At 38.0% G+C, this 72,089-nt stretch overlaps 1 long non-coding RNA gene across 1 annotated transcript; it reads left to right on the forward strand.

Annotated features, from left to right (window-relative positions):
* Positions 1–1,686: 1,686 nt before the first annotated feature.
* On the forward strand, positions 1,687–26,868 carry LOC101904381 (uncharacterized). The gene is made up of 3 exons (XR_001495339.3): positions 1,687–1,887; positions 10,430–10,612; positions 23,402–26,868. It is a non-coding gene; the product is annotated as an uncharacterized lncRNA (long non-coding RNA).
* Positions 26,869–72,089: the final 45,221 nt, after the last annotated feature.

A 72,089-nucleotide genomic window follows, 5' to 3' on the forward strand; every position in this document is an offset into this window, starting at 1 on the left:
AGTTCAAGGTAACAATATTACCTTGAACATGATGGTCACTGTTGTTTCACTATCTTAGCTTCCATTTAATTGAATCTCCTCATTTTATACCTTTCTAAAATGTACATTAGATTAGGTCACACCTGGATCAAGTGCTGCAATTGTTCCTTACCATGGTGAGAAGTTTCTTTTTAAAGTTTCTCACAATGCAGTACTAGCCACCCTTACAGCTTCTCTGTTCATTCTTCTCCACTCAAGCCCTATATCCCATTTGCAGGTTCTTGAAGGAACCCTAGCTTTTCTTGCCACAAAGACTTTGGACCTGCTTTTCCTGCGAAACCCTGGATATCTACTTGGTGATCTCTTACTTGTTCTTGAAAGGCCTTTTCAAGGATCAACTATTCAAGAAGTCTTTCCTAATGCCCACTCATTTCCTTCTCAGAGATTGTGCTTTCTCTGTGTTCTTTATCAAGCCTTTACAAACTGTATTAAAATTGCTCGTATATTTGTCAGTTTAGCCTGCAAGATTGTGAACCTCTCGAATGCAGAATTTTCAAGTTTTATCCTTTAATTTCCAGGTTTAGTAGAAAACCTGCTTAATAAGCCCCCTTTAAATGTTTATTAAAATCAAAGAATAACTAGAAATAACAGAAGGTCTTTCAATCATTACCCTTGGATGCTGTTGTTTACTTGCTCTGTGACCTGGGTTAAACCACTCACACAACTGAGATCCTGTATTTCTTCACCTGTAAAGCTGGGATAATAGTTTTCTCCTTGCCTAGTATGATAATTCTATGAAATAATAGGCAGAAAAATGTCCTATACCCAAAGGTGTCCATGCCTTGATCCCTGGAGTCTGCAAATACGTTATGTTTTTCTCAAATATTTCTTTCTTTATTTGGCTACACCAGTCATAGTTGCAGCATGTAAACTCAGTTGCAGCATGTGGGATCTAGTTCCCTGACCAGGGATTGAACCTGGGCCCCCTGCACTGGGAGGACAGAATCTTAGTCACTGGACCATCGGGGAAGCCCCGTGAATATGTTCTGTTCAGTTCAGTTGCTCAGTCGTGTCCAACTCTTTGTGACCCCATGAACTACAGCACACCAGGCCTCCCTGTCCATCACCAATTCCTGGAGTCTACCCAAACCTACGTCCATCGAGTCGGTGATGCCATCCAACCATCTCATCCTCTGTCGTCCCTTTCTCCTGCCTTCAATCTTTCCCAGCATCAGGGTCTTTTCAAATGAGTCAGCTCTTCACATGAGGTGGCCAAAGTACTGGAGTTTCAGCTTCAACATCAGTCCTTCCAATGAACACCAAGGACCGATCTCTGTTAGGATGGACTGGTTGGATCTCCTTGCAGTCCAAGGGACTCTCAAGAGTCTTCTCCAACACCACAATTCAAAAGCATCAATTCTTCAGCACTCAGCTTTCTTCACAGTCCAACTCTCACATCCATACATGACCACTGGAAAAACCATAGGCTTGACTAGACGGACCTTTGTTGGCAATGTAATGTCTCTGCTTTTTAATATGCTGTCTAGGTTGGTCATAACATGTACAAAAAGATTTTTGAGATATAATTTTGATTACAGACCTTGATATGGTGAAATTCTGATTATCCAGCCATGCCCAGTCTAATCACATGAGCCCTTAAAAGAGGAGAGTTTTCTCAGGTGGGAGGCAGATGAGTGATGAGGCAGAAGGGGAAATCAGAAACATTTAAAGCTTGAAAAGGGGGGGGAGGAGCCAAGATGGCGGAGGAGTAGGACGGGGAGAACACTTTCTCCCCCACAAATTCATCAAAAGAGCATTTAAACGTTGAGTAAATTCCACAAAACAGCTTCTGAATGCCGGCAGAGGACATCAGGCACCCAGAAAAGCAACCCAACTCTTCGAAAGGAGGTAGGAAAAAATATTAAAAACAACAAAAAAAAGAGACAAAAGAGGGAGGGACGGAGTTCCGTCCCGGGAAGGGAATCTTAAAAAGAGAGAAGTTTCCAAACATCAGGAAACCTTCTCACTGCCGAATCTGTGCCGAGCTTTGGAAGCACAGAAGGCAACATAACAGGGAGAAAAAATAAATAAACAATTTAAAACTCGCAGATTGCGAGCCCTACGATAACTCCCCCAGCAGAGAAGCAGCGCAGACGCCTGCATCCGCCATTAGCAAACCGGGGCTGGGCAGGGAGGCGCGGCGCGGGCTGCATCGCTGAGAGTAAGAATCTGGCCTGAATACCCTGAGCGCTATCTGAGCGAAATAATTTGGGCTAGCAAACCAGACTGTGGGATACCTACCACGCGAAAAGCCAGCCCTAACCTAAGACCGCCAGGCCCGCGCACGGAACAAAGGACTGAACAGAGATAGCCGGCTGCAGACCTTCCCCCTCTGGTGACAGGCAGCCAGAGCCGGAAGGGGGCAATCGCAGCCCCAGAGAGACATTATCTATAAAATTGTAAGCAGGCTTCTTTGCTAACTAAAACTTCTTGGGGGTCTGGACGGTCAACATCTGCCTGAGAAGGTGCGCCGGTTTTACATCCAGATAACCGAGCGGCGGGGAGGCGATAAGTCGCAGCATTGGCGCTCGCCTGGGAAGAGCAAATTGGCGCTCGGACCTGGGAAGAGCACAAAACGCAGGCCCAACTGAGTCTGCGCCTCTGAGGACTACCCGAGTGCCTGAACCTGAGCGGCTTGGACCTGGGAGGTGCATGCAGCCCAGGGCCAGCCTCGGATTGTTCCCGGCGGAACAACCTAGAGTCCGAGCAGTGTGGACAGGGAGGCTACACGCGCCGTGAGCGGGAGCAGACCCAGGGTGGCTGAGGCACTGCGAGCCCACGCCAGTGTTATTTGTTTGCAGCATCCCTCCCTCTCTCCTCACAGCGCGACTGAACAAGTAAGCCTAAAAAAAAAAAAAAAAAAAAGTGTCCTCCACCGTGCCCTTTGAGTCAGGGCGGAAACCAGATACTGAAGAGACTAGCAAACAGAAGAAGATATAACAGAGGGAAACGCCTTGGAAGCTACAGGCAATAGATCAAAACCCTGTGGTTACTACAGACTACATAGGAAGGGGCCTATAGATCTTGAGAAATATAAATCTGACCAAGGAACTAGCCAAAAATGAACTGAAACCACAACACCCACAAAAAAAAAAAAAAAAAGTCCTAGATATATTTTTATTATTTTTACGATCATTCTTTCTTTTTTTTTTAATTAAAAAAAAATAAATTTTAAGTCCTCTATTGTTCCTTTAATTTTCACCTTTATATCCTAGTACTTTGCAAAAAAAAAAAAAAAGACCCTATTTTTTTCTTCTTCAGCAAACTTCATATATATATATTTTATAATTTTTTGACCTTGTTTTTTTTGTTTGTTTTTGTTTTTTTCTTCTTTTCTTTAACATTGTATTTTTGAAATTCTAAACTCTACTCTAGATTTTTAATTTTCGCTTTTTGGTATATGTTATCAATTTTGTACCTATAGTTTTTTTTTATATAATTTCTGTGACTTTTTTTTTTTTTTTCTTCTTCTCTGTTTCTTTCTCTTCTTCTTTTATATAACATTGTATATCTGAAATTCCAAACTTTACTCTAGATTTTTAATTTATGCTTTTTGGTATTTGATATCAATTTTGTACCTGTATTTTCCTTATAATTTTTGTGACATTGTTCGTATTTGTTTGTTTGTTTTCTCTCTTTATTTTTCTTCTTCTTTTTTTTTTTTTTTTTAACATTGTATTTTTGAAATTCCAAACTCTACTCTAGATTTTTAATTTTTGCTTTCTGGTATTAGTTATCAATTTTGTACTCGTACTTTCTTTATAATTTTCGCGACCTTGTTTGTTTTTGTTTGTTCGTTTTTTCTCTCTTTCTTTTCCTTCTTCTTTTCTTTAACATCGTACTTTTGAAATTCCAAACTCTACTCTAGATTTTTAATTTTCGCTTTCTGGTATTAGTTATCAATTTTGTACCTGTACTTTCTCTATAATTTTCGCGACCTTGTTTGTTTTTGTTTGTTCGTTCTTTCTCTCTTTCTTTTCCTTCTTCTTTTCTTTAACATCGTATTTTTGAAATTCCAAACTCTACTCTAGATTTTTAATTTTTGCTTTTATGTATTTGTTACCAATTTTGTACCTATAAGGACCCAATCTTCAGGACCCATTTTTCACTAGGGAGTGAGATTACTGGCTTGACTGCTCTCTCTCCCTTTGGACCCTCCTTTTTCTCCACCAGGTCGCCTGTGTCTCCTCCCTAACCCCTCTCTACTCTACCCAACTCTGTGAATTTCTGTGTGTTCCAGACGGTGGAGAACACTTAGGGAACTGATTACTGGCTGGAACTGTCTCCCTCCTTTTCATTCCCCCCTTTTATCCTTCTGGCCACCTCTGTTACCTTCCTCCTTCTTCTCTTCTCTGTATAACCCCGTGAACATCTCTGAGTGGTCCAGTTGTGGAGTGCACATAAGGAAGTGACTACTGGCTAGCCCACTCTCTCCACTATTGATTTACCTCATCTCATTTGGGTCACCTCTAACTCCCTCCTCCCTCTTCTCTTCTCCATGTAACCCTGTGAACCTCTCTGAGTGACCCTCACTGTAGAGAAACTTATCATCTTTAATGTAGATGTTTTATCAATGGTGCTGTATAGAAGGAGAAAGTTTTGAAACTACTGTAAAAATAAGACCGATAATCGGAAGCAGGAGACTTAAGTCCAAACCCTGACTCCAGGGAACTCCTGACTCCAAGGAACATTCATTGACAGGAGCTCATCAAATGCCTCCATACCGACACTGAATCCAAGCACCATACAAGGGCCAATAAGTTCCAGGGCAAGACATACCAAGCAAATTCTCCAGCAACAAAGGAACACAGCCCTGAGCTTCAAGATACAGGCTGCCCAAAGTCACCCCAAAACTATAGACATCTCATAACTCATTACTGGACATTTCATTGCACTCCAGAGAGAAGAAATACAGCTCCACCCACCAGAACACCGACACAAGCTTCCCTAACCAGGAAACCTTGACAAGCCACCTGTACAAACCCACACACAGTGAGGAAACGCCACAATAAAGAGAACTCCACAAACTGCCAGAATACAGAAAGGACACCCCAAACTCAGCAATTTAAACAAGATGAAGAGACAGAGGAATACTCAGCAGATAAAGGAACAGGATAAATGCCCACCAAACCAAACAAAAGAGGAAGAGGTAGGGAATCTACCTGATAAAGAATTCCGAATAATGATAGTGAAATTGATCCAAAATCTTGAAACTAAAATGGAATCACAGATAAATAGCCTGGAGACAAGGATTGAGAAGATGCAAGAAAGGTTTAACAAGGACCTAGAAGAAATAAAAAAGAGTCAATATATAATGAATAATGCAATAAGTGAAATTAAAAACACTCTGGAGGCAACAAATAGTAGAATAACAGAGGCAGAAGACAGGATTAGTGAATTAGAAGATAGAATGGTAGAAATAAATGAATCCGAGAGGATAAAAGAAAAACGAATTAAAAGAAATGAGGACAATCTCAGAGACCTCCAGGACAATATTAAACGCTACAACATTCGAATCATAGGGGTTCCAGAAGAAGAAGACAAAAAGAAAGACCATGAGAAAATACTTGAGGAGATAATAGTGGAAAACTTCCCTAAAATGGGGAAGGAAATAATCACCCAAGTCCAAGAAACCCAGAGAGTACCAAACAGGATAAACCCAAGGAGAAACACCCCAAGACACATATTAATCAAATTAACAAAGATCAAACACAAAGAACAAATATTAAAAGCAGCAAGGGAAAAACAACAAATAACACACAAGGGAATTCCCATAAGGATAACAGCTGATCTTTCAATAGAAACTCTTCAAGCCAGGAGGGAATGGCAAGACATACTTAAAATGATGAAAGAAAATAACCTACAGCCCAGATTATTGTACCCAGCAAGGATCTCATTCAAGTATGAAGGAGAAATCAAAAGCTTTTCAGACAAGCAAAAGCTGAGAGAATTCTGCACCACCAAACCAGCTCTCCAACAAATACTAAAGGATATTCTCTAGACAGGAAACACAAAAACGGTGTATAAACTCGAACCCAAAACAATAAAGTAAATGGCAACGGGAACATACTTATCAGTAATTACCTTAAATGTAAATGGGTTGAATGCCCCAACCAAAAGACAAAGACTGGCTGAATGGATACAAAAACAAGACCCCTACATATGTTGTCTACAAGAGACCCACCTCAAAACAGGGGACACATACAGACTGAAAGTGAAGGGCTGGAAAAAGATTTTCCATGCAAATAGGGACCAAAAGAAAGCAGGAGTAGCAATACTCATATCAGATAAAATAGACTTTAAAACAAAGGCTGTGAAAAGAGACAAAGAAGGTCACTACATAATGATCAAAGGATCAATCCAAGAAGAAGAGATAACAATTATAAATATATATGCACCCAACACGGGAGCACCACAGTACGTAAGACAAATGCTAACAAGTATGAAAGGAGAAATTAACAATAACACAATAATAGTGGGAGACTTTAATACCCCACTTACACCTATGGATAGATCAACTAAACAGAAAATTAACAAGGAAACACAAACTTTAAACGATACAATAGACCAGTTAGACCTAATTGATATCTATAGGTCATTTCATCCCAAAACAATGAATTTCACCTTTTTCTCAAGCGCACATGGAACCTTCTCCAGGATAGATCACATCCTGGGCCATAAAGCTAGCCTTGGTAAATTCAAAAAAATAGAAATCATTCCAAGCATTTTTTCTGACCACAATGCAGTAAGATTAGATCTCAATTACAGGAGAAAAACTATTAAAAATTCCAACATATGGAGGCTGAACAACACGCTGCTGAATAACCAACAAATCACAGAAGAAATCAAAAAAGAAATCAAAATTTGCATAGAAACGAATGAAAATGAAAACACAACAACCCAAAACCTGTGGGACACGGTAAAAGCAGTCCTAAGGGGAAAGTTCATAGCAATACAGGCACACCTCAAGAAACAAGAAAAAAGTCAAATAAATAACCTAACTCTACACCTAAAGCAACTAGAAAAGGAAGAAATGAAGAACCCCAGGGTTAGTAGAAGGAAAGAAATCTTAAAAATTAGAGCAGAAATAAATGCAAAAGAAACAAAAGAGACCATAGCAAAAATCAACAAAACCAAAAGCTGGTTCTTTGAAAGGATAAATAAAATTGACAAACCATTAGCCAGACTCATCAAGAAACAAAGGGAGAAAAATCAAATCAACAAAATTAGAAACGAAAATGGAGAGATCACAACAGACAACACAGAAATACAAAGGATCATAAGAGACTACTATCAACAATTATATGCCAATAAAATGGACAACGTGGAAGAAATGGACAAATTCTTAGAAAAGTACAACTTTCCAAAACTGGACCAGGAAGAAATAGAAAATCTTAACAGACCCATCACAACCATGGAAATTGAAACTGTAATCAAAAATCTTTCAGCAAACAAAAGCCCCGGTCCAGACGGCTTCACAGCTGAATTCTACCAAAAATTTAGAGAAGAGCTAACACCTATCCTGCTCAAACTCTTCCAGAAAATTGCAGAGGAAGGTAAACTTCCAAACTCATTCTATGAGGCCACCATCACCCTAATACCAAAACCTGACAAAGATCCCACAAAAAAAGAAAACTACAGGCCAATATCACTGATGAACATAGATGCAAAAATCCTTAACAAAATTCTAGCAATCAGAATCCAACAACACATTAAAAAGATCATACACCATGATCAAGTGGGCTTTATCCCAGGGATGCAAGGATTCTTCAATATCCGCAAATCAATCAATGTAATACACCACATTAACAAATTGAAAAATAAAAACCATATGATTATCTCAATAGATGCAGAGAAAGCCTTTGACAAAATTCAACATCCATTTATGATAAAAACTCTCCAGAAAGCAGGAATAGAAGGAACATACCTCAACATAATAAAAGCTATATATGACAAACCCACAGCGAACATTATCCTCAATGGTGAAAAATTGAAAGCATTTCCTCTAAAGTCAGGAACAAGACAAGGGTGCCCACTTTCACCATTACTATTCAACATAGTATTGGAAGTTTTGGCCACAGCAATCAGAGCAGAAAAAGAAATAAAAGGAATCCAAATTGGAAAAGAAGAAGTAAAACTCTCACTATTTGCAGATGACATGATCCTCTACATAGAAAACCCTAAAGAGTCCACCAGAAAATTACTAGAAATAATCAATGACTACAGTAAAGTTGCAGGATATAAAATCAACACACAGAAATCCCTTGCATTCCTATACACTAATAATGAGAAAACAGAAAGAGAAATTAAGGAAACAATTCCATTCACCATTGCAACGGAAAGAATAAAATACTTAGGAATATATCTACCTAAAGAAACTAAAGACCTATATCTAGAAAACTATAAAACACTGGTGAAAGAAATCAAAGAGGACACTAATAGATGGAGAAATATACCATGTTCATGGATAGGAAGAATCAATATAGTGAAAATGAGTATACTACCCAAAGCAATTTATAGATTCAACGCAATCCCTATCAAGCTACCAACAGTATTCTTCACAGAGCTAGAACAAATAATTTCACAATTTATATGGAAATACAAAAAACCTCGAATAGCCAAAGCGATCTTGAGAAAGAAGAATGGAGCTGGAGGAATCAACCTACCTGACTTCAGGCTCTACTACAAAGCCACAGTTATCAAGACAGTATGGTACTGGCACAAAGACAGAAATATGGATCAATGGAATAAAATAGAAAGCCCAGAGATAAATCCACGCACATATGGACACCTTATCTTCGACAAAGGAGGCAAGAATATACAATGGATTAAAGACAATCTCTTCAACAAGTGGTGCTGGGAAATCTGGTCAACCACTTGTAAAAGAATGAAACTGGACCACTTTCTAACACCATACACAAAAATAAACTCAAAATGGATTAAAGATCTAAACGTAAGACCAGATACTATAAAACTCCTAGAGGAGAACATAGGCAAAACACTCTCCGACATATATCACAGCAGGATCCTCTATGACCCACCTCCCAGAATAATGGAAATAAAAGCAAAAATAAACAAATGGGACCTAATTAACCTTAAAAGCTTCTGCACATCAAAGGAAACTATTAGCAAGGTGAAAAGACAGCCTTCAGAATGGGAGAAAATAATAGCAAATGAAGCAACCGACAAACAACTAATCTCAAAAATATACAAGCAACTCCTACAGCTCAACTCCAGAAAAATAAACGACCCAATCAAAAAATGGGCCAAAGAACTAAATAGACATTTCTCCAAAAAAGACATACAGATGGCTAACAAACACATGAAAAGATGCTCAACATCACTCATTATCAGAGAAATGCAAATCAAAACCACTATGAGGTACCATTTCACACCAGTCAGAATGGCTGCGATCCAAAAGTCTACAAATAATAAATGCTGGAGAGGGTGTGGAGAAAAGGGAACCCTCTTACACTGTTGGTGGGAATGCAAACTAGTACAGCCACTATGGAGAACAGTGTGGAGATTCCTTAAAAAACTGGAAATAGAACTGCCTTATGATCCAGCAATCCCACTGCTGGGCATACACACTGAGAAAACCAGAAGGGAAAGAGACACGTGTACCCCAATGTTCATCGCAGCACTGTTTATAATAGCCAAGACATGGAAGCAACCTAGATGTCCATCAGCAGATGAATGGATAAGAAAGCTGTGGTACATATACACAATGGAGTATTACTCAGCCATTAAAAAGAATACATTTGAATCAGTTCTAATGAGGTGGATGAAACTGGAGCCTATTATACAGAGTGAAGTAAGCCAGAAGGAAAAACATAAATACAGTATACTAACGCATATATATGGAATTTAGAAAGATGGTAACAATAACCCGGTGTACGAGACAGCAAAAGAGACACTGATGTATAGAACAGTCTTATGGACTCTGTGGGAGAGGGAGAGGGTGGGAAGATTTGGGAGAATGGCAATGAAACATGTAAAATATCATGTAGGAAACGAGTTGCCAGTCCAGATTCGATGCATGATGCTGGATGCTTGGGGCTGGTGCACTGGGACGGCCCAGAGGGATGGTATGGGGAGGGAGGAGGGAGGAGGGTTCGGGATGGGGAACACATGTATACCTGTGGCGGATTCATTTTGATATTTGGCAAAACTAATACAATTATGTAAAGTTTAAAAATAAAATAAAATTAGAGGAAAAAAAAAAAAAAAAAAAATAAAAGCAATGGTACCCGACTCAAAAAAAAAAAAAAACTAGGATGAAACATCGAGTTAGCAATAGTAATCATAAAAATAAACCCTTTTTTGAGTACTTAAAAAAAAAAAAAAATAAAGCTTGAAAAGACTTTATCTACCATTTCTGGCTTTGCAGATGGAGAAAGGAAGCCATCAGTGAAGGAATGTGGGTATCAGTGAAACTAGAGAACCATCCCCAATCAACAGCTTCAGGGAAGCAGGTACCACAGTCCTACAACCACATGGAACTGAATTCTGCCAGTAACATGAATAAGCTTGGAAGTGAATACATCGCCAGAGTCTCAAGAGAGGACCACAGGTATCTTAATTTCAGTCTTGTGAAACTTGATGCAGAGAACCAGCTAATCCAACCTTTGCCTATATATATTTAACATTTATTGATTTGGCTGCATCATCTTAGTCATAGCACATGGGATCTTTGATCTTCATTGTGGCGTGCAAGATCATTTTGTTACAGCATGCCAACTCTTTGATGCAGCTTTGGGATCTCTGACCAGGGATTGAACCCAGGATCCCTGCATTAGGAGTACAGAGTCTTAGCTCCCTGGAAACATCAGGCAAGTCTCCAACCTGTGCCTATATTTTTGACCTAGAGAACTGTGAAATAATAAGTAGTTGTTTTAAGCTGCTAAATTTATGGTCATTTGTAAGATTCTAATAGGTATGTAACATAGAATTTTATAAACGAAAATGTCAAACAAGTATGTGCTCTTATAAACTGATACTGCAATCTCTTAGAAATTTTGGATTAAAGAATATGCTGACCTAATGCTGTATCTTACAAGGAAGATAAGGGTGAGAGAAGAAAGGAAGTGATGTTAAAGTCATGAATTTAGTTTGCTCTTCAAATGTTTAACTTTGAGGTTGCCTTTTTCCAAATCCCTGGAGATTTGGCCTTTCTGCATACAGAGAGGTTTTATTAAAGCTCAAGTCCCTTGTAAAAGCTTTTAATAGCTTTCTTAAAAAAAAATCATTCTTAACTCTCTCTTCTGTGCTATTCCTAAGAAAGCACAAAGATCTAAAGAAACACAGGAACAAAATTAAATCAGGGGCCCTCCTAGGTCCTCCATTATTCAAAGCACTTAGTGAACTATAAATGATTTAAGAGTGATACAATAAGACATCCCAGAGTAAATAATTTTCATTTTCCTGATTGGTATACAGGAGAAAAAAAGATTCCATATTCCCATTAGCAAAGATTTTGAGTCATCTTTTGCCACAAATAAGAGAATATCTTTCTTGCTGTCTAATCTACTTTTTAAAAAAATATATGTGAAGGCAAATCAAGAGAAAAGGGAAGAAGATTACAACTTTATTACTGTTTTTATTGGATAGCTATGATATGCCAGCAGGCTGCTGGGCACTGCACAGAATATAGAAATGAGCCCCTGAGTACTTGATCTGTGATGTAAATGAAGCCAGTCAGAATGCAATATTACTACAAGGTTCAAACTAAAGCTTTGGTGTTTGTTACAACTGCACTTGGTACTTAGAGCAGTTGAGACAACATGCTTTACACATATTAATTAATGACACTGGGCTTAAATTTAATTCCTCCAGTGGATAGAATGTACATCCAAAACATGTAGAAATCAGCTACAAGCTGGCATTCAAATTCTGGATTGTAGGATCAGCCAATAATAGTCACTATAATAGCTGATACTTGTCACCTTCAAAACACCATTTGAGCATTTATTAATCAACGATCACACTACCATGCAGGAAAGATAAATACTATTCTCCTTATTAATAGCCTAAGAGATTGTGGCTTCTAGTGGTATGGTTTTGCCCAGGACTCCCATAAAAGAACTAAACTGGAGCATCAGGAGTTATATTCCCTGCATTGACTGGAAGCGGACCATAAAGGTAATCAGGACCACTTTACAAGGGGAGCTTCAAAGGGGTGAAACTTACAGAGGGCTTTTGTTACTAGAGAAGTGTCCTCAGGTACATCTAGAAAAGAGGGAAAAGGGCAATGGATGAGAAAGTTTTGGGATGCTCCCAGGGAGAGTCTCCTGCTCAGAGAGCTTTCTTAGACTGCAGTGCACATTTTCTCAGTTTCTCCAGCACACTCAGTCCTGGAATGTCTACTCCAGGCTGAAAAGGGGGTTAAAAATACTTCCAGCCCAAAGGCCTCATAAAGCCCACAGATGTATCTGTCTGGCCTACATAGTGGTTGATACTTTTTTTTTTTAATTAAAAAAATTTTTTTTCGATGTGGTGGTGGTGGTTTAGTCACTAAGTCATGTCTGACTCTTGCAATCCCATGGAATGTAGCCTGCCAGGCTCCTCTGTTCATGGGATTCTCCAGGCAAGAATACTAGGTTGGGTCGCCATTTCCTTCTCCCGAGAATCTTCCCAACCATTCTAAAGATTTTACGACTGTTAAAATATCGCTTCTGTTTTATGGTTTTGGTTTTATGGCTGTGAAGCACGTGGGATTAGCTCCACAACCAGGGATGGAAACTGCACAGCGTGCATTGAAAGGTGAAGTCGTTTTTTTTTTTTAGCATGGACATCCAGTGGTCTTTTTATTTATTTATGGTTGCACTGAGTCTTCATGCTTTTGCTTGGGCTTTCTCTAGTTACAGAGAGTGGGGGCTACTATTCGTTGCAGTATGTGAGCTTCTCATCGCAACTGCTTCTCTTGTTGCTGAGCACAGGCTCTAGGCACATGGGCTTCAGTAGTGGCAGCCCGTGGGATCAGGAGTTGTGGCGCACGGGGTCAGTGGGATCAGTAGTCATGGCGCACGGGGTCAGTTGCTCCGTGCCATGTGGAGTCTTTCCAGATCAAGGATCAAACCCAGGTCCCCTGCATTGGTGAGTGGAGTCTTATCCACTGTGGGGAAGGAGAAGTTCTTAACCACTGGATTGCCAGGGAAATCCCAATAGTGTTTTATTTTTAATTGAACATAGTTAGGGTGCAGGCGTACTCGCACTCTTTCCATTGGGTAGGAGACGATGCATTTGACACCACTGGTAACCAACACATGTAGAGCACACCGGAAAGAAGATGCCTTCTTACACCCAGAACCACCACCAGCTCAGGGGAGGTGACGGCTCCATCCTGGGAAAGGATACTGAGTGAGGATGCTAGAGCATCTCCAATTTGCTGCCTTCCTTGCAACTCTTTCTGCTCTATGTCCCACTGCTCATTTGTTTCCTTTTCAGCCCGGAGCTTTCTTTCCTTCCCTGTGTCTGGCCTTCTTACTCCCAGTTCTGAGCTTTCACACTGATTTTTCCTTCTTCAAGGAATGGTCTTCTCACTTTATCTATTCAAATGTCATTCCCACATACTCCCCTGATTCGTTACCCTGCTTTCTATTTCTTCATAGCAATTATAATTCCTGAAATTACATTATATATTTGGTTTTCATTTTTAATTTTCTGAATCTCTCACTGTTTTATATACTGCTGAAAGAGATCAGAGCCTGACATATAACAAGCATGCAACAATATTTGGTAAACCAATGAATTAAGAAGTGGTGAACATATTTCCATGTGTGTATATATATATATATGTATACACACATGGAAAAACATATTTCCATGTATATATACACACACACACACACACACACATATGTGTGTGTATATATATCTTCACTATTATTTTCATAGTGGCATAATATTCCCCTATCTAAATTTATTAAACAATCATTGATTTTTGGAAATTGAGATTATTTTCTGCTTTTTTTTTTTTTCTTTTAAACTGATATAACATGAAGATCATGTTGGGGAAGGGTGAGTGTAACAAAGAGGAAGGGATCAGGGTGAAAAAGCAAAGCCACCCTGTTTCTTGGCAGTCAGAGCCTGTCCTGCTCCCTATGACCCAGCTGATTTCTAGTGACTCTATCTCTTTTAACCCTGAGTTCCTGTAGGAGCCCTCCGAAATCCAAGGCCTGCCTTCTGCTACTTGGTTCCCGCATCTGGCTATCTGGGTCCCAGTTGCTTCTTAAGGATGATGAGGAACTCAGGCATGAGGCATGTTCCTTTCCCACCCACATTGATCAAAGGGAGGGCACTAAGTCCGTGATTCCTTTTCCCTCTGGTCTCATCCTGTGTTTTATCCCTTTCGGGAGCTAATCATGGATAGAATAATCTAATTACACTAATTTCGGATGATGCATTAATGCAAGAGGTTTTGAACAGCCAAATAATTATCTGCTGAATTTGGAGCCTTCTGGAGAGATTACCAAGCATTGTGATTTTCAAAAAACAGTTCCGGGAGGGATAGGAGTAGTTAAGGGGCTGAGTGAGGGGGTTTGTGATTACTACCAAATGAGTCACCTTATCTGGAAAATGGGAGTGCTGAATTCACAGAACAATCCGGTGCAGTGCTTCCCCAGCTCCTCACAGTATGTAGACTCAGCCATAAGAATATTTCAGGCCTGTCCTCAGTTCTGCCTGCTTCTTGACTGCGGTTCAGCAGGGGAGTAACTGACAGGAGGTTAGTGCTATGTCTATGCCTCACCGAGAATGGATTTTAATCTTACATTGCTAAGAGACCCTGCCATTCCACAGTGCATACTGAAGTACAGTCTCTGCTCCTTTTATAAAATGCAAGATTGCTGGGTCTGTTTCCTAGAGGCAGACAGTATTAATCTGCATACCTGAAATGCTGTTTCAATATTCATCTTTGTAAAAGCATCTGTAGGTTTTGTCATAAACACATAGCGTTTAAGGAAACTAAATTAATTACATGTACTTTAATATTAAAGTACAAAATAACAAACCTTACCTAGTATGCATATTTTATCTGTCTTGCCAAGAGGAAAGACAGATGAAAGGAAAATGTGTACTTAAATATTCATTTAATAGTGTATGTAGATGGTGAGGGGCAAACATGTGTGGATGAAAAATGAATTCTATAATCAGATATTTTTGAAATAAATGAAATAGAAATCTTTGTGGCTAAAATACAAGTATAATTTCAGGAACCGCTGAAACAAATATCATTACTAATAAGATCTTTCTTGAGGCTCACAAAAAATATAATCAATTTTTCAGTTCATAAAATTTCAAAAAATTGAATTTACATTTTGCTAAACCAATTAACAAATTCTAATTTACACAGTGTTGGTGCTTCTAATTGGCAGCCGTGCATTTTTATGAGTCTTCTTGTTAATCTCTTATGGTAATCAAACTCACAGATTTAAAATTCATTGGTGTTCTTGATACATGCAACTAGTTAAAATTCTTAATTAAATTAGGGTGACTAAAAGAAAAGTCGTTTTAAAAGTAAAATCATAAAGTGTTATGACTAATGCTGTACAAATTAGCATAAAGTAGGTTTGGGGAGGATCATTCTGAAGACTTTGCAATTAGGAACACCTGCTATTAGTGCACTTGTTAAACTTTTATCAATTAATCATTACTCTCTCAAATAGCAAGAAAAATTGAATGTTGTGAATATGAAGAGAGTGATTAATTGCAAGTGGCACATTGCTGACTGGCTCCATTATTACCTGTGCTTCAAGGATTTTTAGAAATAGATGTCTATTATCAGTTATATGAATACATAAATTATACTAATGTGTTCAGTACTGGTTGGTTTTCTGTCTTCCTTATTCACTAATAATTGTTTTCTTAAAGTTTTAAAGATGACACGTAGAACATGGATTCTGTAATTAGATAATATTATGGCCTCATCAAAAACATTTAATGGTTGCATTACTTAATCTTATTCTCTAAAGATATACCATCCATATTTTTTATTAAAGCATGGGAAGAAACCATGCATTTTTTGCTCCAGTGTAGAAATCAATCCCTATTTGAAGTACAATTTAGGATTAAGCAATATAGCACTGTGGCTTCAAAATGTTAATTAATTCTCAATTTGGCCTGCTGTTCTCAACCTAAGCATTTAGATTGCGAAGGGCGCTTTTGTTAAGACTCATTTTATTACAAGTTAAAATTGCAGGGGAAAAAATTGATCTAGAAATGTGCTTCTAAATCAATGCAGCAATAGCAGAATACCTAGAATATTTGCTAGAATGTACTTTTCATTACTCCAAGATTCACACAGGGATCTCTAATGGTCCCTGAAAATCCAGAGATTATCAGGAAATGTGACTGTAAGTACCATGAAATTGCCATAGCTACTTAGCTACTCATAGATAAAGCCATATAACTGTTAGATGCAAGGGTCTCAAATATAGGCAAGACTTCAGCTGTATATTTTTTTAATTTTTAAAACTGAGGTATAATTTATTTACACTACTGTGTTAGTTGCAAGTGAACATAATCTCCAGGTATATTTTGTATTTAGAAAGATGGTAACAATAACCCTGTGTACGAGACAGCAAAAGAGACACTGATGTATAGAACAGTCTTATGGACTCTATGGGAGAGGGAGAGGGTGGGAAGATTTGGGAGAATGGCATTGAAACATGTAAAATATCATGTATGAAACGAGTTGCCAGGCCAGGTTCGATGCACGATACTGGATGCTTGGGGCTAGTGCACTGGGACGACCCAGAGGGATGGTATGGGGAGGGAGGAGGGAGGAGGGCTCAGGATGGGGAACACATGTATACCTGTGGCGGATTCATTTTGATATTTAGCAAAATGTAAAGTTTAAAAATAAAATAAAATTTAAAAAAATTAAAAAAAAAACAATAGGACATTGTTCTAAATTAACAAAAGGTGTGGAGAGTAGTTGGGAGATGAACTATAAACCAAACCTTTACAAATTCCAATTTCTCCAAAAAATAATATGTAACAAAGGAGAATGCTGTTCTTACCTTCTGGGAAAAAATATCCCTCACTGTATTGCCTTTCATAGAAGCTCTGGGATCCTATACCCCTTCTGCTTTTACCTGAGCTCTTGTACTGGCCTTTCAGGTTATGATTGGCCAGGACCACCTGAGCCATTAGAACAGAGCCCCTAATTCACCACAGAACCGCTCTGGTATGGAAAGACAGGTCTAGATCAGGGTTTCTGTATTGACATTTTGGACCAGATCATTCTTTGTTGTGAGAGTGACTTCTATTTGAGGGATATTCAGCAGCATCTGTGGTTTCTGTAGTACCTGTGAAGTTGTGATATCCACAGATGTTTCCAGATACTGTCAGATATTCCCTGTGTGGCAAAATCACCCTCCATTGAGAACCACTAGTTCAAACATATTTAAAATTCTAGACATGTTTTGTGTGGTAGTGTTAGCTGGACTTCCCTGGTGTCTCAGACAGTAAAGAATCTGCCTGCAATGCAGGAGACCTGGGTTTGATCCCTGGGTCAGGAAGATCTGGAGAAGGGAAAAGCTACTTACTCATTGAGAACCACTGCTCTGCTGCTGCTGCTAAGTCACTTCAGTCGTGTCCGACTGTGTGACCCCATGGACGGCAGCCCACCAGGCCCCCCATCCCTAGGATTCTCCAGGCAAGAGTACTGGAGTGGGGTGCCATTTCCTTCTCCAATGCATGAAAGTGAAAAGTGAAAGTGAAGTCACTCAGTCATGTCCAACCCTCAGCGACCCCATGACTGCAGCCTTCCAGGCTCCTCCGTCCATGGGATTTTCCAGGCAAGAGTACTGGAGTGGGGTGCCATTGCCTTCTCCAAATAGTTATTATCACATGTTGGTTGTTATTCTTTATATTATTATTTTGGGTTGTTATTGTTACAGTATCATTCTAAAATTATTGGATCCTGTGTATCTAGATGGAGAAGGCAATGGCACCCCACTCCAGTACTCTTGCCTGGAAAATCCCATGGATGGAGGAGCCTGGAAGGCTACAGTCCATGGGATCACTGAGGGTCGGACATGACTGTGCGACTTCACTTTCACTTTTCACTTTCATGCACTGGAGAAGGAAATGGCAACCCACTCCAGTGTTCTTGCCTGGAGAATCCCGGGGATGGGGGAGCCTGGTGGGCTGCCGTCTATGGGGTCGCACAGAGTCGGACATGACTGAAGTGACTTAGCAGCAGTGTATCTAGATATCTTCTTGAGGGATCCTGTGTATCTATTCTTGAGATGTACTAGAGAAAGTATCAGCGTACATAAAAGATGGTAAGAACTTACATTTCTTTAGCATTTTAGAGGGTTTAAATCCTGAGTTTTTTTTTCCATCAAATAATATTTTTAGGATCAATATGCCCCATAATCCATTGAACATAGTGAAGATGATCAAAGAAAATAAAAGTCTTTGGAGGTATCCAAATAACTTAAAACTTGGTGAGGAAAAAATCTTCTATACATAAAAGCATTAAAGAAAAACAGATGCTGCTGTTCCATACATATTTACTGGATTGCAAGCTTGTTGAAAATGGTAGTAGTGTCCTAGACATCTCTTTAATTCCCCTACTGGTACTTTAGATATAGAAGCAGCTCCATAAATATTGGTAAGATGAAGGCAAGGAAGGAACATCAGAATAAAAAATGTATTTTCTTCCAAATTGTTCCTGACTTATTATGTGGCCTTGTTGAAGTCAGTTCTATGAGTTGGCCCCTCAATAAATGGAGAAGATAATACTGCCTAACACTTGACATTTATATAGTCCCAAATAGTTTGCAAAGCATTTTCATTTACATTATTATATCTCATGATAGTATATCTTCAGCCCCATTCTCCTTGAGAGCTCAGCAATTTACTTACTGCAGCTATATCATGGGTCTTGGCCCTGGAATGTTTCTCAGCCTAGGATATACTTCAGTCCTTAAATGACCTTGATTCTAGCAAGACTATGCTTAATAACACCCAACCAATTTTATTATATTTAAGATTCAGTTATAAATATAAACCCCTTAGAATCTTTATCTGATGCCACAGAATCATGGAACTAGGTAGAGCCCCAAGAATCAGCTTCATCTTTTCCTTTGAGAGATGAGGAGATGCAGGTTCAATGGGTTCAGAGAATTTCACAAGTCCTCTTGGTGAGTCACTAGCCAAGTCAGAATTAGAAGCTGATTACTCTCTCATTGTCTTATGGTATTAATCATTACAAAAGACAGGATTTAAATCTAACTCAAATTAGTCAGGCTTCCTTTGGCTCCGTGAAAATATTTCACTTGTAAGAGCGTGCACATTTTTTAGCCTCTCATTTATTAACCCAATAAACTAATGAGCACATAATTTAGCTAGCCAATATGGAAAGTAGTGATGTCATGCAGCTGACACTGCTTTACCAGTCATTCACTTATGAAGTCCAAATGGAATGTCTCTTCAGTTTCTGCTTTTACATCTAATACATATCTTTGTTGTAGAGAAATGTAACTATCATTAAGTGAAAATGAACCAACTCTTTTCAAGCATTATATATATATATATATATATACATTGAGAACCTCTGTTTTTATTTTGCTCTCACTTGATATTTTTGGAGACCACGCCAATCATGCAACAAACTTTCCACGCTGCTTGTGTTATGTAGCTCATCATAGATTTAAACAATGAGTCAGTTATTTTTTTTGGACACAGGAATGTCAGAGGTGGCTAATAAATGTTGGAAATGTGGGTGGCTGCCTGCTCAGACTTAAGGAACCACCAACGGTGATTATGCACTTGGTGAGGTGAGCCATCTTCTTACAATTTGAATGTAAGGTTCTTTATATAGAAAGGCTTTAATAGTAAATATGTAAATGAGAGATAAGTCTATCAGCAGTAATTATATTCAAGTCTAGAATGAAGGAGCTTAGTGAGTTATGTAATCATTGGTGAACTGTGAAGCAGAAGTTGAAGTTTGTTCTAGCACTTTCTGAAACTGGAAGTACTCTTCACAGTCAAGTTTGGATGAAAATAGGAAGATAATGACTAGCCATAATTTCTGAAGGATGAAGACCATCTTGTATCCATTTCTATATATATTAGCAGGCAGAGGCATTTAATACATTTTTGTGAACTGAACCAGTGCTATCTCTAGAATAGTAAGTCAGCTGGTAGTCCTTCACCGAAATCTAAGGGTGACACAACTTCCAAGTAATCTTGTGCTTACACCTACATGTGCAACTAGGCTTAACCATTTGGGTTACTTATGTGTATGCTGGTTTCCAAATGACCTGCAGTTTCTAGAAGCTAGGCTGGCTAATCTTGTGCCTTCTCACACCTTCCCATTGTTTTTTAAGCCAAGAAAAGTGACCTTTGTAAATAGAAAATCCCAAATCTTAAGCCCCGAATTGAAACTTCATAGTCTCAAAAATATCTTGACACCAGGGCCATTAGTTACAGGTACCTCAGCTGTACCAGTGGAGAAGGCGATGGCACCCCACTCCAGTACTCTTGCCTGGAAAATCACATGGATGGAGGAGCCTGGTAGGCTGCAGTCCATGGAGTCGCTAAGAGTCGGAGACTACTGAGCGACTTCACTTTCACTTTTCACTTTCATGCATTGGAAAAGGAAATGGCAACCCACTCCAGTGTTCTTGCCTGGAGAATCCCAGGGACGGGGGAGCCTGGTGGGCTGCCGTCTATGGAGTCACACAGAGTCGGAAATGACTGAAGTGACTTAGCAGCAGCAGCAGCAGCAGGTACCAGTAGTTATTAAGGAGAATTTGAAAAGATTGAAATCTTAGTAGAATTTTGTAAATGAGAGCAGTTGTGGAGGCCCTCTTAATTTGTCAGAGTCTGTAATAGACCACTCAAGAAAACACACATGATCAAAACTTAAGGAGAAGAGATCCATTTTGTCAGTCAACAGGCTTGCCTGTCTCTGGAAAAGGAGATAGCTTTGGCTGGTGTTTGCCAATCATTTTTCTATGCCCCTAAGGGAGAGTAAGTTAATGGCCCATGGAAGTTGCCTTCTCTGGACTGTGATTTTATTTTAATTAATTAATTAATTTTTTGGCTGTGCTGGTCTTCATTGCACACGCAGACTTTCTCTATTTGCAGTGCTGAGGCTTCTCTTTAGTTGTCCCATTGGCTTCTCGAGTTGCAGCACTTGGGCTTTCTCTACATGCCATGCACAGGCCCTAGAGGGCATGGGCTCAGAAGTTGCAGTGTGCAGCCTTCTCTAGTTGTGGCGTGCAGGCTTAGTTGCCCTGCGGCATGTGGGATCTTAGTTCCCTAACCAGGGATTGAACCTGCATTGGAAGGCAGATTCTTAACCACTGGACCACCAGGGAAGTCCCTGAAAGGTGATTTTAAACAGGATTTAATTCATAGCTGCACTGTGTAGTATCCTGGATTACATTTTCTTTTTATTTGTTTAGTTTAATAAACATTTGTCATTACTCTCCGCCAAATTCTCTACTTAAGAGTAAATCTCTGCTCAGTACATTCAAAAAAGTAAAATAAAATAAAAGTGTTTCCTAAAATAAACAAATAAATAAATAAACAGGATTTAATACCTCTATGCTGGTGTGCTGTGCTTAGTTGCTCAGTCATGTCCGACTCTTTGTGAACCCCTCAATGGACTGTAGCCTGCCCGGCTCCTCTGTCCATGGGGATTCTCCAGGCAAGAATACTGGAGTGGGTTGACATGACCTCCCCCAGGGGATCTTCCCAACCCAGGGATCGAACCCAGGTCTCCCGCATTGCAGGCGGATTCTTTACCAGCTGAGCCACTAGGGAAGCCCAAGAATACTGGAGTGAGTAGTCTATCTCTTCTCCAGGGGATCTTCCCAACCCAAAAATCGAACCAGGGTCTCCTGCACTGTAGGCAAATTCTTTACCAGCTGAACAACCTTAAGGAAACCCTTAATACCTCTACCCTAATAGTAATATTCATCTCGTCCAGAAACTTCCTGTCATGTCTCCTTGTAAGATTCCACCAATGCAGAGGCTTGCTTTTTCCTATGAAAGCCCTGTCACATGATTGGACCATACCTAGCTTCAAAGCCCTGAAGTTTCAAAAATGAAAACTCTTACTTAGAAATATGTCCCATAGACAAAATGAGATTGGCTTGCCAGGTCCAAGATAAGCTTTCCACCAGGAGCAGGGGGTCAGGGAATGCCCACTCATAGTACATCCAGCTGTTTCAATGCTTTATGTCTGGTAGGCTCACTTCCAGGTACTTCTTGAAAGGTAAAGTTTTTGTTAGGTAAGTCATCATATTTTGGGTCCCAGAATTAAGGAATCCAGTGAATTAAACCTGATGGTTCTGTACAAGAGATTTACACTTTAGAGCAACCATCTCTCTAGAATCATGGTATTTATTTACCTGTTGGGGAATGATATTTTTAGAGCATCGTCCATTCTTATTCCTGATTTAAAAGTGCTTTCTGGTAGCAGAGTAAGCCACTAGCAAAGTTGGGAGGAACAAGCTTAAACGGACCTCCTTTTGAGCTGCCTGTCTCATGTAACCGGAACATCTATTCAATGTGTTTTATCTGGTATGGTAAGTGCAATTTGTAATAACATATAAATTCCCTTGTCAAGAAAAACACCACCTCCCTATGTGAGTTATTTTCCTTCTTGACTGCACATTAAAATCACCTGGACAGCTTTAAAAAATACTGATATCCAGGTCCCACTCAAACATTCTTATTTAATTGACCTGGGGCAGTGCAAACCCATTAGTATTATTTTTTTTCTAATTCCCCAAGTGATTCTAATGGGTGCCCAGAATTGAGAACTTCTGCCTAGATTTATAATCTCTCTTTGATAATCTTTTAAATTTATTTAGCTTTACGGTGTTCTACAAAGATAATCTTCCCTGGAGGACTAAAGAGTGAGATTGATGATGAATTCAGTAATTTTCCTACCTGACGCCATTGGGGAATGGATTGGTCATCACTTCCCACTGGGCCACTATTTTAGATATAGAAAAATTAACCTAAAAGGGATATTTATCATTAGATGTGTTCATGAACTGAACTTGGTTGTGCTAAATGGTGGATATAAATCTAGAGGAAATATTACACTTGCCTCCAGATCAAATATTCTCACTTATCATTTATCATCTAAAGACATACTTAAAAATTCTGCCTTAGTTACTCAGGGGAAAAGGTTTCTTCCTTCACTTTCTTGCAACAGATTAATGATGACTTAAACCTGGTCTGCCCTTGACCTTCTGGGGTCTAATTTGACAAGGAGGTTCGGGGATCCAAATGAATCCCTGTCCAAGTTCAAATGCAATGTGTGAAGTAAAAGAAAATAAAGGTTGATTGTGATTTTTAAAATTTTTCAATCTTTCTTTTCTGAAAGGTGTAAAGAAGTCTGGCTGCAGAGGGACTTTGAGATTTGAGGAGGAACACGGCGGTGCATTCCCCATGTCTCCTTATTGCTGCTTACGTATCCCAGACCAGGCCATGCAGAGCCTGCAACAGGCAAAGAGAAAAAGAGCTTCTGGAAGACCTTTCTCACCCCAAGCCAAGGGACCAGAAGACATGTGACCTAAACTTAGAAATCTTCCAGGCAAAATCCGGAAGCCAAACACCAAGGGGGAAGCCACGCCTTGCGTGCCTGCAGCGCTGCCCTGGAGTGGGAAGCACCGGAGCCTACAGGTGTTGGGTGGGGCCAGGTCTTGGCACTAATTAGCCAATATGGTGGTTGCCAGGAGTGTTCATACAGTTGAGTGTTCCTCAGTATGTCTGGCCCCAGTGTTTTTCTCCCCCAAATAAGCCACAGCCTCATCGCACTTCTCCAGCAGACTCTGCAAGACCAGCAGGCAGGTCTGGCCCAACCTCCTATCAGATGACAGCTCTTGCCATGGGTCCTGGTATATGTGGGATTTTGTGTGCCCTGTTTAAGAGTAAAGTCTCTATTTCCCCCAGTCCTGTGGAACTCATGCCTTCAAAACAAATGCTCTGAGAGCTCATCTTCCCAGTGCCAGAGCCCTGGGCTTGAGCCTGATGTGGAGCTCAGGACCGTCACTCCTGTGGGTGAACCTCTGCAATATAATGATTCTGCAGTTTTGAGGTTTGCCCATCCCAGTGGTTTGTTATATCACAAGTCCACCCCTTGTACCCATCTCACTGTGGTTCCTTCTTATGTCTTTAGTTGTGGGAGGTCTTTGGAATGATCCAGGAAACGTCCCACACTGGTAGGTTCCAGTTTTGTTTGTTTTTCAGCTGATGGTTGTTCTGCAGATAGTGGCAATTTTGATGTGCTCATGAGAGGAAGTGCACTCAGGGTCTTTCTACTCTTTCATCTTCATCGCTCCCCCCAACTATTAAATTTTTGAATAATTTGATAAAAGATTATTCAAAGTGGTAACAAGCTGTTGTTTTATTAACATTATTATGTTATTGTATTTTCTTTGTGTCCATTTGTATTTTGTAAGATTTCTTCAATAAGCATGCACTGGTTTTATAATAAGACAAAAATGCCAGGTTTCCATTATGCAGTGGCCATTAGCAAGTTCTTGTTTCTCCATGCATATTCTCCCACAAAACATACAAATTAAGGAGAAAAGCAAATTACAAATAAAAATAACATCACAGAGGACACTGAAAGAAGGAAGATATTCAAATTATTTTTATGAAATGAGTATGACATTGAAAATTAAACCTAGAAACTCAAATAGTTAAAGATAATTTATTCCTAAATATCAATGTAAAATCCCAAGATAAAACAGCACATTAAAAAATAATAATTCTGACAAAGTTGGGTTTATTATAGCAATACATGAATGGTTCCACATTTTAAAAAAGCGTTAGGGTCATTCAGTATATCAGTATATTTAAGGAAATAGTATCATACATCTCCACAGATATTTAAGAGACAGTTGAAAATTCAACATCAATTTCTAATTTTTTTCATCAATTTCTAATTTATAAAACACTTTCTGAAATGAGATTAATGAATTTGTCCTTTATAAGACTTATCCTTAACAAGAGAAACACTGGATGAATTCTTAGGCAGGTATAAGGCAAGTTTCCCTATCATTTCTATTACTATATACTCTTTTATAGTATACAGTATACTATATAGTATATAATATGCAGTATACTGTTTTAAAGATATCCAATGTAATTATTTTTAAATTTAATGTTTTAAAACCTTTATTGGCAGTTGATTTACAATTTTGTGTTAGTTTCAGATGTACAGCAAAGTGAGTCAGTGACACATATGTATATTCTGACTTGTATTTGGCGTTCTGTTTCTCCCTCTTTGTTGTATGCAAAGATTTTGTTGTTGAATTTACCGAATCATAATTGGAAAGGCTCAATACCTAATACTCTGTAATGAACTATATGGGGAAAAAATCTGAAAAAAGAGCATGCACATTCACAAGAAACAGAACAGCAAATACAAGTCAAATATAATGATATTCACCAGCTTTTGTAAGGTTATTTTGTATAACAAAGTCTTGGATAGCGGCAGCAAAGGTTTATTTTTCATTTTCCTTACTGGACAACTCTAATTGCTCGTGGCTTTGCTCCACGTGGCCCCTCCAGACACCAGGCTGAGAGAGCAGTCCCTTTCTGACTCACTGGCACGCTCCTGTGACACTGCTTCTCAGGTGGTGCTAGTGGTAAGGAACCCACCTACCAATACAGGAGATGTAAGAGATGCAGGTTTGATCCCTGGGTCAGGAGGATCCCCTGGAGGAAGGCGTGGCAATCCACTCCAGTATTATTTTTTATAATCTGTTTTGACTATTTTATTTTTTAATTTAATTTTTAATTGGAGGATAATTGCTTTACAATATTGTGATGGTTTCTGCCATACATGAACACGAATCAGCCATATGCGTACATATGTCCCTTCTGTCTTAAACCTTCCCCATCCCATCCCTCAAAATTGTCACAGGGCAGATATTCCCATGGACAGAGGAGCCTGGTGGGCTATTTGGTTGTCTTACCATTGAGTTGTAAGATTTATTAGTATGCTGAGTCCGAGTCATTATTAACATGTTTTTTTCAAATATTTTCTCCCCATCTTTGACTTGTCATTTAATTTTCTTAATGATAATTTCTGACAAGCAAAAGTTTTAAATTTTGGTAAACTTCAATTATAAAATATATTTCTTTTGTGATTCATATATTTTGTGTCCTATCAGTGCAAATGTGCCTTACCCAAAGTCATAAAGGATTTCTCATGTTTTTTTGCTAGAAGTTTTAGGGTTTTAACTTTTTAAAGTTCTATAATCCATTTTGAATCAAATTTTGTGTGTAGGGTGAGGAAAATGCTAACGCCCCCTTTTCTGTACAGATATCCAGTTACCCCAGCACCATTTATTGAGAAGACTATTTCACCCCACTGAATCCTCTTGGTAACTTGTCAAAAATTAATTGACCATATAACCGTATATCCGTTTAATTCTGTTCCATTGATCTAAATCTGTATTTTTATGCCAATTTCATATTATTAATAGCTTGATCACTGTAGATTTTAAGTAAGTTTTGGAATCAGGGAGTATTAAGTTCTCTAGATACATTCTTTTATTATAAGATTTCTCTATTTTTTGTATTTCATATAAGCTGCAGAATAAGTTTGACCATATCTTTTTAAATGTCTGTTTTTTTAATGAGTATTATATTATAAATACATTATAAATTTAGGGAGAATCAATACCTTAAAATAATATTGTCTTTAAATTCATCAACATTTTGTAGCTCCATTATTTATTTCTTTAACTTCATTCAGCAATCTTAGTTTTCATTGTACAGATATTGTACATGTTATTCAGATCATCTCCAAGCATTTTGTATTTTTGACAATGTAATTTTTCATTGCCAGTAGCTAGAAGCACAATTGATTTTGGTATACTGCTCTTCTGTCATGGGATGCTGCTGGATTCACTTACTAGTTAGGTAATGGTTTTTTTATTTTTTTTTTTCGGTAGTGTCCTTAGGAACTTCTATGTACATCATGATGCTATCCAAACAAAAGTTGTCTTTCTTTCCTGCATATGTGTGTGTGTGTGTTTGCCTCTTCTGCTTTATTGTACAGGGTGCAACACAATGAACAATATCGTAAGCGTGCGTCACTTTCTTCCTTTATTCCCACTCTTAGAACAGGAAACTAACCTTTCTCAGCAAATACCATGTCAGCTGAATATTTCATATTGTTGCCTTAGTATTTACACTTAGCTGAGAGTTTCTAATGGGTGATGCATTTTGTAAAATGTTTTAATATATCTATTGTGATGTTCATATGTTTTTCTCCATTACATGGAGAATTACACTGTTTGCAGAAGGTTAAAGCAACCTTGCAATCCACGAATACCACTTGATCATTGTGTATAATTTGCTTTTTGTATTACTTGATTTGGTTTTTAGTATTTGGTTGAGGATTGTTTGAGTCCAGTTTTGGGATATTGTTCCCTAGGTTTTTCTTCTTACAATGTTTTTCTCTGGATATATTATAGTATCAGGCTAATGCTGGACTCAGAGTACTTTGGAAAGTGTTGCATATTCCTCTATTATCTAAAATAATTGTGCAGTATTATTATTCCTTAAAAATTCAATAGAATTCTCCTCCGAACCCATCTGAGCCTAGTATTCTTTTAGGTGGGTTTTTAAGAAATTAAACTTTATAAATATACATTTATCTTTTTCTCTGAATTCTAATTTATGCCCTTCAAGGAATTTATTCAATCTATTTAAGTTCTCAATATTATTGGAACAAAATGTTCATTATATTCCCTTATTATTCTTTTAATGACTGTCAGATTAATAATGACATTTATTTTATTCTTGATATTGATAATTTATGTATTCTTTTTTCCTTGATCCATCTACTAGAAGTTGATAAAAGAATTATACTATTTGACCTTTTCAAAAAATCAGCTTTGAATTTTGTTGCTCTCTATTGTTCCTGTTTTGTTAGATTTGTTTTCATTATTATTTACTTGCTTTAACTTAATGTAGGTTTTATTCACTTGTTTTTTTCTTAGCTTCTTATGATAGAAACAAACTGTTAATTGTGTACTCTTCCAAATTATTAATAGAAGCTTAAAAGATGTCAATTTCTCTGTAATTATGCTTTAAAGCTATAACTCACAAATTTTGAATGTGATTGTTGTCCCAAATATTTTCTAATTTTACGTGTGACTTCTTCTTTGACCTAAAGACAGTTTAGAAATATGTTCATTATTTAAGTAGTTGAGGAATTTTCAGTAATCTTTTGATTTTTATTTTTATTAATATCAGAATATATTCTATATGACTTCAATTCCCTCAAATTTGTTATTAATCTACTTGTTTTATGACCTTGTGTGGTAGACAGAAAATGGTGTCCCCCCACCCAAGGCGTCCACATCATCTTCTCCGTGAAGAATTATACTATTTTACATTGTTACCAGCAATATATGCGATTGTCTATACCTACAGCCTTGCCAGTAGATTATGTTGTTAAATTTTTGGATTTTTATCAGTGTAGAGGTAACTCAAGGTTTATACCTAAATAGTTTTAAATTCCACTTATTATGATAAACTTAAGCCTGTTTTCATATATTAAGATTTACTTGCGTTTATTAGGTAGGTTAACTTAATATCTCTACCATGTTTTCATTGTTTTTTTAATACATCTAGTAGTGGTTTAGTCACTAAATCTTGTCTGACTCTTGCAACCTCATGGACTGTAGCCCGCCAGGCTCCACTGTCCATGGGATTCTCCAGGCAAGAATACTGGAGTGGGTTGCCAATTCTTTCTCCAAGGGATCTTCCCAACCCAGGAGTCAAACCCAGGGCTCCTGCACTGCAGGCAGATTCTTTATCAACTGAGCTATGAGGGAAGCCCCATATATCTAGTAGGTCTGGGATATTAACCATTTGCTTGTGACAGAAACTGCATTGTTTTTCATATTCATTATTTCTCTCTACTTGTACTTTTTGCCAAACAAATGTTTAAATTACTTTTGATCTAGTACTCTAACTATACATCGTAAGTTCATATCCACAAAGGAAAAGAGAAATCAAATAATTTTAAACCATATTCAGAATTTTGTTGGTAAACATAATGAAATTTTATTTTGTAACCATTTTATGCATATCATAAAATAAAGTAAATGTGCTAATTATAAACCAAGGATTTCAGAATGAAATATAAATTAAAAATTCAAAGTAATTAGGAAAATCACTTTAATGTTCTATTTTAATTGGAAATAATAAAAATATAAAGTTTGTATATCTTTATATATATACCCTAGATTTATCCACTGAACTATTCTGAGAGCAATAACACCTCAGTAAAAAAGAATACTCTTGACCAGTTTCTGCTACCAATTCCTAGTAAAAGAAATCAGAGATCTTTGAGGAAATTGTTGAATTCAGATCTGGAGCACAGAAAATACAAGGTAATGCTATAATCGCTTATTATGTCATAAAGTAAATATTTAATCAAAACTGGAGTTATGTCAAAAGGACACGGAAGCATTTTTAAGAAATTTAAACACTAGTCAGTTTTGAATGCTTGAGTATTGAGATTTGAGTATCAAAAGGTATAATTATTGTGTTTTCATATAAAAGATTTAGATATCAAAAGATTTAGATATAAATTGTGAAACACTGAATAAACTAACATTTAGGATTGTCAAAATGAGAGACTGAGATTTTGAGAGAGCAATCCAAGGTGACTAATACATGGAATGTCCTTATGATTTATTGTTTAATCTGTTAAATTATATGAATGGGAGCGTGTGTTTGTGTTGTCACGTCAGTTGTGTCTGACCCTTTTTGAGACTATGGACTATAGCCTGCGAAGCTCCTCTGTCCATGGGATTCTCCAGGCAAGAATAGTGGAGTGGGTTGTCATTTCCTCCTCCAGGGGATCTTCCTGACCCAGGGATTGAACCCTCCACTCTTACATCTCCTGTATTAGCAGGTGGGTTCCTTACTTACCAGTGCTGACCTAGGAAATCCATGAATGGGAGCACAGCAGTATTTCTACAAGTGACATAATCAGGACTGTCCTGGATAAACTGGAATATATCTTACTATTACACCAGTTCCTTACTCTGACAGTTGGTCATTAAAGGGAAGGTGGTGAGCAATTGTTAGGACGAAACACACTTTTTTTTTTTTTTTACAAAAGAGTATCAGTTAATGAACATAGAAAGAATAAATGTATTAGAAAAAAAATCAGTTCTCACCTTATAAAATCAGTAATTCAGGCAGAGTTCCTTTATAAAGGCTAAAACCATTAGATAAAATGTTGCTGGGATAGAAGATAAATGTGTGTTACCAAAGAAAAGCACAACCATATAATGGGGAGGTCTGGTGCTCATCAAATCAACTGGGTGATTACACTTAGCATCACCAGTACTGGGATGGATGACCTGACATTGTGTGCTTCTTGATATGATGCAGAATAAGGCACACAGCATCACCAATGAAATTGTTTTCCAAAATGTTTATTCTGAATATAGACCAAGCTTTGAGTTCTCTAGAAATAGAGGATAGAGAGATAGAAAAGGTAAAACCATCAAAAGAAAGTTATATACTCAAAATTTAGTATAATCTATGAGAAAACAGACTTGGTCTTTTTGAGAGTCAATGAGATTAAATACATCAGTAAATTAAAAGCTAGGACACTATGCTAGATTTACAAATACTAGAGATAAAGCACGGAGAAGGCGATGGCACCCCACTCCAGTACTCTTGCCTGGAAAATCCCATGGACGGAGGAGCCTGGTGGGCTGCAGTCCATGGGGTCGCTAAGAGTCGGAGACTACTGAGCGACTTCACTTTCACTTTTCACTTTCATGCATTGGAGAAGGAAATGGCAATCCACTCCAGTGTTCTTGCCTGGAGAATCCCAGGGACGGGGAAGCCTGGTGGGCTGCCGTCTATGGGGTCGCACAGAGTCGGACATGACTGAAGCGATTTAGCAGCAGCAGCAGCAAAGATAAAGCAAGCAAATGCCTGTTAGTACTAGCTGCTCTGTCCTTATGGTGAATATTCATTTTTGTTCAATTTTTTGAAATTTTTCACAATACAAAATAAATTCCATTTTTTATATTATTGCCTTGAATGGAAATTTACCAGTTCAGTTAAATGGCTAAAATAATAGTTTATAAAACTTTAAATATTCAATTTTCTTTTCTTTCTGATCATCTAATTAGTTAATAGGACATACCATTTTTAGTGACTTGCTTCATCAATTTACTCATATTTGCAGAAGATACAGCAATGGTCTTATAAAAAGATATAAAATATTCATTACATTAATAGGAATTTCTGCTTGATTTATTTTGCAGTGATGATGGTAGGGTTATAATTTGGACAACATAAAAAGGAATAGGAAGCCAGATAAGTAAATCCTCAAGTCTTTTATGTGTGTTGTTTTAATTGTGTAGGTCACCCACAGTTCAAGCCAGCTGGCATGTTGAACTCAGAGCAAAATAATAACATTAAGCATCAACTTTGTTTAACTCTGCAAATCAATATTTTGTCTCCTTAATTATGCCTGGCTTACAACTGTTAAAGAATGTCTACAGTATTCATCTCACTTCACCCCCAAAATTAAATAGGATGACCTCTCTGCTGACACAAGTTCCTGGTAAGCAAGTTTCAGTACAATTTTAAGTTTTGCTATTTGTAATTTTCCATCAAATTTTCATGGCAAATATCAAAACTTTCTGGTCAAAAAGAAATTCTGATTTCCTCTTTCATTATTAGCAACTTAGTTATTAATTTTAGCATGTTCATTATAATATGCTGTTTTAGTTATCATGTGTCTTAGATTGTGAACTACTATAAAGCAGGAATAGGCTATGCTTCACAGAACACCATACAACAGAGAAGCTTAAAAGTCAGTTTTATATTGATTGTCATTATTGATGAGTGAGGTCAACTTTGTTATGGATATGGGCTTTCATGATCTACTGGGGCTAGGAGTTTCAAATCACCGTATTTTTCGTCGATCCTTCTCCAAGCATGAGTAGTCATTTGCAGAATGAAACAAGATATTGACCACAGGATAAAGAACTTTTAAATAGCTTACTTATCATCCATGGTGTAAGGACAGGTATCATCTTCATAGACTAAAGGTTGTATTCTTTTTTCTGAAAATGGCTACAGAGTAAATAATATGGGCTTTGTGGACCAGAATGTCTGTCACAACTACTGAACTCTGCCTTTGCAGTGCAAATGCAGCCACAGACAATATATAAATGAAGGGGTGTGACTGTGTTTCAATGGAAACTTTTTTATATAAAAATAGATAGCAAGCCAGAATTGACTTGCAAGCTATCATTTGACAACCCCTATTATAGATGATCGAGTCATTTAGGTAGAAGGTGGCACACGATATGTCATCAGAATTTGGTTCCTGAAAAAGCAGAATTGAGGAAGTTAACTTATTTTCAGAAAATAAGAAATTACTTACTTTTTCCAGTTTTATCTTCTTTATAAATTAATTCTTACTTGCTATTAGTATGAAGGTGCATACTTCATACTAATATCAAACCATAGAAGGCTATCCTATAGGACAAAGGAGTCAATGAAACATATAACTGATTTGTGTATTTCATTCTTTTTGTCCCATGTAACCACGCAAAGTTAACATTTTTTTGAAAGAGCAAAATAATACATTCTTGATTTTTTTGGTCAGAACTTGCTGGACAAAGGTCAAACACTGAGCACAGAAATTATAGGTTAGTATCATATGTGGAAACATAGCAAAAAAAAAATGAATAGGACACTCGTTTCCTAATGTGCAGTATTGAAATTTTCTGATTGATGAGTACTTATGGAATAATCCCACTGGAAGCCTGGTGCACTAGTTTTTAAGGGCCCACTCTGTCTGAAACTCTGCCTCAATACTGTGTCTATGTCTGTGTATACTGGTTAAGAGTAGGGATTCTGGAATCAGGCTGACTGGGTACAAATCCCAGTTGTGTGCTATTGGGCAAACAGATTAATATATAGTTTAGTTACAACAGTTAAGATACATCTTTATCTTAACTTCCTCATCTATAAGTAGAGATGAAAATACTGACCTCTTCAGATTGAGAGATAAATGAGCGAATGTGTATAAAAAACTAAGAAACATTGATGCGTAGTCAAGAAAATATGGGTTTGAGTGAATTTATATCAGAGAGTTTTTCAGCCTGTATTCTAAAGCTTGAAGACCTGTAAGTAGAAAGCATTAGCCATGTGATTAATGGCTATACATTTTCTATTCATTCCAAAATATTGGGTTGGCCAAGAAGTTTGTTTGGGTTTTTCATAATGTAGTACTGGAAAATCCAAATGAACTTTTTGGCCAACCTAGATTTTTTTTCATTTGTGGTAGATATTACTGTTGCTTATGGAAGGATTGTACTTCTCTCACTTGAAGTTATCCATAGACACAAGTTTTTCAGAAAATGTGAGCAGAAATAAGACTTATGAGGATATATCTCTCCATGTCTTTAGTAATATTCATAGTGATGAGTATTTATCAAATTCTAGGAAAATCATAATTGATGTGAACACATAATATAGAAATATGAATATTTAATAAATATTATGTTAGGGAACCATTATATAGATGTGTGTATGCATATCAGATCAGATCAGTCGCTCAGTCGTGTCTGACTCTTTGCGACCCCGTGAATCGCAGCACACCAGGCCTCCCTGTCCATCACCAACTCCTGGAGTTCACTCAGACTCACGTCCATCGAGTCAGTGATGCCATCCAGCCATCTCATCCTCTGTCGTCCCCTTCTCCTCCTGCCCCCAATCCCTCCCAGCATCAGAGTCTTTTCCAAGGAGTCAACTCTTCGCATGAGATGGCCAAAGTACTGGAGTTTCAGCTTTAGCATCATTCCTTCCAAAGAAATCCCAGGGCTGATCTCCTTCAGAATGGACTGGTTGGATCTCCTTGCAGTCCAAGGGACTCTCAAGAGTCTTCTCCAACACCACAGTTCAAAAGCATCAATTCTTCAGCACTCAGCCTTCTTCACAGTCCAACTCTCACATCCATACATGATCACAGGAAAAACCATAGCCTTGACTAGATGAACCTTTGTTGGCAAAGTAATGTCTCTGCTTTTGAATATGCTGTCTAGGTTGGTCATAACTTTCCTTCCAAGGAGTAAGCGTCTTTTAATTTCATGGCTGCAGTCACCATCTGCAGTGATTTTAGAGCCCAGAAAAATAAAGTCTGACACTGTTTCCCCATCTATTTCCCACGAAGTGATGGGACCGGATGCCATGATCTTCATTTTCTGAATGTTATATACACACACATATATACACATACCAATTGAGTTATCAGGGAAACCAGATATGCAGATGACACCACCCTTATGGCAGAAAGTGAAGAACTAAAGAGCCTTTTGATGAAAGTGAAAGAGTGAAAAAGTTGACTTAAAACTCAACATTCAGAAAACTAAGATCTTGGCATCTGGTCCCATCACTTCCTGGTAAATAGACGGGGAAACAATGGTTTCCATTCTTGACAGACAGACTCTTTCCTTGGGCTCCAAAATCACTGAAGATGGTGACTGCAGCCATGAAATTAAAAGACGCTTACTCCTTGGAAGGAAAGTTATGACCAACCTAGATAGCATATTAAAATGCAGAGACATTACTTTGCCAACAAAGGTCCATCTAGTCAAAGCTATGGTTTTTCCAGTAGTCACATATGGATGTGAGAGTTGGACTATAAAGAAAGCTGAGTGCCAAAGAATTGATGCTTTTGAACTGTGGTGTTGGAGAAGACTCTTGAGAGCCCTTTGGACAGCAAGGAGATCCAACCAGTCCCTCCTAAAGGAAATCAATCCTGAATATTCATTGGAGGGACTGATGCTAAAGCTGAAACTCCAATACTTTGGCCATCTGATGTGAAGAACTGACTCAACTGAAAAGACCCTAATGCTGGGAAAGATTGAAGGCAGGAGGAGAAGGGGACAACAGAGGATGAGACAGTTGGATGGCATCACTGACTCAATGGACATGAGTTTGAGTAGGCTCTTGGAGTTGGTGATGGATAGGGAAGCCTGGTGTGCTGCAGTCCTTGGGTTCGCAAAGAGTCGGCTACGACTGAGTGTGTGATCTGATATATACATACATACATATTTAAATTCCTTAGAAACAAACTACCTGATTCTCCCATTTGGTGGGCACTCAGATATTATACAAAGAATCTGAAATTCCTGATCCAGGTACTAGCTTTTACCCTACTCTCTTGAATACAGAGGTCCAAGGTTGTTTCATGTGCCCCATCTTGGCTTTCTTTTCCATCTCCCTTTAATACTGCACTAACTCAGGTGGGCTTTTTGCAAAAAAACAAAACAAAACCAATCTTCAGTTGGAGAAACAAGATGTAGATTTTAACTTTTTAAGCAAAAATTAGTACCCACAGAAGTATATAGATTTCTTCTGCCTTCTGTAAACATAACATAATTTATTGATTCTACTGATAGAGCAGTTAATACTCTGGGTTGGAGATGGTAATGGTGACCCACTTCAGTGAGGAGCCAGGCAGGCTATATAGTGCATGGGGTTGCAAGAGTCAGGCACAACCGAGTGACTAAAAAACAATACTCTGGGTGGAACTGAAATAAATTGTGTCCTGTGCTATGCATAGTATTTATTTCTACACATTCAACAACCCTACTCTGAAAGCATTTTTTTCAAATATGGACATGAATAGCATTTACTGAGCTCCTAATATGTGCTAGGCACACAAATATGGTTACAGCTGTTTTATGTGTTCTTTCATTTAATCCTACAACCCTTTCAGTGGTAGTGTTACCATATTTTCTGATGAGGAAACTGAAGCTCAGAGAAATTTATTTGTCCAAAATCTAGAGACTTAAATTTGATACAGTCTGGCTGGTCCCTCTTCTCTGTGTCTTCTACATTATTATACTCCATCATTTAAAATAGATTTTTATTTTAAATCATTTTCTTATATTTATTCCCCTTCCTCATCAGATAAGAACCTTTAGGGTAATTTATTATTCAGCAAGATAACTAATACAAATATTAAGCCGATGAAATGCTGCAGAACTGGAACCTTTTCATCTGTTTCCATAACTGATTTTAAAAATATATGTTGAGGTTTAATATGTCAAGCATGAGATATTGTCCCTGTCCTCAAACAACTTCTCATCTGATGGGAAAGGGATGGGAGGAGAGAATTTTAAATAGATATTTCAAAATTAAACTGAAAGTAGGTAAAAGAATATAAATATTACAAAGAGAAACTAAAAATAAAAAACAACAAACACAAAAGTTAATTCTCCAGTAGATTAATATACTTGATTAACCTATGCCTAGAATGATGAGGAAAGAGATAAAGAATAAGAACACAAATAGCAGTATCAGTAATAAAGGGGTCATCAATACAGATCCTGGAGATAATTTTTAAATAGAAAAATGAACTATAGCATTAAAAGTGCTTAGTCATAAGTTTTGGGCTTACCTGGTGGCTCAGACAGTAGAGTCTGCATGCAATGCAGGAGACCCAGGTTCTATCCGTGGGTTGGGAAGATCCCCTGGAGGAGGGCATGGCAACCCACTCCTGTATTCTTGCCTGTGAAATCCCATGGAGCCTGGCATGCTACAGTCCGTGGGGTTGCAAACAAGTTGGACACTACTGAGTGACTAACACTTTCACTTCTAGTCATAGATTTAACAGTATATGTTCAAAACTTCTACAATGAAAGCTACACAACATTGTTGGGAAAAAAGCAGAACTGGAGATCAGCCATGTTAATGGAGTAAAAAGACTCTGAATCTATCTCCTTTCACAAGCATGCCAAATCCACAGTTATCTTCAGAACAGCTATCTATGAAAAAGACCAAAACCTACCAGAAAATATCTTTTACAACGAAATATAGGAAAAACAGGTGGACTCATGATATAATCAAGTCCCATACCCCTGGGTGCACAGCCCACAAGCTGGAAAATATTTATGTTGCAGAGTTTTTCCAAGAGGAGTGAAAGCTCCGAACCCACATCTGGCTTCCCAGCCCAGAGGTCTGGCACTGGGAGGACAAGCTCCTGAAGCATTTGGTTTTGAAGACCTGTGGGGCTCAATTTCAGGAGTCCCATAGGACCTCAGAAAATGGAGACTTCATTCTGAGAGTGCACACAAATCTCATGCTCACCAGGACTCAGTGCAAAGTAATTTGATAGACACCTGAGTCAGATCTACCTGGTTCTGGAGTGTCTCTTGAAGAGGTATAGGGTAGGTGCAGCTCACACCGGGGACGTGGATAGATGGCAGCAGCCATATTTGGAGCTCATTCTACCCCATGGAAGCCACTGCTGGCAGATGCCATTGTAGGATCCTCCCTCTAGTTCATTAGTGACAAGACCTGGCCCCACCCAATAGCTTGTAGGTGCCGGTGCTAGGATGCTTTAGGCCAAATAACTAGGTAGGGACACAGACCCATCCATCAGCAGATCATGATCCCAGAGGGAGGAGAGAGAAAGGGGCTGAGAATTATATTTAAAACGTAATAGGTGAAAAGTTCCCTAACCTGGGAAAGGAGACAGTCAGAGGGTCCCATGTAGGATGAACCCAAGGAAGAACTTCCACACCAAGATGTATTTGTAATCAAAATGGCAAAAGTTAAGAGAGAATATTAAACATAGTAAAGGAAAAGCAGCAAATAACATACAAAGGAACTCCTATAAGGCTATCAACTGATTTTTCAGTAGACACTCTGCAGACCAGAAGGGAGTGGAACCATATATTTAAAAGATGAAAGGGCAAACCTTGAACCAAGAACACTCTGCCTGCAAGGTTATCATTCAAATTTGAAGAAGTGATAAAGAGCTTTCTAGACAAACAAAAACTAAAAGAGTTCATTACCACTAAAACAGTCTTGCAGGAAATGTTAAACACATTATTGACCAGAGACATATTAATACATTTTTTGTTACCTGATGATTGACTGGAGATGTATCAATATGTTTTAGAGCATGAAACAATTAACATCACCATGTAAAGTTGTTAGACCTTAAAACTGAGCAATGGTTCATTATATGACTTATGATTGTCATTATCATCCACATTTTGAGCTGTTAGGTTTTTGTCCCAAACTTGTGTATATTATAAACACATATATTAACATAAAATTTTCAAAAATGATGCATCACAAAATTTTGAGTGAAGAATTTGAGTGAATTTTATGCAGACGCTTTATCTAATAGTCTGACATATATACTAGTGTCTCAGAATATGATAGTTCTTCAGAATATAGTTCTGATTCAGACAATGTGAATATAAGACCAACAAAAAGACAAAAGAAATAGTGATTGATTCTAATATGGAAAGTGAAAATAAAACTCACAGTGCTGGAGAATGCTCCTTTGCTTCTATAGATGAGTGGATTGAAGACAACATTTCATGAAAATTGGAATGTTTTACAGGTGTTTCAGGAACAGTTATATAATTATTGAATGTAATAACCTGCAAAGTGTTAGTGAAATAGCAATTTTTGGCAATGAATTTTTCAAGTTGGTCACTACTCAAACAAACTTGTATCATCAACAGAATGACAAATTATATAAAAAGTATGATACAGTTTTTAAATGGATTGAATGTAACTAGTAGTAACATGAAGAAGTTTCTTGGATTAATAATTTTTATGGGACAGATAAAGTCACACTGGAAAGACTATCAGTCGACTGATCCCTCACTTGAAACACACATCTTTCCAAAGATTATAATGAGAAAAACCTTCAAACAAATAATGACATTTCTTCACTTTAACAATAACTTGGGGACTCCACTTCCTGCAGACAGAATTTCAAAAGTTAAACCTCTTTTGAATTATTTTCTACCAAAATTTTGATTGATTCATTTACCCAAACACGAGCAATCATTTGATGAGGCAATGATAAAGTGGAGAGGACAATTCAGATTCAAAACACATAATCCTGGAAAACTTAGAAAATATGGAAATGGGATATATATGCAACCTTGAGATTTACACAGGTGAAGGAAAAAACTGCAGGAAAACAATATTATCAGCCCTACAGCCTTATCTTGGTTCATGGAACTGTATTTATCAAGACAAGTATTACAATAGTGTGTTCACATCTGAAACATAAAATCAGAGTTTGTGGGACTATCAGAATTGTATCTACCAAACCAATTGAAGGAGGAATCTAAATATCTACAGAGGGGAGAAATGACATTCTTGCAGAAGGGAGAAATGGTTCTTTTTATATAGAAAGACAACTTCTCGTGGTGACAACTATTCATGACACCTCTATAGCATTTACAGGAAAAGAAGACAGGAGAACTGGCTATCAGATAACTAACCCCACTTGTATATTAGAATATAGTAAATATATGAAAGGAGTTGATGGATCCAATCCAATATCTGGCAAACTTCAATATCCTCCAGAAAATTCGAAAATGGGTTTCTAACTGAGTAATTGCAGTTTATTCAATGTGTTTAAAATGTATTGTAGCCTTATAGCACAGAATAAAATGACTTACAAGCAATTTTTGTTAGCAGTAGTGAGAGAATGGGTGAACTGACCATTCTGGTCAATGTAGTGGTAGTCCTGCACCTGGTCTCTCATGCTGTTTCTAGAAGAAAGTGAAAGTGAAATCGCTCAGTTGTGTCCGACTCTTTGCGACCCCATAGACTGTAGCCTACCAGGCTCCTCCGTCCATGGGATTTTCCAGGCAAGAGTACTGGAGTGGGTTGCCATTTCCTTCCAGAGGCTCTTCCCGACCCAGGGATCGAACCTGGGTCTCCCACATTGTAGGCAGACGCTTTACTGTCTGAGCCACCAGGAAAGCCTAGAGCCACCTTGTTGACGATCAGGTAATATAAAAGAACATGTCCTAGAGGCAATAATACCCACACAACTTTAAAAAAATTCTGCAGGAAAGTGTAGAGTCTGCTCTTCCAGGGGAAGGCACAGTGAAACGTGGTATATTTGTAATACATGTTCTGATTCCCTCCACACAGGTGCCTGCTGTATTTCCCATCACATTCTAAATATTAGAATGCTTTAGTGAGACATGTGCAAAACTTCAAATAAATACATTAAGTGCACAAAAAGTTGTTGATACTTACTCAGTGTGGGTGTTTCAATATTCGCTTACATAACAAATCGCTGGCCACTGGAGTTAGTTTCTGCAAAATCCCCCAGTCGATAATGTGTTAAAGGAAACTCTTTAGGCTAAAAAGGGTTCTAATTAGTAGCAAGAAAATATAATAAAAAATCTCACTGGTAAAGGTAAAAAATGTAGTAAAGATAATGGATCAATTACTTATAAAACCAGCATGAAGGTTAGAGACAAAAGAGGTAAAAATAACCACAGTGGTTAAATAAGGGATACACAAAGTTAAAAGCTTTAAAATACAATGCTGAGAATTCTGTGGTGGTCCACTGGTTAGGACTCCATAATTCCACTACGGAGAGCATGTGTTTAATCCCTGTTTAGAGAACTAAGATTCCTCGTTCCCTACAGCACAGCCAATAAATAAATATATGAAATCGAAAATACAACAGGAAGGGTAGTAATCAGCTAAGTTTTAGAATACATTCAAACTTAACTTGCTATCAACTTACAATAGATTGTTACATATACACCCTGTAATATCTGAGTCTCATGATAACCACCAAACAAAAACACAGATACCCAAAAGATAGTGTGAAAAGAATCTAAGTATAACACTTTATAACACAAGGAAAGAAATCAAGAAGAAAGGAACAGAGAATTAGCCAGAAATAGCCAGAAAACAGTTAACAAAACTGCAATAAGTACATGTCTATCAACAATGACTTTAGATGTAAATAAACTAAATATTCCAATCAAAAGACAGAGTGGCTGAATGGATTAAAAGACAAGACCCACATATATGCTTACAAGAGACTCATTTCAGATAGAAGGACACACAGACTGAATACGAAGGAGTGGAGAAGGTATTCAACAAGATGATGTAATATTTGTAAATATTTATTCATCCAACCTAGGAGTACCTAAACCCATAAGCAAATATTAATGGACCTAAAGGGAATAGCTGACATCAATAAATAGTAGTAGTGGGCCTTAACACATTCTTATTCAACATTCCCTGGTGGAGCAGTATAAAGACTCTACCTGCCAAGGCAAGAGATGCACAGGAGACGAGTTCAGTCCCTGGGTTGTGTTGATCCCTGGGTTGGGACGATCCACTGGAGAAGGAAATGGCAACCCACTCCAGTATTCTTGCCTGGGAAAGCCCATGGACAGAGGAGCCTGGCAGGCTGTACTTCATGAGGTCGCAGAGTCCAACACAACCTAGCAACTAAACACCAGCAGCAGTAGCGAAATTGCTAGCAATTAGGCAGGAAAAATAAAAGGCATCCAAATTGGAAAGGAAGAGGTAAAACTGTCACTATTTGTGGACAACATTATTTTATGTATCAGATCAGATCAGTCGCTCAGTCGTGCCCAACTCTTTGCGACCCCATGAATCGCAGCACGCCAGGCCTCCCTGTCCATCACCAACTCCCGGAATTCACTCAGACTCACATCCATCGAGTCAGTGATGCCATCCAGCCACCTCATCCTCTGTCGTCCCCTTCTCCTCCTGCCCCCAATCCCTCCCAGCATCAGAGTCTTTTCCAATGAGTCAACTCTTCGCATGAGGTGGCCAAAGTACTGGAGTTTCAGCTTTAGCATCATTCCTTCCAAAGAAGTCCCAGGGCTGATCTCCTTCATAATGGACTGGTTGGATCTCCTTGCAGTCCAAGGGACTCTTTCAGGATGGGGAACACATGTATACCTGTGGTGGATTCATTTTGATATTTGGCAAAACTAATACAACTATGTAAAGTTTAAAAATAAAATAAAATTTAAAAAAAAATAATAAAATGAGCATAAAAGTCAAAAAAAAAAAAAAGAGTCTTTTCCAACACCACAGTTTAAAAGCATCAATTCTTTGGCGCTCAGCCTTCTTCACAGTCCAACTCTCACATCCATACATGACCACTGGAAAAACCATAGCCTTGACTAGACGGACCTTTGTTGGCAAAGTAATGTCTCTGCTTTGAAATATGCTATCTAGGTTGCTCATAACTTTTCTTCCAAGGAGTAAGTGTCTTTTAATTTCATGGCTACAGTCACCATCTGTAGTGATTTTGGAGCCCAGAAAAATAAAGTCTGACACTGTTTCCACTGTTTCCCCATTATTTCCCATGAAGTGATGGGACCAGATGCCATGATCTTTGTTTTCTGAATGTTGAGCTTTAAGCCCACCTTTTCACTCTCCACTTTCACTTTCATCAAGAGGCTTTTGAGTTCCTCTTCACTTTCTGCCATAAGAGTGGTGTCATCTGCATATCTGAGGTTATTGATATTTCTCCCAGCAATCTTGATTCCAGCTTGTGTTTCTTCCAGTCCAGCGTTTCTCATGATGTACTCTGTATATAAGTTAAATAAACAGGGTGGCAATATACAGCCTTGATGAACTCCTTTAGTAAACCCTAAAAACCACCAAAAAACTGCTAAAACTAGTAAATGCATTTAAACAAATTTGGTAAAGTTTCAGGGTACAAATACAATATACAAAAATAAGTTGTATTTTTCTAGACTAACAACAAATTATCAGAAAAAGAAATTAAGAAAACAATCTCCTTTACAAAATACCTTTGATTACATCAGAAGAATAAAATACCTGGGAATGAACTTAACCAAGGAGATGAAGGACCTATACACTGAAAAGTACATTAGTGAAAGGAATTTTAAAATACACGGATAAATGGAAAGATATTCTTTGTTCACGTGCTGGAAGAATAAATATTGGTAAAATGTACAAACTACCCAAAGCAATCTACAAATTCAATACAATCCCCATCAGAAGTCCAATGGCATTTTCCCCAGAAATAGAAAGTCAATTCTGAAATCTGTACAGAACCAAAAAAGATCCCAGGTAGCTAAAGCCATTGTGAGAAAGAAGAGCAAAGCATTAGGTATCACACTTCCCAATTTCTAATTATACTACAAACCAAAATAGTATGGCACTGGCATAAAGACAGACATATAGATAAATGGAATAGAATAGAAAGCCCAGAAATAAATCAATACCATATAGTCAACTAGTTTATGTCAAAGGAAGCAACATACATGGGTAAAAGACAGTTTTTCAACAAATAATGTTGGGAAAGCTGGGCCTCCATCTTACACTATACCAAAAAATTAACTCAAAATGAATGAAAGACCAGAAACTGTAAAACTCCTAGAAGAAAACATAAGCAGTACACTCATGACCAACCTTGGTCTTAATTTTATTTATATATATATATATATATATATATATATATATATATAGTTAAGTTATATATATACATAACACACATATGTTTATGTATATGTATATATAAATTAGGATCTGTATATAAAATTTGGGATATGAATCCAGAAGCAATGGAAACATAAGCAAAAATAAACAAATAGGCCACATCAAACCAAAAATCTTTCCATACAGTGAAGGAAATCATCAACAAAGTAAAAATGCAATCTACTGAATGGAAGAAGATATTTGCAAATGATATGTCTGATAGAGTTACTAACCAAAATAAAGAAAGAACTCATACAACTCAGTAATAAACTAACCATCTGACTAAAAATGGGCAGAGGATCTGAATAAACATTTTTCCAAAGAAAATGTACAGGTGGCCAATAGGCACATGGAAAGATGTTCAACACCACTAATCATCAGGGAAATGCAAATCGAATCACAATGTTATCACCCCACATGTGTCAGAACGGCTGTTATTAAAACAAGAGATAGATTCTGAAAAGGATGTAGAAAAGAAACGTTTGTGGATTGTTTATGGGAATTTAATTTGGTACAGCCACTATGGAAACTGGTATGGAGATTCCTCAAAAAATTCAAAATGGATTTACCATATGGACCCAGCAATTCCAATTCTGGCTGTTCAAAGCAAATGAAAACACTGACTCAAAAAGGTATATGCACCCCTAAGTTCACTGTAGCATTATTTACAAGTCACAAAATGGAAACAACCCACGTGTCCACTGATGGATGAATGGATAGGGAAAAGTGGAGGGCTGTGTCTATGTGTGTGTATACACACAGTGAACTACTATTCGGCCATAAGAAAGAAATCTTGCCATTTGAGAGAACATGGATGGATCTAGAAAGTATTATATTTCATGAAATAATCAGAGAAAGAAACTATATGATTTCATTTATATGTGGACTTCTAAAGTAGACTTCTAAAAACATTTATATGTTTCACTTCTAAAAAGTGTAACAAGCAAAACTCATAGATAAAGAAAACAGATCAGTGGTTGCCAGAGTGGCAGGGGGTGGTTGGGAGAAGTGGGTGAAGGGGATCAAGAGTTACAAACTTCCAATTATAAAATAATTGTCATAGGAATATAATGTACAGCGTGGTGACTATAGTTAATAATACTTTATTGCAGAACTGAAACCTGCTAAGAAAGCAAATCTTAAGAGTTCTCATTACAAGAAAAAAATGTTTCTAAAACTTTCTATGATGACAGAGTTTGGTAGGTATACTTATTTTGGTGATCATTTCACAATGTATACAAATGTCAAATTATTATGTTGTACTCTGAAAACTAATGTTCTTTCTCAACTATACTTCAGTAATGAATGAATTTAAAATGTACATAAGTAAAAAATATGCAAGATATCATTTCCATCAGAAAATTATATAATAGAAGTATTTAGCATATATATATATATATATATATATATATATATGGATATAAAGAGATATAAAGAGGACAGATTGGTGGTTGTCAGACGTCAACGGGGTGATTGGGAGAAGGGGATCAAGATGTTTACACATATGTTATTATGTATAATGATATATATGATACATATATTATTTATATAAAGAACACCTATAATTAAGTAATAAAAAGACATACAGCACAGTTATTTTTTAATTTAGTAAAAGGACAATGATCTTCTATATGGTGCTCCAGGAGGTCTTATTGAAGTTGGAACAAAAATTGACCCCGCTTTGTGCCAGACCGATAGAATGGTGGGGCAGGTACTTGAGGCAGTGGAAGCTTTACCTGAGATCGTCACAGAATTGGAAATGACCTGTTTAGACGGCTTCTACATATAGGCACTGAAGAAGACGAGGAAGCACCAAAAGTGTGAAGGCTGTCTAAACATGAAGTACGTGTGGTGAACACAGGATCCCTGTCTACAGGAGGAAGACAGTGCAGTCAGGCCTGATTTGGGCAGAATTGACTAGTCCTGTGAGCACAGAAGTGGGAGGGGAAAAAAATGCCCTTATTTAAAAAGTGGAGAAACACTGGCATTTAATTGGTTGGGGTCAAAAAGAAGAGGAGTGACAGCCAAGCCAATAGTAGAGATGACTGAAGAATTAATAACAGATTTGGGTGAGGCCAGAATTGCTCTTAACAACCTCGGGGTACATTTTCAAAGCAATAGTGGGGAATTAATTTCACAGCTCATTACCTTAGTAGTAGCTATGAGGTTAGTCTCATTTTTTGGTGATGAAAATTTAACCTCTAGTACTAAAAGGGTCTACAATAAATGTAAAAATTGGTGTAATGTTAGATTGAATCTACATTTTACCAGAAATTAATCATTCCCAAATAATGTCTAATTTATACATCAGTGCAGGTTTTAAAAGAGATTGCTACAGTCAGCCTTTGCTATAGCATGCATACCACTGAATCTGGTTGAAATAAAGTTTTTTCTTCTTAAAAAAAATTAGTGAAGGGATACCCACATACAAAAAAAAAAAAAAAAATGAAATTAAACCCTATCTTACACCACTCACAAAAATCAACTAGATACTTAAATGTAAGGCCTGAAAAACATAAAACTCTAAAAAAAAACCTAAAGGAAAACTCCCTGACATTGGTCTTGGCAATGAAATTTTGGCTATGATACCAAAAGCCCAAGTAATAAAAGCAAAAATCAAGTGGGATTCCATCAAAGTAAAAAAGTTGCTATACAGGAAAAGAATCAACAAAATGAAAAGGCAAATTGCAGGATGGGGAGAAATATTTGCAAGTCATAAGTCTGATAAGAGGTTAATATCCAAAAAATATAAAGAGCGTATACAAATCAATAGCAAAAATCCAAAATAATCTCATTAAAAATCAGGCAAAGAAACTGAATAGATGTTTTTCAAAGAGAACATATAGGCCAACAAGTGCAAGAAAAGGTAGTAAACATCACTAATTATCAGGGAGATGTAATCAAACCTACAATAAGATATCATATCGCTTAGAACGGCTATTCTCAAAAAGACAAGAGATAAGTGCTAAGGAAAATGTGGAGTTAAAGGAACTCTTTTGCACTGTTGGTGGCAGTGTAAACTGGTATAGCCACTATGGAAAACAGTATGGAGTTTCCTCAAAAAATTTGCAAACAGAATTACCATATGATCTTAGTTCCTGGTATTAATATATATCCAAGGGACAAGATATCACTACCTCAAAGAGAACTTTGCACTCCTATGCTCACTCACTGCAGCAGTATTCACTGTAGCCGAGAAGTGAAATAACATAAGTGTCTATCAAGGGATGAATGGCTGACTGAAGAAAATGTTTTATATATATATATATATATATGATACATATATACCATATATATTATATATATGATATATTTATAACATATAAAATTATATAATATATAATTGTATAAATTATATTTATAAAAATAAATCTATAAATATGTAATATATAATATAATCACAATTATTATATATATAACATTTCTTCAGCCATTCATTCCTTGATATATATATACACACATACATATATACATATATAACATACCTATATATAATAGAATACATGTATATATATATTTTTACCTATAATTACCTGAATATAATGTGTGTGCTAAGTCATTTCTATCATGTCCGACTCTGCAACCCCATGGACTACAGTCTGCCAGGCTCCTCTGTCCATGGCATTCTCCAGGCAAGAATACTGGAGTGGGTTGCTGTGCCCTTTTCCAGGGGATCTTCTGACCCAGAGATCAAATTCGTGTCTCTTATGTCTCCTATGCGCAGGCAGGTTCTTTATCACTAGCACCACCTGCTAAGCCCCCCTATATATAATACATATAAATATTTATGCAGCCATAAAATAGCAAAATCCTGTCATTTATAACAATATGGATGGACCTTGAGTGCATTATGCTAAAAGAAATGTCAGACAGAGAAAGGCAAATACTATACGATCTCACTTAAATGTGGAATCAAAAGAACTGACCTCATAGAAATAGAGTAGATGTTTTGTTTCTAGGGGCTGGTGGGTGGGGGAAATGGAGAGATGTTGGTCAAAGGGTACAAATTTTGAGTTAAAATATGAATTTATTATCTTTGATACAATACAGTGTGTATATTACAGTGTATATTATATAATATACAGTACAGTCACTATAGTTAACAATACTGTTCTGTATACTTGCATGTTGCTCAGGAAGTAGATTTTAAATGTTCTCACCACCATAGCAACAAAAATTGGTAATTACGTGATATGAGGGTGATTCACTGTGGTAATCATTTTGCCATATATATGTGCATCAAATCACCATGTTTTACTCTTTTAATTTACACAAAATTATATGTCAATTACACCTCAAAATAGCTGGAAAAAATTTAATTTGGTAAAGGACTGAAATACTTCAAAAAGGGAGATAAGTGAATGATTAATAAGGATATGATGAAGTATTCTGTATCATTAGTCATCAGGAAACTTCAGACTGAAACTTTGGTGAGATAGCACTTCCTACCTTCTAAAAAGCCTGAAAATTTTTAAATAACTGGCATAGCAAAAGTTAATAAAAATGTGGAGAAGAATGAATTTTCATACATAACTGCTGAGAACATAAAATAGTAAACATCTCTGGAGAAAGTTTAGGTAGTTTCTGAGACAGTTAAACATAACCTTACCCTACTGCTGCTGCTGCTGCTAAGTCGCTTCAGTCATGTCCAACTCTGTGCGACCCCAGAGACGGCAGCCCACCAGGCTCCCCCGTCCCTGGGATTCTCCAGGCAAGAACACTGGAGTGGGTTGCCATGTCCTTCTCCAATGCATGAAAGTGAAAAGTGAAAGTGAAGTCGCTCAGTCGTGTCTGACTCTTAGCAACCCCATGGACTGCAGCCTACCAGGCTCCTCTGTCCATGGGATTCTCCAGGCAAGAGTACTGGAGTGGGGTGCCATTGCCTTCTCTGAACCTTACCCTATGGCCCAGCAATTCCACTCCTAGCTAAGCATCAAAGAGAAATGAAAATACATGTTCCCTTAGCTCCATAAAATGCATCATCAAAAACTACACTAATGAAACCTGCGTTTAGTATATCTGAGATTGAAACATGTTTTAAAACACTGCCTTTTCAAAATAATCTTTAACTTCAAATAAGTATAAAAATTTCATGTCTACTGGGAGATTATTTCTGACTGAGTCAAAGCAAAGTTTTTTTTTAATTAACTTACTTTAATTAGAGGCTAATTACTTTACAATATTATAGTGGTTTTTGCCAAACGTTGACATGAATCAGCCACGGGCACACAAAGACTGGTTTTTCCCAGTTTTTCACAGCATTCATTCCACTCAACCAACATAATTTAATGTCTCCTATGTATAACCCATTGTATCAGAGTTCAAAAACAATAACCAACCTTCACTGTACCCATACTTTAATTGGGCAGATGAACACAAATATCTCATCTAAGGTAGACAATGATAAATGGTACATTGGTACTAGGCCAGATTTGCTATAACTGTGGAAACAGATTAATTTGTCTGAGAATACAGGGAAAATTTTATTGGACAATTTGGAATTGGAAAACTTTAACAGGCAGATATGGTGACAAAAATAAAAGGCAATTACTCAAAACCTACTCCAAAGTTGTCTTAATTTCTTAAAGCTTAAATACTGAATAAATTCATAAAATAGATATTAAATCAAAAAACATTTATTATCTGACAACTAACATACTTGATACTTAATAAATACTTACATTTCATATACTTCTTTCCATTTCCATTCTATGGTCTCCTGCCTGGACTGGATGACTTTCTACATGGCTTCCCCTTCTTTTCATCTCCTCTGCATTCTCTTCATAGCACAGTGATCCTTTAAAAATCTAATAGGAACCTGTCATAAGGGCTTTGAATAAGATACTTGCTCTTGGAATGGTCTTTCCCTGCTTTTATATGACTGTATCATTCTAACACTTCAAATTTTACCTAATGTTCACATCCCCAATGTACCTTCTCCTGACAAGATGAATTTGGTCTTTCTAACACAAACACATCTTTACTTTACCGCCATTTCCATTGTTAACTTGTACTTAAGTATTGGTCTGTTTCCGAATTTTAGTCCGTCTAGAGAAGGAAATGGCAACCCACTCCAGTGTTCTTGCCTGGAGAATCCCAGGGACGGGGGAGCCTGGTGGGCTGCCGTCTGTGGGATCACACAGAGTTGGACACTACTGAAGCGACTTAGCAGCAGCAGCAGTCAAAGCTATGGTTTGCCAGTAGTCATGTACAGATGTGAGAATTGGACTGTAAAGAAAGCTGAGCACCAAAGAATTGATGCTTTTGAACTGTGGTGTTGGAGAAGACTCTTGAGAGTCCCTTGGATTGCAAGGACATCAAACCAATCCATCCTAAAGGAAATCAGTCCTGAATATTCATTGGAAGGGTTGATGCTGAAGCTCCAATACTTTGGCCACCTGATGTGAAGAACTGACTCACTGGAAAAGACCCTGATGCTGGGCAAGATTGAAGGCAGTTGGAAAAAGGGACAACAGAGGATGAGATGTTTGGATGGCATCATCAACTCAATGGGCATTAGTTTGAGCAAGCTCTGGGAGTTGGTGATGGACAGGGAAGCCTGGTGTGCTGCAGTCCATGGGGTCACAAAGAGTCGGACCTGACTGAGCAATTTAACTGAACAAGACTGTCAGCCACTCAAGGGCAGAGATTTTGTTTTTTCAGCTACCCAAGGTACATCTAGCATCTTGTTTGCAAACTGGACATAGTAGACATTGAATAAATATTTGCACAATGTTGTATTGTGGGCAAAATCAGACATGATCTCTGACTTCATGGCACTAGCAACCTAGTGAGACAGGCAGATAGTCATCAAATAATCACAGAGATAAATGGATAAGATAAGTGCTTAAAATAGAGCATTTGATTTTAATAAGACCATAAAATGGAAGGATGAGACTTACCTTGAGGTCTCAGGAACGACTTCCCCAAGGAGGATGCAGTTGAGCTGGGATCTGAAAGGTGAAGAAGAGTTACCAGGAGAGGAGAGGTGAGAAGATCATTTAGTAGGTGACAATAGTTGGTGAAAAAGCTTTGTTGTGAGATCAGACGTGATGCACTGGAGCAGTAGTTCTCAGCTACTGGATGTGTGGCAAAGTCTGGCGGTCTTCTGGGTTGTCATAAAAGAAAAAGAATGTACTACTAGCATCTAGTGTGTAGAGGCCAGAGACATTGGTAAACATCTTAAAGAGCATGACAACTCTCCACCATAAAGGATTATCCAGCCAAAGTCTCAATAGTGCCAAAGCTGAGAAATCCTGAGTACTCCTTCTCAAACATGTTTTACTCCAGGAAGAATTACATTTCACACATAATCCAGTAAAGAAACACATAAAATGAAACACGTTACATAAAATAACATTTACCCTTTTACTTGTGATGTTCTTTATTTCCTATCCAGTTTTGTTCTGTTTCATTTTTTAAAATGCTCATCTCAGTTCATTAAATTTGTTTCATGAGACACTGGAAGTCTCAATCTGAAGTTAGAAAAGTCTTATGTTTAAGGGCCTGAAAGAAGGCAACTGGCTGGAACTCAGAAATCAAGGAGAAGACTGGAATATAGTAGAAATGGTGAGATAGGCAGGGCTAATATTATTCATGGGCTCACAGGCCACATTAAAGAGTTTTGTTCTTGTCCTAAGAATAATAGGAAAACACTGAGAGCTTACAAGCAGAGGAAAGACATAATTAGATTTTTACTACAGTAATACAGCAGCACCGTCCAACGGAAGAATAAAGCATGCCACATATCTAATATTACATTTTCTGGTATCCTCATCTTTTTTAAAAAGGTAAAAATAAATGGGTAAAATTAATTTTAATACTATGAGTTATTTAACCGAATAAATCATTTCAACTTGCTATCATAATGTATATCATTTAATACTTGTATCAGAGTTTGAAAGTCCCTTAGTTACTGGGTATTATGAACCAGTAGCATTAGTCTTTCCTCATCAGCTTTCCCAAGCTTCCTTGGCAGGCAGTTTTTTCCTCTGTTTATATGCATATATTTGTGTGTTCTAGATTTAAAAACCTATCCATGTTCCACCCAAATACAAAAAAGTCTTACATTTCTTATCTTTGAGATGCATTAAAATCAGATGAACTTGCAGACTACATGATCACTCTGGGCTCTGCCTCTGGAGCTGTAGTTTACTCATAGGTCATTCTATCTCAACAAGAGCAAGCATTCAATTATCTTGAATGATCTTTCCTATTGTTACATTTTACAGTAGAAGTTCTTACCAGAAACTTTTCAAGTACAGTATGAAATAAAACATCTTTTAAAAGTTTTATTGCAGAAATTGTTTTATTAATTTATAGAATGCAGATACATTATAGTTATGTATATATGAGTATTATATATACATATATATATGAGAGAGAGAGAAGTAAAATGAGATGACACAATATAAATTGCTCTGAACCCTTCTTTTTCCACTTAACAAGAGCCATCACCATCCTTCTATGTTAATAAGGCATTCTTTGGCATCTGTATGTATCTATCAAAGGGTTGAACAAATTCCTCATCCCTGGGATTTCAGATTGCTTAAATCTTTTTTGCTATTATAAACAATACTGCAATAAATGTTTATGTTAGTGTTTCCACACTTATTTTGTTATTTTTATAAAGAAAAGAATTCCCATGTTAAAGGTTATGCAAATACTAAGTCTCTTAATACAGTCAAACTGCTTTGAGAGAGGTTGTGCCAAGTTCAACTCCTCCCAGCAGTTTGCAGCACCAAACACCACACATCTGTCCAATCAAACTCAGATGAGGAAATGTCATCTCATCTTTATATTCATTTGAATTTATTTTATTACTATCAAGTGTGGATGAACTTTTCTCCCATGTGTATGTTGGTAATTTGTATTTCCATTGCTTTATTTGTGCATCATTTATTCATGTCCATTTTCTCTCAGAAAGATTTTATCATCCATTTATAAATGCTCAGTTTATTAAGAATATTAACTCTTAATAACATGTATTTTAGATATCTACCAGTTGGCCATAAACTTGGATAAAGGAGGCCTTTTGCAATATTGTGATATAACTTTCTATGTCTTCAATGTTATCAGTGTTTTTATGTAGGTTCTGAATTGATATCACATAAGGAAGTCATTCTTTATCATAGATTATAAAAATTCATCAGTATTTTCTATTATATTGCTTTTATGGCTTCATTTTTTATATTTAAATATCTAATCCATAAACACTGAAGTTTGGTATACAATGTTCTAATGGCTAGCCAATTAGAACAAAGGCATAATTATTTGTTCAATGACCTGATTTTCCAACTTTATTATAGAAAAATGTTCCGTTGAGGGATATAAAACCAACACACAGAAATCCCTTGCATTCCTATACACTAATAATGAGAAAATAGAAAGAGAAATTAAGGAAACAATTCCATTCACCATTGCAATGAAAAGAATAAAATACTTAGGAATATATCTACCTAAAGAAACTAAAGACCTATATATAGAACTATAAAACACTGATGAAAGAAATCAAAGAAGACACTAACAGATGGAGAAATATACCATGTTCATGGATTGGAAGAATCAATATAGTGAAAATGAGTATACTATCCAAAGCAATCTATAGATTCAATGCAATCCATATCAACCTACCAACGGTATTTTTCACAGAGCTAGAACAAATAATTTCACAATTTGTATGGAAATACAAAAAACCTCGACTAGCCAAAGCAATCTTGAGAAAGAAGAATGGAACTGGAGGAATCAACCTGCCTGACTTCAGGCTCTACTACAAAGCCACAGTCATCAAGACAGTATGGTACTGAAACAAAGACAGAAATATAGATCAATGGAACAAAACAGAAAGCCCAGAGATAAACCCATGCACCTATGGACACCTTATCTTTGACAAAGGACACAAGGATATACAATGGAGAAAAGACAATCTCTTTAACAAGTGGTGCTGGGAAAACTGGTCAACCACTTGTAAAAGAATGAAACTAGAACACTTTCTAACACAGTACACAAAAATAAACTCAAAATGGATTAAACATCTAAACATAAGACCAGAAACTATAAAACTCTTAGAGGAGAACATAGGCAAAACATGCTCCGACATACATCACAGCAGGATCCTCTATGACCCACCTCCCAGAATGTTGGAAATAAAAGCAAAAATAAACAAGTGTGATCTAATTAAAATTAAAAGCTTCTGCACAACAAAAGAAACTATAAGCAAGGTGAAAAGGCAGAATGGGAGAAAATAATAGCAAATGAAGCAACTGACAAACAACTAATCTCAAAAATATACAAGCAACTCCTGCAGCTCAATTCCAGAAAAATAAATGACCCAATCAAAAAATAGGCCAAAGAACTAAATAGACATTTCTCCAAAGACGACATACAGAGGGCTAACAAACACATGAAAAGATGCTCAACATCACTCATTATCAGAGAAATGCAAATCAAAACCACAAAGAGTACCATTTCATGCCAATCAGAATGGCTGTGATCCAAAAGTCTACAAGCAATAAATGCTGCGGAGGATGTGGAGAAAAGGGAACCATCTTACACTGTTGGTGGGAATGCAAACTAGTACAGCCACTATGGAGAACAGTGTGGAGATTCCTTAAAAAACTGGAAATAGAACTGCCTTATGACCCAGCAATCCCACTGCTGGGCATACACACCAAGGAAACCAGAATCAAAGAGACACGTGTACCCCAATGTTCATCGCAGCACTATTTATAATAGCCAGGACATGGAAGCAACCTAGATGTCCATCAGCAGATGAATGGATAAGAAAGCTGTGGTACATATACACAATGGAGTATTACTCAGCTATTAAAAAGAATACATTTGAATCAGTTCTAATGAGGTGGATGAAACTGGAGCCTATTATACAGAGTGAAGTAAGCCAGAAAGAAAAACACCAATATAGTATACTAATGCATATATATGGAATTTAGAAAGATGGTAACGACAACCCTGTATGCGAGACAGCAAAAGAGACACAGATGTATAGAACAGTCTTTTGGACTCTGTGGGAGAGAGGCGGGGTGATGATTTGGGAGAATGGCATTAAAACATGTATCAGATCAGATCAGATCAGTCGCTTAGTCGTGTCCAACTCTTTGCGACCCCATGAACTGCGGCACGTCAGGCCTCCCTGTCCATCACCAACTCCCAGAGTTCACTCAGACTCACGTCCATCGAGTCAGTGATGCCATCCAGCCATCTCATCCTCTGTCGTCCCCTTCTCCTCTTGCCCCCAATCCCTCCCAGCATCAGAGTCTTTTCTAGTGAGTCAACTCTTCGCATGAGGTGGCCAAAGTACTGGAGTTTCAGCTTTAGCATCATTCCTTCCAAAGAAATCCCAGGGCTGATCTCCTTCAGAATGGACTGGTTGGATCTCCTTGCAGTCCAAGGGACTCTCAAGAGTCTTCTCCAACACCACAGTTCAAAAGCATCAATTCTTCGGTGCTCAGCCTTCTTCACAGTCCAACTCTCATATAAGAAACGAATTGCCAGACCAGGTTCGATGCAGGATACAGGAAGCTCGGGGCTGGTGCACGGGGATGACCCAGAGGGATGGTATGGGGAGGGAGGTGGGAGGGGGGTTCAGGATGGGGAACATGTGTACACTCGTGGCAGATGCATGTTGATGTATGGCAAAACCAATATAATATTGTAAAAAAATAAGAAGAAGAAAAAGAAAAAGAAAAATGTTCCATTCAATGAAGTAAAAGATGACTGAGAAAAAGAGAAAGATACTTAAGAGAGAGCTAAGAATGGTAGAAAGCTCTCTAAAATGGTACATAAGGCTAGTTTTTCTAAAACTTTGTTAGGCAATGTGTATGCAATTGCCAAAGTCTAGATTAAATATGAAATTAAACCATAAAACAAATTTCCAAAGTTATTTTTTATCTCTCAATTATAATTTCTAGTCCCCTCAGCTTTCTTGAAACAACTTTTATGAAGCAGAGGAAATTGATTGGAAAGAAAATTTGCCAGTGTTAAGCTCAAGCAGATAATTGAGTTTCTAACTTTAATAGTATCTTATTAACTTCTTTGAAATATTAATCAAGAAAAGTCCAGCATCTAAATTCTTCTCTTGATAAAGGAGTTCTCATAGTTGCTCTTAGAAACTGTACAAATTTGAATTAATGGAAACATTTTTAACTTTTTATTATGGAAATTAAAAACATAAACAGAAATAGAAAAAATAATATGATAATATGATAAACTAACTATTCCCAACATCCTACTTCACTGATATTTTAAACTTAAGGCTCTTGTCTTAACTGTAAAGATGAAACCATCATCATTTTAAAATAATGTAAAACGTATTCCCAAAACCTTCAAATATTCATCATTGTTCACAGGTCCACAGTTATTTTCTTTTCCCTTTTAAAAGAAAAGTTTTTCTTTTCTTTGAAAGAAAAATTATTTTCTTTTCCCTTTCCCCCTATTTGATTTGTAGTCCAAATAGGTGCATACACTGTGGTTCTTTCATACATGTCTTGTCTCTTTATGGATTCTCCTTCAATATCTTGGGTTTTTATCTTTGCATTTTTGTTATTGTTAAAGAATCAGGCTCTTTTGTCATACAGAATTCCTCCACAATTTGAATTTTGTTGACTCTGTTTCTTTGATGAGATACAGAAGAGTAAGATTAAAATTTACATTTTTGTGTATGGCGTGATTGTTTTATACAGGGTTTTGTGTATTTCTGTCAGGAGACAGATAATATCTATTACTCCATTTTTTTAATGTTCCCAGCCATTGAATATCATTACCAGTTCAGTATTGATGATGTTCTATCATTTCTTCTTTATTACCTGGAACACATAAACAAAGAGCAGCTTGACTTCACCTACTTGAATTACTGTAAGGTACAGCTCATACTGGAAAGTTGGGGTAAAAATTTTTGTTTACCTTGGCTTACTAGTTTTGAAAATTATGAGCTATTCTCTAGCATCCAGAAATCACAAATTTATCCTGATCTTTAATTATCTGAAATTTAAAAAATTTCCACTCCAATTGGTTGTTCAGTCTTTGTCCAATGAGAGCTATTCAGGTTAATGATTGAGTCCTTTTGAATAGAGCCTGATTGGTAGGTTCCTCCCTATCTGATATAATATGTGCCAATATTCCTTGTATATTTACTAAACCAGACCCAGAAATCAGTCATTACATAAAACTGATTTCTTTCAGTGGAAAATGATATTTCAGGATTCCAGTCTGGGTGCTGATGGGACTTAACAGGTTTGCCCATCATTTGGCTTTTTCAGAGGACTAATCTAGATAATCTAAGAAATATCTATTTATTAGTCCCAGCTTAGCTCCATTTGATAACATCTACCAGATATTAAAATACATATCAACAGAAGCAGAAGATATTAAGAAGAGGTGGCAAGAATACACAGAACTATACAAAAAAGATCTTCATGACCCAGATAATCACGATGGTGTGATCAGTCACCTAAAGCCAGACATCCTGAAATGTGAAGTCAGTTTGGGCCTTAGGAAGCATCAGTACGAACAAAGCTAGTGAAGGTGATGGAATTCCAGTTGAGCTGTTACAAATCCTAAAGGATGATGCTGTGAAAATGCTGCACTCAATATGCCAGCAAATTTGGAAAACTCAGCAGTGGCCACAGGACTGGAAAAGGTCAACTAGTTTTCATTCAAATACCAAAGAAAGGCAATGCCAAAGAATGTTCAATCCACTGCACAATTGCACTCATCTCACACGCTAGTAAAGTAATGCTCAAAATTCTCCAAGTAAGGCTTCAACAATATGTGAACCATGAAATTCCAGATGTTCAAGCTAGTTTTAGAAAAGGCAGAGGAACCAGAGGTCAAATTGCCAACATATGCTGGATCATGGAAAAAGCAAGAGAGTTCCAGAAAAACATCTATTTCTGCTTTATTGACTATGCCAAAGCCTTTGACTGTGTGGATCACAATAAACTGGAAAATTCAGAAAGAGATGGGAATACCAGACCCCCCTGACCTGTCTCCTGAGAAACCTGTATGCAGGTCAGAAAGCAACAGTTAGAACTGGACATGGAACAACAGACTGGTTCCAAAGAGGAAAAGGAGTACGTCAAGGCTGTATATTGTCACCCTGCTTATTTAACTTCTATGCAGAGTACATCATGAGAAACGCTGGGCTGGAAGAAGAACAAGCTGGAATCAAGATTGCCGGGAGAAATATCAATAACTTCAGATATGCAGAATGACCCCACCCTTATGGCAGAAAGTGAAGAAGAACTAAAGAGCCTCTTGATGAAAGTTAAAGAGGAGAGTGAAAAAGTTGGCTTAAAGCTCAACATTCAGAAAAGTAAGATCATGGCATCTGGTCCCATCACTTCATGGCAAATAAATGGGGAAACAGTGGAAACTGTGGCTGACTTTATTTGTTTGGGCTACAAAATCACTGCAGATCGTGATTGCAGCCATGAAATTAGAACACACTTGCTCCTTGGAAGGAAAGCTATGACCAACTTAGACAGCATATTAAAAAGCAGAGACATTACTTTGCTGACAAAGGTCCATCTAATCAAAGCTATGGTTTTTCCAGTAGTCATGTATGGATATGAGAGTTGGACCATAAAGAAAGCTGAGCACCGAAGAATTAATGCTTTTAAACTGCGGTGTTGGAGAAGACTCTTGAGAGCCCCCTGGACTGCAAAAAGATCCAACCAGTCCATCCTAAAGGAGATCAGTGCTGGGTGTTCATTGGAAGAACTGATGTTGAAGCTGAAACTCCAGTACTTTGGACACCTGATACAAAGAGCTGTCTTATTTGAAAAGACCCTGATGTTGGGAAAGACTGAGGGCAGGAGGAGAAGGGGATGACAGAGGATGAGATGGTTGGATGGCATCACCAACTCAGTGGACATGAGTCTGGGTAAATTTTGGGAGTTGGTGATGGACAGGGAGGCCTGGCGTTCTGTAGTTCATGGGATTGCAAAGAGTTGGACACAACTGAGTGACTGAACTGAATTTACAGTAATCAAAATATAATACCAGACATAACAAAGTCTGATAATAGATCCGTGTATTTTTAAGAATTTAACATAGTTTTCAACTTTGATGCAGCACATTCTTCTGTACTTTGTGCACTGACATTGAAGGTAGTCTGCATCAGCCAAATTTGGATTTATATACGTTTGCTGAAGTGAAGCATGTGAACGTGTAATACACTCAGTCATGTCCAGCTCTTTGTGACCCCACGGACTGTGTAGCCTGCGAGGCTCCTCTGTCCATGGAATTATCCAGGTAAGAATACTGGAATGGGTAGCCATTCTCTTCTCCAGGGGATCTTTCTGACCCAGGGATCAAACACAGGTATCCTATATTTCAGGCATATTCCTTACTGTCTGAGCCACCAGGGAGAACCATATTAACATATATATGCTAATCACCAGCTACTCTGCTGTAGAGTACTTTCTCTTAGCTTACAGTGCAATCAGTTCAGTTCAGTTCAGTCGCTCAGTCATGTCCGACTATTTACAACCTCATGAATTGCAGCATGCCAGGCCTCCCTGTCCATCACCAACTCCTGGAGCTTACCCAGACTCATGTCCATCGAGTCAGCAATGCCATCTAGCCATCTCATCCTCTGTTGTCCCCTTCTCCTCCTGCTTCCAATCCCTCCCAGCATCAGGGTCTTTTGCAAAGAGTCAACTCTTCGCATGAGGTGGCCAAGTATTGGAACTTCAGCTTCAACATCAGTCCTTCCAATGAACACCCAGGACTGATCTCCTTTAGGATGAACTGGTTGGATCTCCTTGCAGTCCAAGGGACTCTCAAGAGTCTTCTTCAACACCACAGTACAAAAGCATCAATTCTTCAGCACTCAGCTTTCTTCACAGTCCAACTCTCACATCCATACATGACCACTGGAAAAACCATACCCTTGACTAGACAGACCTTTGTTGATTAAGTAATGTCTCTGCTTTTTAATATGCTGTCTAGGTTGGTCATAATTTTCCCTCCAAGGAGTGTCTTTTAATTTCATGGCTGCAATCACCATCTGCAATGATATTGGAGCCAAAAAAAAATGAAGTCTGACACTGTTTCCACTGTTTCCCCATCTATTTCCCATGAAGTGATGGGACCAGATGCCATGATCTTACTTTTCAGAATGTGGAGCTTTAAGCCAACTTTTTCACTCTCCTCTCACTTTCATCAAGGGGCTTTTTAGATCTTCTTCACTTTCTGCCATAAGGGTGGTGTCATTCTGCATATCTGAAGTTATTGATATTTCTCCCGGCAATCTTGATTCCAGCTTGTTCTTCTTCCAGCCCAGCATTTCTCATGATGTACTCTGCATATAAGTTAAATGAGCAGGGCAACAATATACAGCCTTGACATACTCCTTTTCCTATTTGGAACCAGTCTGTTGTTCCATGTCCAGTTCTAACTGTTGCTTGCATACAGGTTTCTCAAGAGGCAGGTCAGGTTGCCTGGTATTCCCATCTCTTTAAGATTTTTCCACAGATTATTGTGATCCACACAGTCAAAGGCTTTGGCATAGTCAATAAAGCAGAAATAGATGTTTTTCTGGAACTCTCTTGCTTTTTCAATGATCCAGCAGATCTTGGCAGTTTGATCTCTGGTTCCTCTGCCTTTTCTAAATCAAGCTTGAACATCTGGAAGTTCACAGTTCACGTATTGCTGAAGCCTGGCTTGGAGAATTTTGAGCATTACTTTACTAGCGTGTGAGATGAGTGCAATTGTGCAGTAGTTTGAGCATCTTTGGCATTGCCTTTCTTTGGGATTGGAATGAAAACTCACCTTTTCCAGTCCTGTGGCCACTGCTGAGTTTTCCCAATTTTCTGGCATATAGTGCAATAGGGAAGAACAAATAAGCCTCCATACTCGATCTGTTTCCATTACCTTAACCTTTGTATTCTGTTGCCTTTGCTACAAGAATGTTGCCTTTAGCCTGAACTATAAGGGACAGTCCATCCTCAAGGCTCTGACTTTAAAAGGTATAACACTTTTATATGCATATACAGATAAGAAGTTGCAAAACAGAGAATCTCATTCTAGTTGGAGGTTTACAGAACAGTGTAAATAGCAGAATACAGCATGTGAAATGCCAGACTGGATGAAGCACAAGATTGAATCAGGACTGCCAGGAGAAATATCAATAACCTCAGATATGTGGATGATACCCTTATGGCAGAAAGTGAAGAGGAACTAAAGAGCCTCTTGATGAAAGTGAAGGAAGAGAGTGAAAAAGTTGGCTTAAAGCTCAACATTCAGAAAACTAAGATCATAGCATCCAGTTCCATCACTTCATGGCAAATAGATGGGGGGAAAGTGGAAACAGTGACAGACTTTATATTTTTGGGCTCCAAAATCACTGCAGGCTGTGAATGCAGCCATGAAATTCAAAGAAACTTTATCCTTGGAAGGAAAGCTATGACCAAGCTAGACAGCATATTAAAAAGCAGAGACATCACTTTGCTGACAAAGGTCCCCCTATTCAAAACTATGGTTTTCCAGTAGTCATGTATGGATGTATCAGTTGGAGTAAAAAGAAGGCTGAATGCTGAAGAATTGATGCTTTCAAACTGTGGTGCTAGAGGAGACTCTTGAGAGTCCCTTGGACAGCAAAGAGATCAAACCAGTCAATCCTAAAGGAAATCAACCCTGAATATTCATTGGAAGGACTTGTGCAGTTCCAATACTTTGGCCACCTAGATGTGAAGAGCTGACTCACTGGAAAAGACCCTGATGCCGGGAAAGATTGAGAACAGGAGAGAAGGTGATGGCAGAGGATGAGATGGTTGGATGGCATCACTGACTCAATGGACCTAAGTTTGAGCGCACTCTGGGAGATAGTGAAAGACAGGGAAGCCAGGTGTGCTGCAGTCTGTGGTGTAGCAAAGAGTCGGACATGACTGAATGAGCAACAGCAACACGGAGGTCTTTTTTAAAAAGAATTGCACATATGACATATTGCAAATGTAGTATTGAATTATGCTTTGAACTTGGATTGAATTTTTCATTTACTAACAGTGGGTTCCAAAATCTAGGCAGAAATGTAGGTTGACATAGGCAACACTGTAGTACAATTTTATACTTAAAATATTCCTAATTTGAGAACTATTGTGAGAAGGTCTACTAGCAATAAAGAGCATGTTTTTTCCCTCATATGTGTACATGTGTATGAGTGCACACACTCACAAAACTAAGTTTTCATAGGTTCCCAGCATTCTCTTGTCTACTCTACTCATTGAATTTTATACTCTGAACTTATCTTCAACTGCTTCTTGCTACCAAATTTACCTTTCTTGTGTTTCATTGTTGTTTAGTTGCTAAGTCATGTCTGATTCTCTGTGACCCCATTCATCAACTCACTCAAGAAATATTTACTGAATACCTTCAATGGTATAATATACTTCTCATTCCAGAAATTTGGATATGGACCATATTTATTCCCGCATCCACTTTTGTATTCAATGAAATCAGCTGCCTTAGTTGCTGACACCAATGGAATTGCATTATATTTCTTGGATATAATTTTAGTGGGGAAGACACTTGCAAACAACTCTATGGGCAATTAGGCGACTTTGAAGAGTTTCAGCATAGTAGTGACATGGTCAAAACATGATGGCTGCTATGTTGACAAAGAATTAAAGGCAAGATCAAAATCAGAAGACTAGTAAGAAGGCTGGAGGAGATACCTAGTGAGATATGCCTAGGGTGGTGGGATGAGATGCCAGACATTAAGATTTTAGAGAGACTTAGAAGTTAAAACTAATAGGAGATGGTGGTGGAATGATGAGAGCAAGGGAAGAACTGAGGATCACTATAGGCAGCTGTGTCGATAGTAGTAGTAAAAACTACAGATGTGGGGAATATAGAAGGGGAAAGCATCTTTGTGGAGAAAGATGATGAAGTCAGATGTAAAAAAGGTTACCTGTTTAAATGGAATAAAGGGTGATCACTAATCAACATTGATACCATAATGTGTCGCTACTGTCTGAAAGAGCTTCTATCACTGGGCTTCAGAAATAATTCTTTTGTCTTTGTCAGTTAACTCAAAGAAATTATAAATAACAGAAGTGTTAAACTAGCACCGAGAATTTAAGACTAACCTGAAGAAAAGGTCAGAGCAGGTACAGAATTCCTTTTGGAGGCAGAGGTGATTTGGGGAGTTCTTCATATTATTCACTAGAGTCAGAGACCCACCCCACATAGTTGCTGGATAACCCTAGTATATGCTTATCCCCACATATGAGCCATAAGGTATCCCTTGAAAAAGCAGTGACCTGAATTATCTTCAGTGAACCACAAGCTTCGTACAAATGCAGACTATTTTCCTTGAGCTATTCTGATTGACTGCCTTCTCTGTGCGTTAGTGACTGAAATCTCTCATTTGACTTTGGTTGTATAGACACTGCTGAAATGCATCATTGAAACCTAACCTGGAACCTGTAAGTATGCTTCCTGGGCAGCCCAGGAGAATTAAATACAAGAGCATCCTGGACAACAGTAAAATGATATATCTTTTCATCACCCTGACTCTTATTCTGAGATACACTCACCTCAAATTAATCATTGAGGCCTTCATCATGAAAAAGTATTATTTTTGAGCCTTAAACGTGATAGATTCCTGAAAAGACCTAACACAAGGCTGGTGGATTTTTCCAAACATAATCCACTCTGGGGAAACTGTGGGAGGAAAAGAACTATCGATCTGAGGAAATAACATAAAAACAGAAATCCCAGGGAGAGTGAAGGCCGCTGTGAGTTGGTCTGGGAGGAGCTGGGAATCCCCTTAGGACCCAGGCAGCCTGAGAGCAGCAGTGAAGTACAGATCAAGGCAGATTTTGAAATTTCTGCTCTAGTATCACCCTTCATTGTGTTGGGATAATCACTGCTTGCTCATTTGCATCAGAAATCAGCAGTAACCACCAAGCACCATGGATGTTGCTATTTTAGAGCAGCCTTTTAGGGTGAGGAGCTAATACAGGTTTAAACTGACCAGTCACCCTTGGACACTCATTGATCGAACCTCTTCTCCACTAAACACAGGGCAGGAATGTATATAGCAAAGAGACTGCCACCTCATAGCATTGCTCCTCTATTAAGAATTTAGAAGTGAATACCAGTGCGGAATTATTGCTCAAAGGAGTGGAGCAAACTAGATTAATCTGAGAGATCCTCTGTTGCCTCGAACTCTAGGGCTTATTCCTCTTATCCCTCCTTCTTAACTATCGCCTGACCTTCAGTCTTGCCCTACCATATCCTAAAGATTCCAAGCAATAGGTGTTGACCCATTAGTGCATGATTAAATGAATGAAGTAACTAATGGCCAATATTTTTCCATAAAGTAAAATTGACCAGGAAATATCAGAGTGCATTGCTCATCATGAAATAAGTATCTTTAGATACATATAGCAAGGAGAGATAAGAAAGACGTCCTAAGTGAACAATGCAAAGAAATATAGGAAAACAATAAAATGGGAAAGACTAGAGATCTCTTTAAGAAAACTGGAGATACCAAGGGAATATTTCATGCAAAGATAGACACAATAATGCACATAAACAGCAAGAGATTAAGAAGAGGTAACAAAGATACACAGAAGAACTGTACAAAAAAGCTTTTAATGACCCAGATAACCACAATGTTATGGTCACTTACCTAGGGCCAGATACCCTGGAGTGTGAATTCAAGTGAGCCTTAGGAGGCATTACTATGAACAAAGCCAGTGAAGGTGATGGAATTCCAGCTGAGCTATTTCAAATCCTAAAAGACGATGCTGTGAAAATACTGCACTCGATATGCCAGAAAATTTGGAAAGCTCAGAACTGGCAACAGGACTGGAAAAGGTCAGTTTTCATTCCAATCCCAAAGTAAGGCAATGCCAAAGAATGTTCAAATTACTGTACAATTGCACTCATTTCACATGCTAGCAAGATTATGCTCAAAATCCTTCAAGCTAGGCTTCAACAGGATGTGAACTGAGAACTTCTAGATGTACAAGCTGGATTTAGAAAAGGCTGAACCAGAGGTCAAATTGCCAGCATACTCTGGCATAGAAAAAAGAAGGGAATTCCAAAAAAAGATCTGCTTCATTGACTACACTAAAGCCTTTGTGTGGATCACAACAAATATTCTGTGGAATATTCTGAAGAGATGGGAATACCAGACCATCTTACCTGCCTCCTGAGAAACCTATATGCAGGATAAGAAGGAATACTTAGAACTGTACATGGAACAATGGCCTGGATCAAAACTGGGAAAGCAATATGTCAAGGCTGTATATTGTCACGCTTATTTAACTTATAGGCAGAGTACATACAAAATGCTGGGCTGGATGACCACAAGCTGGGGTCAAAATTGCCCAGAGAAATATCCACAACTTCAGATATGCAGATGATACCACTGTAATGGCACAAAATGAAGAAGAACTAAAGAGCCTTTTGATGAAGGTGAAGGAGGAAAGTGAAAAAGCTGGCTTAAAACTCAACAGTAAAAAAAAGAGATGACCAGTGAAAATTTGATGCATGAAGCAGAGCACCCAAAGCTGGTGCTCTGGGACAACCCAGAGGAATGGTGTGGGGAGGATAGTGGGAGGGGGATTCAGGATGGTGGGACACATGTGCATCTGTGGCTGATTCATGTTGATGTATGGCAGGAACCATCACAATTACAATATTGTAATGCAATTAGCCTCCAATTAAAATAACTAAATTAATTTTTAAAATGAATATCATAGCATTCAGTCCCATCATTTCACAGCAAAAAGATGGGGAAAAAGAGGAAATAATGTCAGATTTCACTTTCTTGGGCTCTAAAATCACTGTGGAGGTGACTGCAGCCATGAAATTAAAAGATGCTTGCTCCTTTGAAGATACGCTATGACAAAACTAGACAGTGTATTAAAAGCAGAGACATCACTTTGCCAATAAAGGTCCATATAGTTAAAGCAATGGATTTTCAAGTAGTCATATATGGATGGGAGAGTTGGGCCATAAAGAAGACTAAGCACCAAAGAATTGATGCTTTTCAACTATGGTGCTGGAGAAGACTCTTGAGAGTCCCTTGGACAGCAATGAGATCAAACCAGTCAATCCTAAAGGAAAGCAACTCTGAATATTCACTAGAAGGACTGATGCTGAAGCTCCAATACTTTGGCCAACTGATGTGAAGAACGAACTCACTGGCAAAGACCCTGATGCCGGGAAAGACTGAGGGCAGGAGGAGAAGGAGGCAAGAGAGGACGAGATATTTGGATGGCATCACTGACTCAATGGACATGAGTCTGAGTATACTCAGGGAGATAATGAAGGGCAGGGAAGCCTGGCATGCTGCAATTCATGGGGTCGCAAAGAGTTTGACATGACTGAGCAATTAAACGACAACAATCAAATGGGTCATATATATAGAATATATTTCTTACTGTAAGATAAGTTAAAGTAATGAAATGAAAGTCACTCAGTTGTGTCCGACTCTTTGCAACCGCATGGACTGTAGCCCATCAGGCTCCTCTGTCCATGGGATTCTCCAGGCAAGATTACTAGAGTGTGTAGCCATTCTTTCTCCAGGGGATATTTCCCAACCCAAGGATCAAACCTAAGTCTCCTACATTGGAGGTGGATTTTTTTACTGTCTGAACCACCAGGGAAGTCCAAGAATACTAGAGTCGCTTGCCATTCCCTTCTCCAGGGGATCTTCTTGACTCGGGGGATTGATCTGGGATCTTTTTCAATGTAAAAAAGCCCCTGCTATCCTCAGGGAAACATGACTTCAGAGAGCTGAGGGATGTAACTTACAAAATAAAGATAATAAACTGACCAATAACTGTGTGAGGAAAAATTGCTGGAACAGATCATCCAAATAAGCATAACGAATATTCTTAATAGATTATGGAGGATTTGGTGAGTGTTATGCACTCATCTCACACGCTAGTAAAGTAATGCTCAAAATTCACCAAGCCAGGCTTCAGAAATACGTGAACCGTGAACTTCCAGTTGTTCAAGCTGGTTTTAGAAAAGGCAGAAGAACCAGAGATCAAATTGCCAACATCCGCTGGATCATCGAAAAAGCAAGAGAGTTCCAGAAAAACATCTATTTCTGCTTTATTGACTATGCCAAAGCCTTTGACTGTGTGGTTCACAATGAACTGTGGAAAATTCTGAAGGAGATGGGAATACCAGACCACCTGACCTGTCTCTTGAGAAATTTGTATGCAGGTCAGGAAGCAACAGTTAGAAATGGACATGGAACAACAGACTGGTTCCAAAGAGGAAAAGGAGTACGTCAAGGCTGTATATTGTCACCCTGCTTATTTAACTTCTATGCAGAGTACATCATGAGAAACACTGGGCTGGAAGAAGCACAAGCTGGAAACATGATTGCCGGGAGAAATATCAATAACCTCAGATATGCAGATGACAACACCCTTATGGCAGAAAGTGAAGAGGAACTAAAAAGCCTCTTGATGAAAGTTAAAGAGGAGAGTGAAAAAGTTGGCTTAAAGCTCAACATTCAGAAAAGGAAGATCATGGCATCTGGTCCCATCACTTCATGGGAAATAGATGGGGAAACAGTGGAAACAGTGTCAGACTTTATTTGTTTGGGCTCCAAAATCACTGCAGATGGTGACTGCAGCCATGAAATTAAAAGACGCTTACTCCTTGGAAGGAAAGTTATGACCAACCTAGATAGCATAATCAAAAGCAGAGACATTACTTTGCCAACTAAGGTCCATCTAGTCAAGGCTATGGTTTTTCCAGTGGTCATGTATGGATGTGAGAGTTGGACTGTGAAGAAGGCTGAGCGCCGAAGAATTGATGCTTTTGAACTGTGGTGTTGGAGAAGACTCTTGAGAGTCCCTTGGACTGCAAGGAGATCCAACCAGTCCATTCTGAAGGAGATCAGCCCTGGGATTTCTTTGGAAGGAATGATGCTAAAGCTGAAACTCCAGTACTTTGGCCACCTCATGGGAAGAGTTGACTCATTGGAAAAGACTCTGATGCTGGGAGGGATTGGGGGCAGGAGGAGAAGGGGATGACAGAGGATGAGATGGCTGGATGGAATCACTGACTCGATGAATGTGAGTCTGAGTGAACTCCAGGAGTTAGTGATGGACAGGGAGGTCTGGCGTGCTGCAATTCATGGGGTCGCAAAGAGTCGGACACGACTGAGCAACTGAACTGAACTGATGCAGCACCAAGAAGAAAGATAACAAGGTGAAATATGAGTTCTGAAAAATATGATAGGTGAATAAAGAGCATTAATTTGTAAAACAAATTAGTGAGCCAAAATATCAGATTGAGAAACTTTCCTGGAGGGCAGTAGGAAAAGATAATGATGAGACATATAAAAAAAAATAAAGACTTCTAGAGATTAGAAATTGGAGAAGGAAATGGCAACCCACTCCAGTGTTCTTGCCTGGAGAATCCCATGGACAGAGAAGCCTGGTAGGCTGCAGTCCTTGGGTTCGCACAGAGTCGGACACGACTGAAGCGACTTAGCAGCTTAGCAGCAGAGATTAGAAATAGAAGCAAAAAATACAGATAATAAAAGTACTAGAAGTATATGTTCTAAAATATAGATGATGAAATAATGATGAAATAAGGAAAATAAATTTGCCCAATTTAAACAAAGATGAAAATTGGAAAGAGGTCTTTGTAGAGCACAAAGTAATAGATAAAAGCCTATACCTAAACATGAATCAGCCTTAGGTATACGTAGATATCCATATTCGTGGTGAGGTTTGACAGAAAACAACAAAATTCTGTAAAGCAATTATCCTTCAATTGAAAAATAAAATTTTAAAATGTAAAAAAAAAAAAAACCTATACCTCAGATATATTTTAGTATAATCACATCCAAAAAAGTAAAATCTTCCAAAAATGAAGCAGCAAAATATTTAAAAGAAACAAAAATTATACTGAAAAGAAAGAAGCAAGAGGACAATAGAGTATTATTTGTAAGCTGTAGGAACAAAATGTTTGTGATTGTAAAATTTTATATTTGCCAGTATGTAATTTAAACCTGATGAGAAAAAAAATCCTTGGACTTAACAGACCTCATGAGCTTTGCGAAAGTCTGACTTCAAACCCTTCTAAGGGAAAGTACTCAAGCAAGAATAGAGTTAAACCCATGAGGATAATTGAAGATACTGGGAAGTAAATATAGTCAAATCATTTTTTAAAAAAGTACTGCTGTCTTTTGCCAATGCAGGAGACTGGAGTTCGATCCCTGGGTCAGGAAGATCCCCTGGAGGAGGAAATGGCAACCCACTCTGGTATTCTTGCCTGGGAAATCCTGTAGACAAAGAAGCCTGGTGGGTTACAGTCCATGGGGTCTCAAAAGAGACATGACTTAGCAACTAAACCAAAAAAGTAAAAATACATCTAAAACAAGCTGGAGGTAAAATTCCAGAAAAATCAACAAGAAATTTAATGATGCATGGGAGAGTATTTATCTTTTGAAAGGAAGATATACATGTTCAAGGAATCAGTATAAAATGAATAGTTTTTTGTTTTTTTTAAAAAACCACAACTTACCAAAAATAACCACAGTGGAGACAGAGTCTAAACACATCATTTTCCACTGAAGAAATAAAAATAGTAGTTAATGAGATCCAAAAGCACTAGACCCAGAAGATTTCATAGGCAAATTCTACCAGTATATAACATGATAAGAAAACTTGGCAAAGATTGCTCCATAAAAATAGACTAATTCCATTTATAAATAATGCTGCACAATTCAAATGTAGAGTATATATTAGCAATCATTAGACTGAAGCATCACATTAAATCATGGTAAATATTAGTAAGTAGGGTCAACTCAAGGAGTATAAGTGTGTTTCAACATTAGGAAATTGTTAATATAATTCATCATTATAATCAAATAAGAGAGAAAGATGAATAATATTTATCTTCATAGACACAGGAAAGACAGTTGACAAAATATCCATTTTTAACATAATACCCACTCATTTAATAGGAATAAATGGAGATACATTCATCTAATAGAAATAAAATAGGAACTGATGGAGATGTTTTAAAACACGGTTTAATCTACCTACCTACCTCAGTCAGTTCAGTTCAGTCGCTCAGTCATGTCCAACTCTTTGCGACCCCAAGGACTGCAGTACACCAGGCTTCCCTGTCCATCACCAACTCCTGGAGCTTGCTCAAACTCATGTCCATTGAGTCTGTGATGCCATCCAACCATCTCATCCTCTGTCATCCCCTTCTCCTCCTGCCTTCAATCTTTCCCACCATCAGGGTCTTTTCAAGTGAGTCAGTTCTTCGCATCAGGTGGCCAAAGTATTGGAGTTTCAGCTTCAGCATCAGTCCTTCCAGTGAATATTCAGATCTAATTTCCCCTAAAATTGACTGGGTGGATCTCCTTCAGTCCAAGGGACTCTCAAGAGTCTTATCCAAAACCACAGTTCAAATGCATCAATTCTTCAGCGCTCAGCTTTCTTTATAGTACAATTCTCATATCCATACATGACTACTAGAAAAAAAATTGCTTTGACTAGATGGAACTTTGTTGGCAAAATAATGTCTCTTATTTTTAATATGTTGCCTAGATTGGTCATAAATTTTCTTCCAAGGAGCAAGCTTTTTTTAATTTCAAGGCTGCAGTCACCATCTGCAGTGATTTTGGAGCCCCTCAAAATACAGTCTGTCACTGTTTCCATTGTTTCCCCATTTATTCCCCATGAAGTGATGGGACCTGATGCCATGATCTTAGTTTTCTGAATGTTGAGTTTTAAGCCAACTTCCTCACTCTCCTCTTTCACCTTCATCAAGAGGCTCTTTAGTTCATCACTTTCTGCCATAAGGGTGGTATCGTCTGCATATCTGAGGTTATTTATATTTCTTCTGGCAATCTTGAGTCCAGCTTGTGCTTCATCCAGTCCAACATTTTTCATGATGTACTCTGCGTATAAGTTAAATAAGCAGGGTGACAATATACTGTCTTAATATTTCCTTTCCCAATTTGGATCCAGCCTGTTGTTCCATGTCTAGTTCTAACTGTTGCTTCTTGACCTGCATACAGATTTCTCAGGAGGCAGGTAAGGTGGTCTGGTATTCCCATCTCTTTAAGAATTTTCCACAGTCTATTGTGATCCACACAGTAAAATGATTTGCTGTAGTCAATAAAGCAGAAGTAGATGTTTTTCTGGAACTCTTCTGCTTTTCTGATGATCCAACAGATGTTGGTGATTTGATCTCTGGTTCCTGTGCCTTTTCTAAATCCAGCTTGAACATCTGAAGTTCATGTACTGTTGAAGCCTGGCTTGGAGAATTTTGAGCATTACTTTGCTAGCGTGTGAGATGAGTGCAATTGTGCAGTAGTTTGAACATTCTTTGGCATTCCCTTTCTTTGGGATTGGAATGAAAACTGACCTTTTCCAGTCCCATGGCCACTGCTGAGTTTTCCAAATTTGCTGGCATATTGAGTGCAGCACTTTCACAGCATCATCTTTTAGTATTTGAAAATAGCTCAACTGGAATTCCATCACTTCCACTAGCTTTGTTTGTAGTGATGCTTCCTAAGGCCCAATTGACTTCACATTCCAGGATGTCTGGCTCTGCTGCTGCTGCTAAGTCGCTTCAGTTGTGTCCGACTCTGTGCGACCCCAGAGATGGCAGCCCACCAGGCCCTGCTGTCCCTGGGATTCTCCAGGCAAGAACACTGGAGTGGGTTGCCATTTCCTCCTCCAGTGCATGAAAGTGAAAAGTGAAAGTGAAGTCACTCAGTTGTGTCCGACTCTTCGCGACCCCATGAACTGCAGCCTACCAGGCTTCTCCATCCATGGGATTTTCCAGGCAAGAGTACTGGAGTGGGTTGCCATTGCCTTCTCTTCTCTGGCTCTAGGTAAGTGATCATACCATTGTGATTATCTGGGTCATGAAGATCTTTTTTGTATATTCTTCTGTTTACTCTTGCCACCTCTTAATATCTTCTGCTTCTGTTAGGTCTATATTATTTCTGTCCTTTATTTTGCCCATCTTTGTACCTCTCACCTACCTACCTACATGCATGTATAGCCATCAAAAACCTGGTATCTTGCTTAATAGGGAAACACTAGAGACTGTCCTATAAAAGACAGGAAAAGAAAACCCTAGCCACTAATCCCCCTGCTTTTAAACATTGTAATGGAGTTACTGACCAATGCAATTGGGCAGGAAGAAAGTATGTATTATGGACTGAATATATGTGTCTATCCAAAATTCAAATGCTGAATCTTTAATCCTCAATGTGATAATATAAAATGGAACCTTTGGGAGATAATTAAATTATCAGGTAATTAAATCCTCTCATAACAGGATTAAAGCTCCTAAGAAGAACAAGAGAGAGCTTGCTTCCTTGCTCTCTCCACCATGCTTGGACACAACTATTTAGAGGGCCTTGACTAGTAGCCAAACTGGCAGACACCTTCATCTTGGACTTCCCAGTGTCCAGAACAGTGAGAAAAAAGGGTCTCTTGTTAAGCTACCCAGTTTACTGCATCTTGTTTTAACAATGTGAACTGACTAAAAGAGTTATGTACAGTATGCTACCTTTTATTTAAGAAAGTGGGTGGATACATAATTTTTAAATCCTTAAGCACAAGGGAATGGAGGGAACAGAATGGAGGGATAGAGTCAAAAGCTAGACTTACATAAACGTAGCCAAGTGATCTTTGACAAAGAAACAGAGAAACAAACAAACAAAAAGA

This window comes from Bos taurus, chromosome 28 (genome assembly GCF_002263795.3).
Source record: "Bos taurus isolate L1 Dominette 01449 registration number 42190680 breed Hereford chromosome 28, ARS-UCD2.0, whole genome shotgun sequence".
Taxonomy (NCBI): domain Eukaryota; kingdom Metazoa; phylum Chordata; class Mammalia; order Artiodactyla; family Bovidae; genus Bos; species Bos taurus.